This window comes from Arachis hypogaea, chromosome 18, assembly GCF_003086295.3.
Source record: "Arachis hypogaea cultivar Tifrunner chromosome 18, arahy.Tifrunner.gnm2.J5K5, whole genome shotgun sequence".
NCBI classification, from domain to species: domain Eukaryota; kingdom Viridiplantae; phylum Streptophyta; class Magnoliopsida; order Fabales; family Fabaceae; genus Arachis; species Arachis hypogaea.
In genome coordinates this window covers 109,025,081-109,097,169 of record NC_092053.1, presented here as the reverse complement: position 1 = coordinate 109,097,169, position 72,089 = coordinate 109,025,081, and the positions used below count along the sequence as shown (strand labels likewise).

Genomic DNA, 72,089 nt, shown 5'->3' with positions numbered 1-72,089 from the left:
ATCGGAAGCGTATATCTCGCGGAACTTAAAGGAAGTAAGACCTACTTTGCCATGAAAGTAATGGACAAGGCTGCACTTATTAGCAGAAACAAGCTTCTGAGAGCACAGACAGAGAGAGAGATTCTTGGACTTCTAGATCACCCCTTCTTGCCCACATTATATTCTTATTTCGAAACAGATAAATTTTACTGTTTGGTCATGGAGTTCTGTAGTGGAGGTGATCTCCATTCTCTTAGACAGAAGCAACCTAACAAGTGTTTCACTGAAGAGGCTGCAAGGTTAGTGACCTACTATGTCATTTTTACCTTTTCTTTTTCCATAAGAAATTCTTGCATATTCCTAGAGCACATTTAGTTCGTGCTCAAAAGCTATTTAAACCATAGTTACATGGAACCCTATACGTTCCACTAGGGAAACTGGTAAAATATTTATATTAAAAATATACATATAACATTTCAGTAGGCAAATGAACTAGTACCCGTTACGCGCCAATTAGTACGTGGTGCGCTACTTACTTGGTGAATTCATGTAATTATGCTTAGAACCAGTCAATATAATTAGCAATAAATTAAATTTACTTCATTTGTTTGTCATTTATCATATGAAATAGGGGTTCCCATATTTCCATATAAAATCGTTTATCATAGGAATCTCATTGGAATCTGAATTCTGCACTTCCTCTACTTACCGCTTTTCCAAGTTTCTGCATATGGTTCTGTAAAGAATTCCAAATAAACTGCAACTTGATACAATTTGATCAACTATGGTTGCCCTTACATTTTCTTATCTAAATTGAACTTGATCATTTGTAATTAAATTTCTTTAAAGAAACATAGTTAAAGCCATTTTCCATTGACAATAAGTCAATGATTGATATTTATGTACCATTTACCCATAATTTTTTCACTTTTGTAAACCAATTAAGAATTCTACGTTCAAATTTGATTCTTGTTATATAGGTTTTATGCTTCAGAGGTTCTGTTAGCTCTTGAGTATCTGCACATGCTTGGCATTGTATATAGAGATTTAAAGCCAGAAAATCTTTTAGTCAGAGATGAAGGCCATATCATGCTCTCGGATTTCGACTTATCACTTCGCTGTTCGGTCAATCCTACGCTTGTCAAGTCTTCATCTGCACACGCAAACAATGGTAGTAGTAGCGGCGACTCTGGCAGCACAGTAGGTGATGAACAAGCATCACAAAGTAGTGCAACATCAACCTTCTTCCCACGCATTTTGCCTTCAAAGAAGAACAGGAAGGCAAAATCAGATTTCGGCCTATTGGTGGGTGGAAACCGCCTGCCTGAACTGATGGCAGAGCCGACCAATGTGCGCTCGATGTCATTTGTAGGGACCCATGAATATCTAGCACCTGAGATTATCAAAGGAGAAGGTCATGGTAGTGCAGTAGATTGGTGGACTTTTGGGATATTCTTGTATGAGCTGTTGCATGGAACAACCCCTTTTAAAGGCCAAGGATATAAGGCCACACTTTACAATGTTGTTGGCCAGCCATTGAGGTTCCCGGAAAATCCACAGGTTAGTCAGGTAGCGCGAGACCTTATAAAAGGATTGTTGGTGAAGGAACCTCAGAACAGAATTGCATATAAAAGGGGTGCCACAGAGATAAAGCAGCACCCATTTTTTGAGGGAGTGAACTGGGCTCTAGTTAGAAGTGCCGTGCCTCCTCATATACCGGACCCTATTGACTTCTCAAAGTATGCTAGCAAAGACACACCACCACCAGCACCGGCACCGGCATCTGAGAAGAAGGTGGCAGATAATGTTGCTAGTAATAAAAAGAACAACAGTGCTACTGATTCTTCATATGTAGATTTTGAGTATTTTTAGCAGTAACAATCCTACTCGGATATAAATTTACTTCTTTGATAAAAGTTCTGTACAAAATGTCCTCTTACCCCTAAAGTAAAATTAAAGACACCTCTCAAGCAAACAACTGTACACAAGTTCATGTAAATTGATTTTTTTTTTTTAAATCTTTCGCCCTAGTTCAGTTTCTTTTATTTTCTGAATATTTAATATTATAATAAGTGTCCCTAAAAGATTAATATTGTATGAAAAAACCTGAGTATGTGTTTCAAGTTTCAACTGTCTATAGCTTGAATACTTAACAATGTAAAGATTGCAATACATGAGATCATTCTTGAGAGTATGGGTCTCTTAGAATCCCATTATTATATGAATTAGTTACCATTAATAAGGGTTAGTTAGTGCGTTAGTTGGAGCTCAGTAGTTGAGAATTAGTATTAAATAATCCCATTATTTGATCGTTTGTTGAGATAATCTCTTGGTCTTGGGATAGTTTGAGATCCACTTTCCAATTAAGGTTTTCACTTGTACCCCGTTATGGTTGATTTGGGGATAATATTCGAGACATCCTCTCTCTGTCTCTTATGTATTAAAAATAAACTCCCAAATCAGTCGCTAACATTTACTCAAAAAAAGAAAATTGAAGCAATCAGAAAAGTTGGAGGTTTACTGGCTAGCCAAATCAGAAGTGGTTTATTGCTAAAGCACAAGGCTCGTGAGAGATGAGAGGAAGTAATCGTAGTTGTAAGTTCATTAAATTGCATGAAGCTGCTTAAAGCTAACGCAAGATAATACTTGTTACTGAGATTAAAAAAAAATTTATTTATTCGTCTCTATCTAAATTTTTGAAAGAGATTATTCATGATACAATAGTTTCGCTTGAACTTGATGCACCACCACACATTATACTCCCTGAATTATTTGACTTTCCAAACAAACTGAGCTATATTTTAGTGATATTTGTAGGCACCAGTATAAATGAAATTGGAAAAGGCATTAGCCATAAATAAGGTAAACTTATTTGTAGGTAAAAACTTATTGGAGATCACATAGCCCTAATAAATCTTCACCTTTATAGCTTTGCCTGCATAGATAATCTAGTTTTCAGCTCCTCAGCTACTGCATCAATGAACTCTTCAGTATTTAGATAGTGAGACCTAGTAACCCTACAAAGAAAAGGAAGTAATTTAAATATGTCAAACATTTTATTTTATTAGAAAAAAAAAAAGAAAAGAAAAGAAAATGAAGTGTCCCAGTGCCAGAAATTACTTAGGCCCATGGACAAGAAGTGCAAGATCCTTTGTCATCTTTCCCAATTCCACTGTTTCAATGCAAGCTGCTTCCAGTTTCTCTGTAAAGTCCAACAATCTAGCATTTCCATCCAACTTTGCCCTGGAAAAGTTAAATCTCTTAGTCTTCTATTCACGAAGTATAATTTCTTTCTTTTGGAGTACAGGTGGGGATATTAATTTTGATGAATTTAGTACAAGGAAAATTTATTTGGATGGATTTCGACATTTACCTATGCGCAAGACCTCGAGACCAGGCAAAAATTGATGCTATACTGTTTGTGCTGGTTTCACCTCCCTTCTGATGAACCCGGTAATGACGGGTAACAGTGCCATGTGCTGCCTCAGCTTCAATGGTTTTCCCATCTGGGCAAACCTGTCACAAAATGTAGCTTCTTAAAGCAAAATCCATGCTGGAAATACATGCAAAAGAAAAAATGACAGAGAGAGACTGAAAAAGATTAGGAAAGCAATACCAGCACTGATGTCATCAAGCCAAGAGAACCAAATCCTGTTCAATGGAAAAATTTGTTCAGATCACATTAAACACAAGCAAGTCTAGTGAAGAATTTTCTAAATCCTTGTGTGCAACCAGTTTTATTACAAGCAACAAAGCTATCACGAACTAAAATCTGCTTGAAGATCACAAAAGAATATGATATCCACCTTGAGCCAAGAAATCACTCTGCACATCCCCATCATAATTCTTGCAGGCCCATACATACCCTCCATCACTTTTAAGAGCATAGGCAACCATATCATCTATGAGACGATGTTCATACCTACGAAATGAGCCATATAAATTAGCAATATAATAACATAGATTGCTTTGATTATTGACTAGCATGAGAAACAACTTATCTAACCATATCCCAGCCTCTTTGAACTTGTGCCTCCATTGAGTGTCAAAAACTTCCTGAAAAATGTCCTTGAATCTTCACAAAAGCAAAGAGTAAAAATGTGATTGAGAGTTCAGTTAACTACAATTAAAATAGATCTCAATTAGAATAACAGAGAAATAATATAAAGGCATATGAACCACAAATATGTTGCCATACCTTCCATCATATTTTTTTAAAATGGTATTTTTAGTGCTAAGATAGAGTGGCCATTTTTTCTGGTGCGCAATGTTCATCGATGCCTCAGCAAAAGCTCGGATGGACTATTTCCAAATCAAATACACCATACCAATAGTATTAAAGCAACATTCATAAATTCTTTTTAACAAAGATGACAAAAGGAAGCATCACCCAAATGCAAACCTCATCAGTATTATACATTGACAAAGCTACACCTCCAGCACCAGTAAAATTATAGACTTCTAAATCTTTATGTTCTCCATGTCCATTGGGTACTGTAAAATGCACAATTTGACTTCATAAGATGCCTTAATTTTAGACATTTAGCACGTTGATCTGTTAGGAAATTCCACTAATCAAATCTCAAGCCTGATAAACTTTTTGCAACTTCATCACGATTGTACATCTAGAGTAGTTGTGTACAAAAAACAATTAACTGTATAGGGAATTTACCGAACATCAGTTTCAGCTTTCCTGGGCCCTTTACAACAATATCAGTTGCCCGATATTGGTCTCCAAAAGCATGCCTTCCAATGCATATTGGCTTTGTCCAGCCTAAACAATAGCAAGATAAGAATCCCCACTTGATATTACAGACTAAACTCATTTGTCACAAAAGTTTTAGTTTTAAGAACCTGAAACAAGACGCGGAATGTTTTTACAGATGATTGGCTCTCTAAAAACCGTACCTGTAGGAAAGAGATTAAATGAATCCAGGATAGCAACTAATATACTCAGAACAAGAAACAAGTTACCAAACCATTAGAAAGTTCAACTACCATTTAAAATGTTTCGGATTGTTCCATTTGGACTTCTCCACATTTGCTTTAAGTTGAACTCCTTGACACGAGCTTCGTCTAAGAGAAAGAAACTCTTCACAAGTTAATTTTAGTTATCAAATTCTCAGCAAGAAAGATGTGCATAATTCCACTTGGAACAATAACGAATACCAGGAGTTATAGTTGCACATTTGATTGCTACATTATACCTGTAAAAGAAGAGAAAGAATTTCAGGATGATATTCAGGGGCCTCAGAGATTAAGAGAAATTTGTTTAACATTAAAAACAGAAACAATGAAAGCATCTTATTTTTCCTGCGATTTGACATAGGAGGCCATTTAAAATGTAAGTTGAGTTTATTTAAGTTTATATTATTTAGAACACAAGTACACGATCACATATATTCAGAACCCATAATTCTCTTTTCTGAATATATAATCTCATCTTTCTATTATTTTGCATTCTTCTGTTACTCCTAGCCTTGCTTCATTACAAAATTCAGTGTTTTACAATGTTGTGTTTACAGTCTTTATCTGATCACAGAAAGATATGAATTGGATTTTCCTATTAGAAGTACTGCAGTCGTTGAGCTTAACAATAAAGAGAGAAACAAATGAAATAAAGGAAATGCAGGAAAGAGTGGCACTGACAGCAACACCAGAATTTACATAATTTCAAAAGTTCAAATATGCAAAGAAGCCTTCAAGGCAAAACTAGATCATATACTTGAGTGTAGCTTCAGCACTTTCGATGGTAACTCTGTCATTAGTGGCATCCCGATGAGGAAGTCCTAGGTCAAAATACTTAATATCGAGCTCCAAATAAGGGAAAATAAGCTACAGAAATAAAACACAAGAGATAAGTTCCCATAATGTCTAGGAAAAGAATTCACAGCTGCTTCATGAAAATGAAACAAGACAAAACCTACCTTATTTTTTATCAGCTTCCAAATTACCCGAGTCATTTCATCTCCTACATGTGCAGAGTATGAAATATTATTCAAAGAAAGAAAAGGAACGAGTAGAAAATTGTAATCAATGATGTTTGCTAGTAGCCTAACATGATGAGTTTCTTAAGCTCAGGAAATCAGTGCAAACATCAATGATTCACAAGGAAAACCTAAAATTATATACCCTAATGATTTAATGGAAAGTTTGTTTGGGGAAAACAAAACAAAACAAAACCAAACCTACATCCATCATAGAAGCAGACAAACAAACTTCAGTTTGTGCCACCGAAGATTTTCAGATACACATATCATATAGAATATCATTGGAACATATGCAGCCTATAGCAGTAATTTCATGTTCAGTAAACTCAACAATAGGATCAGCTATATTATAACCTATTGTAAACATTCCACTGTATTCTCCATCCATTCAAAACAGAGGCAACTCTTTCATGGATTCCCGAAATCTCATTCAGCTCATGACATTTCAAGCATCAAAAACTATATCTAACATATTTTTACTTGTTAAATTTCACAACTTATTTGCTACTAGCCTGCTACTAGTAGCTGAGTTCATCATGTTAAATCCGCAGGCCGTAACATAAAATTGCAATCTCAACCTATTTGAGGATGATCCATGAATAAAGATTAGTTGAAGTAGACAAGATTCACAAACTCATTCGTGACAATATACTATGGCCCCAGTTGACTTAGATAGGACAAGACTTAGTTGCTTCAGGATGAAATCCATATTAAATTCAATCTAACAAACAAAATAGTAACAATAATTATAATAAATAAAATAAACTATAAAATCAAACATGTGAAAGAATGACGCTCCAGTTTAGCTCAATTCCGCAATGCTTAAAACAAAATCAAAGTTCCCAAAACAAAGATTGTGATTGAACCAGTTGTTCCATCATAATCCATAGTTAAAGCGCGCGAGCAAAGTGATTATAGGAATAATCAAAATAACAAACAGGTGGAAGACAGAGAGGAGAATACCGTCCATTTCAACGATGGGGTTGTCAACCCTTATCTTCTGAAACGCCATTTCTTGAGTTTGGTTGAGAACTCAGAGAGGAACAAGAAGGAAGAAACTCAAAAGACACAGTAAGAGAGAGAGAGAGAGAGAGAGAAGAGTGTGTAATAGAGAGAATCAACGAATTTCCGGTTATTGATTCCCAGTGTGTAATAGTTATCAACGCTTGCACTGCTTGGAATGGAAGGGGTCAGAGTCAGCCAACACAATACGGTTTTTTATTGGCTGTCCCAACTCCCCAATAAAATATTTTTTTTCTCTACCTTTTCCAGGTGTGCTTGAGTGCTTCAGTATGAAACGCCCTTTTCTTCTGCCGAGTGCCACTAAACATTGGAGAAACATTATTTTCAAACCTTTCGTTCAATTAATTTTGTAACTATATCATATAAGTCATAAGACTTGAGTGAAATAAAGAAAAGCATTTGAGAAAAATTTTATATGGTGTGCTTTTTTTTTTTTTCAAAATTAATTGAAAAAAATTAAAAGAATCTATTATCTAAACTAAGCAATTAAGCATTGTGTCTATGGTGGTTTTACTTTTGAATAAAAATATTATTTTAATTCTTAAAATTTGTATGTAAAATTAAAATTGTTTATTTTTTATTTTCATAAACGTTCTAAACATTAATCAAAATTTTTAAAATCATCTATTCATTAATTGACATTAATTTTACACGTTAGCTGAAAAAATTAAAAAAAAAATTAAAGTATAAAATTAAGAATTTAATTTTAATGCACTATCTGTAACAAATCGTTTTATACGTGTATCAAATACACAATGTCATATTAGCAAAAATAACTACTTTTTATATTGACAGTGTGAATGCTCATTCAAGAGAACGGTTGTAATTGCATGACTATATAAAACGTTTTACACTTTCAGTGCATCAAAATTAAACCAAAAACAAATTTGATACTCAATTTGGCCCATAAATTTTGAGATCAGATTTAAATTGACTCTAAAATAACGATTGACTCCATTCGTCCTTCAACACTTACAATGGTAACTCACATTAGTCTTGAGCTGATTTCTGTGCTTTTATGTGGTTGAGACTTACTAGACTTTCTAGAAGCTTGATTGACTCCTCAACATTCTCATGAAAATGACAGTAACAAGTTCAATTTGAAAATTTTGTGGCTCTGGAAGAAACAATCAAGCTTTTGGAACTCTAATAAGTCTTGGGCTAAAAATCCAAATCGTAAGAAGTTAATGTACCAAATCAATGAATTCAAGAGTTAATATGAGTTACGATTGTAAATTTCATAATCCAATTTGAGTTCACTAAAATTTTAAGAGTAAAATTAAATTCGACTTCAAATTTTAAGGACAAATTAAAACTCTCAAAAACAAGTATTATAATGTGTCGGTCTCACAAAACAAAGTATATTAAATTAGGGTTCTTGACGAAACTTTTTTTTGGTGGGGATTCTTGATGAAACTAATATGGCTTTTAGGGCTTCTACCATTTCCAGAGTTTGAAGTCTTCTCGAGCCAGCTTAAGTGCACAGAAAAGAGAGTTAGTGTGTGGGTATGGTCAATGACCTATCTTGTGAACTTTAAGGATAATGAAGAAATCATGCCCAATATTTTGGGGTTGTGTGTATTACGAGGTGCATGTTTGTTAATTATTTGGAATTCCACTTTGGGTTTATGATTTTGCGGCTTATCATAGGTTTAGATTTAGGAATAGCATTTGTTCTTTCGTTGGACAAACCCAAAACTAGAAAAGAATTATCCACAAATTGAAAGGTATAAAAGGAACGTTTATGTTTGAAGTCAAAAATCAAGGATATCAAATGGGAGTTGATGGTTGTTGTTGTGTGCGCAAATATCTAAGAATCGAAATTGTCAAATACAATGAAGATATCTGATCAAGTCAGACCTGATTCGACGGGACTGTGACCAAGTAGTGGGCATTCCTTGGCTAGTGCTCCTCCGAGATGTTGGGTGAGAATCGGATGGGGGGTAGACCTGCAACGATACTCTAATGTCAAAGTTAGAAAAGTGTTTATGACTATGAGGTTGAAAGCTAGGGTTAGGTTGTATACCTTGAGGGAATCGTGGTTCCCCTTTCTTATAGGATTTCGGTGCTCCTTAATTAAATCGGAAAGATACGATACGTATCTGTGACATTAAGTGCCAAAGGTGGCGCGGGCGAAATTTTTGGAACGGGTCGTATCATTGCACAGGTCCCCAATAAGCCGGGTCTGGGGTCTGCCTGTTGTTGGGTTACCTGGTTCGAAGCCTAGGCCCGGAACAATAGCCGCCCAAACATTGCACGCTTAGTTGCAACGACATCATCACGTTTTTGGGGTCCCGAGGTGGTGTTTGTTCATCAGGAGTTCGACTACAGATGACTGGTTTTCAAAAGCTCCTAATCGTGAGAGACGTGCTTGCAATTTTCGAGGGCTCACGTCAGTTCAATGGGAGGGGCATTTATTATCGTGGGACTTAATTTACCATATTGCCCTTCCAGTCCCTTCAACTCACGCTTTTTGGGGTGCCTTCATTTAAACTTTGTTTTTCAGTTTTGCTTTCCTCACTCTTCTAATTCCACTTCTTCTTCTTCGCAAATTTTGTCACCTTCTTCATCTCTCTTTCGCCATTTTCTCCAGTTTCTTTCTTTACTTCGGGCTCTGCTTCGCTTGCTAGGATAATTTTTGCTCCCTATCATTCACTCGCCACCGTTACTATCCAAGTAAGTCCTCGTTTGCTTTGTCGTATGTAAGCTTTTCCTTGTTTTCTATTTGTTTTGCTGCATTGGGTGTGGTGGTTAGTCACTACCGTGGCGGTGGCGTTGGGTGGTTTAGCGGGGGTGCCACTACATTTTTGGCTTGGGGTTTAGGCCATATTTCTTTGTTTATTTCCTTTAGTCTTTCGGCCTTCGTGATTCGGTCGTAGCTTGTAGGCTCACGGTGGTGGTGGTACCCCTATTTGTAGGTATGGTGCAAAGGAGGACCGAGCCTCGGGGACTTAGTTTTTAGGTTGGGGTGTGCCCCGAACATATTTTTGGTACAACACGGAGGTGGTGGGGACCCTCTCGCGTCTCACCGAGGGAGGCCTTTAAGAGCTTCAGAATGCCAGAGCGATCTGTGGAGCGCGGCGGCGGAGGAACAACATGTTCTCTCCCTTCCCGAGCCCCACGAACAGGTCTACTACGTCGATCCGGATGCTCCTCGGGTCCCTGACTGGATGTGAGTTTACAAACTCATGTTTGACGTTGTTGGAGTTTGGTTCCCATTTTCCGACTTCATCACCGGGCTCCATAATCGGTGTAGCGTTGCCCCATCGCAACTCCATCCTAATACCTGGGCCGCTATTAGATGCTTATCCCTGCCGTGGTGGAGGCCTTCTTGTTCTTTTTTTCTCCTGACCGTGCCTTACTGGGAGGACAAATTAAAGAAAGGGTTCATGTCCTTCCGGGTTGTCTAGAGCCGGAAGATTATTGGCCTCTTTGGGACTCGTTTCACGGGTTCAAAGAGGAATATTTTAAGGTACGACCAACCGAGGGTGCGCAAGATAGAGATAGTTCTCGAACAGTTTCACGTCGTGGATGGCAAGCTTTGCCAAGCCCAAGTAGACCTGGTGAGGGCTTGTCAAGAGAAGGAATCGACCAAAGAGGCCAAGGTCAAGGCGGAGAAGTTGGGTCAGGAGGCTGCTAGTAAGGTTAAACGCCTCAAGGATCTAGAGACCTGTTGAGGTCAAAAGGCCGCGAAGGCGAAGAGTTGGGCAGCGAAGGCCAAGAAGAAGATGAAGGCTACTGAGGCTTTGGCGGATACCTTGCAGTAGAGGAACAAAGAGGTCGTCCGAAATGCAAAGGAGGTCATCTCTGCCACAGAGGAATCCCTGAAGTCGTAGGTAGCTCTTCTGGCCCCCGACATCAATGTTTCCCGGATTGGCACTTTCAAGACAATTTGTGACGGCCAGATTGTGGACCTCAACGTTGAAAAGAGAGCGTATGTATTGAACATTTTGTACTTTGTATTTATGCCTAAGGAGCCGACTTGTGTTGAGACCGCATTGTTTGGTACTCCTTTGTAAATGTTGTTTTTGTCTTTAAATATCCACTTGGGTGGCGTTTTGGCTTCCGGGTTGATCAGGCCCATTGCGCCGTTTTTACTACTTAATTATATAAAAAAACGTTTTAAAAGCATAGAACACAGGCATCTATCGTTGTAGGTTTCAGTACTTGTAAAAAACTAAAAACTAAAGAGGAATCTCTTTTAAATTACTTTATTGGGTCTCGTTAAAACTTTCCTTTAGGTCCCTTTCTGGCCAAGAGGTGAGGAAAGAGTATCCATTACGAAATAACTTAATGAAGAAAAATGTAAAGTTCAAAATAGAGTATCAACCTTCCACGATTTGGACTTCTTAAGAGTATAACCTTTTAAGGTTGATGACATTCCAAGTCTTAGGGATGGTCGAATTTTCAAGTCGTTCCAAACGATACGCTGCCTTACTGTATGCTTCCTGGATATGGTAAAGTCCTTCTCACTTTGCTGCCAGCTTGCCCTCTCCGGGATTCCTAGTTCCTATATTGTTTCGTCATAGGACCGAATCTCCCACCTCAAAGGCCCTTTTGATGACGCCCCAGTTATACCTGAGAGACAACCGTTGCTTAAGGGCTGTTTCCCTCAGGTAGGCTAGGACTCGGACCTCATCTAGCAGATCTAGCTCCACTTCTCGGTCAATTGCTCTGAGTGGAATCTAGTACTGGGCTTTCTGATCTCTAATGGGATCACAGCCTCCATGCCGTAAGTTATCTAGAAAGGGTGATTTTATGGTTTATCTTGTGTTAAATTGAGTAGATTTTATCAACTTTTCCTATATTTATTCACTAAAATAGCATGTTTTTATGAATTCTTCCTAAATTGTGCTTAAGAGTCAAAACATGTTTTTTAGGCCCTTAATTTGCTTAATCTAATTCACTTTAATTCTATTTGATGCCTTGATATGTTTGTTGTGTGATTTTATGTTTACAAGGCAAGTATGGATTGAAGAAGTGAGAAAAAAACATGCAAAAGTGAAGAATTCATGAAGAAATAAGGGATGTGTAGAGCTATCATCCCTGACCTCTTCGTACTAAAGTGATCATAACTTGAGTTACAGAGATCCAAATGAAACGGTTCTAGTGGCATTAGAAAGCTAACATCTGGGGCTTCAAAATGATATACAATTATCTATAGTGGACGTGAGTTCACATGCTCGCGTACACAGCCCAAAAGTCGCATACGCGAGAGATGAAGCACGTGACTAGCAACTTCTGGAGCATTTTGGGCCCAATCCAACAGATTTTTTGAAGTATTTCAAGCCAAACTCAAGAAGAAACAAGGGGGGAGCAATTAGGTTCGGTTAGAAACATGTTTTAAGGTAGTTTTGTAGAGAGAAGCTCCCCCTTCTCTCTAGAATTAGGGTAGAATTATGTTAATCTATCTTAGATTTAGAGTTTAATTCTTGTTTTCAATTAGTTTTTATTGCAATTTCTTGTTCTTACATCTTTGTTCTATTAGTTCTTCTTATTAATTTCCCTTTTTATATCACTTTTATGTTTATAAACTCTTGTTGATTTTCACTTTCTTTAATGTAGTTGATGTCTTTTTATGTTTCTTATTGTTTAATTGAGTTGTTATTATTGTTATCTTGCATTTGGTAGCTTTAGATTTTATATTTCTTGCAATTTAATATGTTATTCTTTTATACCTTCCAAGTGTTTGATAACATGCTTGGCTTAGTTTTAGAATAAATTTTTGAGCATTCTTGGCTTGGAAAGAAAAATTAGGCAATCTTGAGTCATTAATACCCAATTTGGATTGGTGATCTAGAGTTGTTAGTTAATCTTGTTTCCATTAAGATTACTTATGGATTGGGGTTAACTAGGCATATTTGACTTTCTTTCGATGCAAAGATAACGTAATGGGCTTAGCTCTTAGTAATTATTGTGTTATGGTTAATGACTAGGATAGAAAACCTTGATTCTCAATCCTTGCCATGAATGCCTCTTTAGTAATTGTTATCTTTAGTTGTTTGATTTATTTTATTGTCATTTAAATTTCTAGCCATTTAATTTCTTGCCTTTTTATCATCAACCCACTTGATCTCATAACCAATAATTAAGCACTCGATTGTAATTCCTAGGGAGAACGACCCGGGAGTAATACTTTCGGTTAATTTTTATTGGTTTGAACTTGTGACAACCAAAATTAAACTTTGATTGAGGGTTAGTTGTCGGTTTAGAACTATACTTCGACTTGATCTTTATTGATAAATTCTAGACCGACATAAATTCTACTCATCAAAGGAGTTTCCCATATTGCTGACTGTGGAGAGGTGCAGTAGGACCAGAGGATTGAGCTGAGTTCTTCCGCCTAATCACCCTTCTTTTGTTCCAACCTCTTCTTGATACCATTTAGGATTACCTTGTTAGTAGCCTCTACCTGGCCATTGGCTTGAGGGTGTTCGATGGAGGAGAAGTGGTTTCGAATCCCCAACCCCTCGAGAAGACTCCAAAATTTTTTGTTGATGAACTGGGTGCTGTTGTCGAAGATGATGACTTCCAGGATCCCGAAATAGCGGACCACTTGCTTCCAGAAGAACTTTTTAGACTGGGCTGTCGTTATTGCGGCCATGGCCGCTGCCTCGATCCACTTGGTGAAGTAATCAATGGCCACTATGAGATATTTAAGCTGGCCCCGCGCGGTTGAGAAGGGTCCCATGAGGTCGATCCCCCAGATGGCGAAAGGTCGGGAGGCTGTGATGGGCGATAACTCCTTTGTGGAGACCTTATGAAAATTGTCGTTCTCCTAATACTTAACCCCCAATCTGACAAGCTTCATCACCTCTTGGGTTATCATGGGCCAATAATACCTGGCCCTTACAACTTTTTGAGTGATGGCCTCCCCCCCATATGATGGCTGCAACATCTCTCGTGAATCTCCCTCATCACATAATTTGTCTGTTCGAGGCATAGGCATTTCAGGAAGGGCTAGGAAGCTTCCCTTTAGTATAAAGTCCCCTGGATTATCGTGTATTTGACAGCCTTTCTTTTTATCCATTTTGTTCCGATGCATCATCGGGAAGCTTTTCCTCCTCTAAGTATTGTCAGATGGGCGTGGTCCAGTTGGCATCCTCTACTACACCCACCGCTAAGGTTACCAATGGTTCTGTGACCGCCTCATGGATGAGAGAGTGATTTCCTCCCGAGGTCTTGGTACTGGCCAGCTTTGTTAGCAAGTCTATCCTAGCATTTCTTTCTTGGGAAACATGCTGAACTATCACCTTTCCAAAGCTGGTACCCAATTCTCTAGCTTTTTCTAAGTACTTCTGGAGGAATAGATCCCGGGCTTGGTAGGTACTTTTGATCTGTGATGTGACCACTTACGAATCGCTTTTGACGAGCAAACTTTCAACCTTGAGTTCCCTGGCTAATGAGAGCCCAGCTAAGATGACTTCGTACTCAGCTTGATTGTTCGACATTGGGAATTTGTATTTGATATATTGCTCGTACAAAAGCCTGTCTCAGTTTTCCATAATCACTCCGCCCCGCCTGAGACATTATTGGATGCTCTATCTACATGGAGTTTCCACTATTGGGTCGAATGGTCGGCATCGGGGCTGGCCATCTCGGCCAAGAAGTCAGCCATGGCCAGGGATTTGATAGCATGCCTCGTTGACCATGTCATCATTTTTCCCTTCAGGTCAGGTTTTTACAGCACCTTCCTGATGAGCTGGTCGATCCGTACCACGATCGGGTGGCTTTGGAAGTATTGCCTAAGCCACCGAGATGAGACAAGTACGGCAAAAGCTAATTTTTCTAATCCCAAGTATCGATTTTTCATGTTTTGGAAAACCTTGCTAATCAAGTATACCGGGAGATGTCGGCTCCTAGCTTCCCTTATGAGCACCGCGCCCATGGTTTCATCTAAGATCACCAGGTATAGATATAATGGCTCTCCAACTTGTGGTTTTGACAACACTGGTGGCTCTGACAAAAGTTTCTTGAAGTGTTGGAAAGCAATTTTGCACTCCTCTATTCATTGGAAAACGATCCCCTTTTTTCATCAAGTTGAAGAAGGGAAGAGTCCTTTGCGTCGAGACCCCGAGAAATCGTGAAAGGGCCGCAAATCTCCCTGATAGTCTTTGAATATCTTTGATGGACCCTAGGCTAGCCATCTGGATAATTGCGTCACATTTCTCCGAGTCGGCTTTGACCTTCGCTGGGTTAGCATAAACCCGATGAACTTACCCACTTCCATTACGAAGGCACACTTTGCCGGAGTTAGGCGCATCTTGTGTCACGTAGGGATCCGAAGATCTGATGGAGGTCATTTAGTAGTGTTCCCGACTCGGCAATTTTGACGAGTATATCATCCACATATACTTCTATCGTCTTGCCGATATGATTATGGAAGATTTTGGTCATCAGCCGTTGGTACATGGCCACCGTGTTCTTTAGACCAAAATGCGTCACTGTATAGCAGTAAATGCCATCCGGGGTAATGACTGTTGTTTTTTCTCATCTGGTGGATGCATCGGTATCTGATTGTACCCGAAATATGCATCCATGAAGCTCAAGTAGTTATACCTAGATGAGGAGTCGACATGGCTGTCAATGTTGCGCAGTAGGAAGGAGTCCTTGGGACAAGCCTTGTTAAGATCTGAGTAGTCGACGCACATCCTCCACTTACCGTCGGGCTTCCGAACCATAACCACATTCGATAGCCAAGTGGGGTATATAGCTCTCGAACAAAACCGGCTTGTAGGAGGATGGCTCTTTGTCTTTTTACTTCAACCGCTCTATTTATCGGCATCTTTTGCTGCTTCTGTGCTACTGGTTTTGCATCCACCTTCATGGCCAGTTGGTGAAACATGAAACCGGGGTCTAGGCCGGGCAGGTCCGCCAGTGTCAACATGAAGAGATCCCTATTCTCTCTTAGGAGGGATGCCAAAAGAGCCTTTAGTTTGTACAGTAGGCTGCAATTGACGAAAGTGTACTTGTCCACTGTCTCCCCGACTTGCACCTTTTCAAGATCCTCTTCTAGCTCTGGCCTGGGTCATTCTTCTATCCTTGCATCTAGATCTACCACGAACACTTTGGTGGCATCGCAAGATTTTTTTTTCAGAGGCTCAGGCTGGTGTGATCATAGGCTACTGCCGCCTCCAAATTGCCGTAGATGGTTCCAACGGTGTCGTCGTCTGCCCAAAACTTCATGGTTAGGTATCTTGTGAATATTATCACGTAGAAGTCATTGAGTGTCTTTCTCCCTAAAGTGACGTTGTAAGTGGTAGAATCTTTCAAGACAATAAAGTCGGCCATGACAGTTCGTCTCTTGACCCCGTTTCCTATGGTGATTGGGAGCTTGACCGCCCTGTCCGACTTGATGAAGAAATCTCCCAGGCCTACCATCCCATTCTGGTGGGGGTGGAAGTCGGAGTCCTAGAGCCCGAATGCGTCGAAAGCATTTCTAAGTAGGATGTTTGAATCAACGCTAGTGTCTACTAGTATCTTTTTTACAATCCTAAATCCTATCCTGGCCGTGATAACCTTGGGGGTTGTCAGCTACATCATGGATCCGGCAATCCTACACTCGGAATGTGAAATCAGGAAAGGTAGGTGGTGCACAGTGTTTCGAGGCGGTTGCTGTGAAGATCTTAAGCTCTTTCTTCTGGGAGGCCCTCGACTTCTCGCTTGACCTTCCCACCACCACATTGACTATGATGGTGGGGTCCGCCTCGGTCTCTTCCCTTGATGGCTGTCTGGCGTCTCGGGGGTTGCAGCCCTCTCTCGTTTTCAGGGATCTCTCCCTCACATATTTTCGAGGTTCGTGTATTATTTTCACGAATTCAGAGAATTTTCCATGATGGATGGCTTGTTCCAAGGCATCCTTTAGGTCAAAACAATCTTGAGTCCTATGCATGTACCTTTGGTGGTAATCGTAGTATAGGGACTTGTTTCCTCTGATCTATTTCTTGAGCTGTTGTGCTTTCAGGATTATGCCACGATCGACTATCTGCTGGTAAACTTTAGTGATAGGAGCAGTTAGAGGGGTGTAGTTGGTGAACTTTTCGATCTTTGAAGGTTAGGGAGGTCTTCTCGATTGCTCTTTGGCTCCTTCCTTCGAGAAAGGGAGGCTCACCGCCTGACAGTGAGGTACAGAGGTTGAGGCATTTCGTTTGTTGACTGCCATGACCTAGCTAACTTCTTCATCATTTATATACTCCCTTACCATGTTTTGGATTTCATGCATGGTCCATACGGGCTTGGTGGTTAGGTGTTTTCGAAAGTCCTTGTTTGTTAGCCCGTTGGTTAGGCAGAGGCTGGCCACCAAGTCTATTAGGTCGTCGATCTCTCAACATTCGTTGTTGAAACGATCCAAGTACTTCTTGGTGGACTCGTTTTCGCGTTAAGTAACACCTAAGAGGTTTATAGGGTGTTTGGCCTTCGCGATCCTAGACGTGAATTGGGCCAGGAATCTTTGGGATATAACGGTAAAGTCTTCGATGGATCCTTGAGGTAAGGAGTTAAACTACTTGACAGCCGGTCCGACGAGCGTTACTTGCACCCATGACTACAGGCTCGTGGCGTCGTCTTCTTTTTTTGGTCATAGATCTCTTGTGCTTCCATTCTCGCGATCCAAGGTGTTCTTGGCATGGAAAGCGCGAGTCATTTGTCCGGGTTGGGTCAGTCCTATCTCGCCGCCTCCTTGTCTGCGGCTCTAAGGGATCTACTGAGGTCTCTCTCGGTGGATGGTCCCTGAATAGCCCTCCGACGACAGCTAGAAATGATCCCTGGCTGCTACCTCCCCCTCTAGGTTCTGCAATCAGTGGCGCAACTCCTGGATAATCCGGGATTTGTCTGACCTAGTTCTCCCGAAAAGGGTTGGGAGCCAGCTTCTGGGTCCAAATTTTGGCGGCTTTGTGGCTGGTGATTGGGTGTTACCGTTGTGTGGACCACACTCGGGACCCAAACCTTGGCCGCAGCGACGTCATCTTGGGGGTTGTGTTCGTCGATGATCTCTTCCGAGTTCCGGTCACCCATGGGTCTGGATGCCCTAGCAGTTTCTCGCTTGCTGGGTCCCCACAGACAACACCCATATTCAGGTCGGACCTGACTCGATGGGACCACGACCAGGCAGTCGGTGTTCCATGGCTAGTGCTCCTCCGGGACGTTAAGTGAAAATCGGATGGGGGGTGAACCTATAATGATACTTTGATGCCAAAGTTAGAAAAATGTCTATGAGGTTGAAAGCTAGGGTTAGGTTTCTTACCTTGGGGAATCGTGGTTCCCCTTCTTATAGGACTCCGATTCTCCTTAAATTGGAAAGATACGATGCGTATCCGTGACATTAAGTGCCGGAGGTAGCGTGGTGTGGGATTTAGAATTCCCGTAGCTTAACCGGCAAGTGCATTGGGTCATCCAAGTAATACCTCAGGTGAGTGAGAGTTGATCCCATGAGGATTGTTGGACTAAGCAACAATGGTTATCCAATTGGCTTAGTCAGGCGAACAGAAAAGGGTTGTTGATGGTTGAAAGCTCATAAAACATTAGACAAGAAAATAAAGAAAGCAATTAAAAGGTTTGGTGTGAAAACAGTGAGAGAAAACAGTTAAAGCTTTGGAGATGTTTACTTTTCTGGATTAAAAGTTCTTACCAACTATTTTAACAATGCATGATTCATTCCATGGCAAACTGTAATGGACTAAACCCTAATCTCTTAGTGATTTAGCCTCTTCTAACCTTCATTAACCGCCACTCTCGTGGTCACTTAATTCCAATTAGAGGGTTAAGTTCAAAACTAGTTTATGGCCACAAAAATCCTAATGACCCAAAGCTAACAGGATTATATGTCACATATCCCAATTAGTTCATGTAATTAGCAATTTAGGAGAAATTTATTTTCAATCTGTTGTTCAGGCGAGATAACTCTCTCGAGAATCACAAGAACTCATGTAGAAAAAAGGTCATACTCTCGTTCCACCTAGATTCATAAGATTAAGAATGAAAACAATCCTTGAAATTGAATCAATACATTAATTAAAATAGAAAAGCATTAGTTCTAATCCATAGAAATAAATAGAGCTCCTAACCTTAATAAAAGAGATTTAGTTGCTCATGACTTATAGAGAAACTAGGGTTCTAAAACGTAAAACGTACGGAAGAGAGAGGGTCCGAGATGATCTTTTCCCTTTTTATACTAACCTAATTTGATTTGGAAACAAAATAAAATAATAAAACCTAAAACTAAAAGATATTGTTTGTAAATAAAAATTAAAAAAAAAAATGAAATATAACTAATAAATGCTCAATCCATTTGAGATGCCAAAAGAGGGGAATTCGGTCAAGCTTGTTGGCGCTAAACGCTGGCTAGGCGTTTAATGCCTAGGGGGTGCTGCTAGCTTTTTTTCTTTTTGCTCCAAACTCTACCAAATTACTCCGAATTTCACCTGAAATCATAAAAACACCAAAACAACTTCAAGTAGCATCCAAGGAGGATTTTTTTTGCACTGAAATCAAGTAAAACTAAATAAAATCTAACTAAAAACAACTGGAGAATGACAAGAAAAAGGATACAAGATGCTCACGCATCATAGCGCAAGCAGAATTTTTGGAACGGACCTTATCATCGCGCGGTCCCTGATAAGCGGAGTTTGGGGTCCGCCCATTGTTGGGCCACCCGGTCCGGATCCCAGGCCCGGAATAATATCTTTCATCACGTCGAATATCCCATATCTCACTCCCTTCATAGCTGTAATGGAAGAAGATACGCGTTATTCTATTATGGTTCTTTGAACAAATATACATATGGCTCTAAAATAGTAGAAACGAGAACTTGATCGATTCTTTTATTTTCTTCATGTTTTTAAAGGAAAATTTCAACGACCAAAATCAATAAATAACAATAAAATTAGGATTTTTTTCTGAAATAAAAAATATTATTTCCAAATACAAATTATTTTAACTTTTAATACCAGGATATGTTTTTTTCTTGTAATTTTAGACAAGTTCGCCGCACCCCCTGGCGAACTCTATTATTTTTATAGAGTTTGCCGCACCCCCAACAGACTTCAAAATTTATACGAAGTTCGCCGCACCCCCGGCGAACTTCACCTTAAATTCGCAAAATAAAAGCATGGGCTGTAGAGAATCGAGCTCAACACCAATATTTCATTCTTCTCATTGGTTCTCGTATTGTTATTGTTTCTCTAGAATGTCTACAAATCCGTTGTTTCTCGTATTGTTTGGACAACCAATAATTATGTACATGGGACTAGAAATCAACAATCTAACAGTGTTGAAGAATTTGATATTGCATTCCATTGGACAACAACACATGAAAAGAGTGAAATTTACTACAGATATCAAATTGATGTAGACGACACTTTGTTTTATAAAAGGTATATTACAATTGTCTTTGTTATTTAGTTATTATTTTTATTAGGCCATAGTTTTGAAATTTTTTCCTGTTGTTTTAAATAAGGTATCAGTTACGTGATGATGAGGACGTACGTCTAATAAGGTCGTGGCACAACTGATGGACAAATGTCCATCTGTTGGAATTATTCGTGTTTCTAGTTGAGTTGGGTGGACGAGGATCATCTACAGATACTGTGGATGATAGTCCGTTAAGTGGACATGTTAAAAGAAATATTAAAAGGACGATGGTTAATATAAAGGGGAATGCTAGGGGGACAATGACTTTGTTGAACAATATGAACAACCACCAATCAAATAAAAACACACTACACCTCCAAATTAACCCTCTAAATTTTAATATTAAAATAACTATCCGATATATCTATTGTTTACATTGTTTAATATTTTCATTGTTTACCTATACTTTTCCTAATATAAATATGCTACCTGAAGGTAGTCAAGAGGGATCAAACGTTGACCTTCTTAATGCTGGCATGATGCAAGATAATGATAAAAGTCATAAGGGTTCTGCTATCAGGAATCCGATGATGGATCCCTATGAAGACATATTTAAACTAATTGTCTACCTTACATCTTAATCAGTTTATAAACTTACTAACGTGTAAACTAACTAAAAATTAACTAATAAGTTACTCTAACTAATATGATAGACCATTTCTTCTTGTAATTTCTTGTACTTTCATGTACTTACATTCTCTAATTAATTCTATCATTCCCTATCAGCAGCACACAACCTTTGGTGGTTCCTAAACCATAGTTTGACTTTTTTGACTCGAAGTCGCTGCCAATTACAATAAGTAGTGCTACTGTGAATTTAAGAACTTTAATTTCGGAAAGGTAAAATATAGATTAGAAGAGAATATGATATTGAAGAATAACATTGTCACTTAATGAAAATAATATGGTCCTTCTCCTTAAATAAATTTTATTATGGTTGGTTGATGAACCACGATTTTATGACTTATTTTGGATTGAATCGAGTGAATTTTATCAACTTTAGTCACACTTATTCATATAATTTGCATGTTTTTAAGTTCCCTTTCGAATTTTGTGCTATGATTGAAAACATGCTTTCTAGGCCTTTAAATTACTAATTTTTTTAATCCTCTCATGTTACCATTCGATGCCGTGATGCGTTTGTTGAGTGATCTCAAGGTTATAGGGCTGGAATGACATGGAGGATGGAGAGGAAGCATGCTAAAGAGGAAGGAACACAAGAAATTGAAGTTTGAAGAAGTTGGTCCCGATGCGTACGCGTGGCTGACGCGTACGCGTGGTGAGTGTCACGTGCCTCAGTAAAGGGAATACGCTGGGGGCAATTTTTGGGCTACTTTTAGTCCAATTTCAAGCTCGAAAATGAAGACAAGAGGCTGGGGATGGAGCTGGGACAGACACAATTCACTTTAATTTTAGTTTTTCGATTAGTTTTTGAATTCTAGTGAGAGAAACTCTTACTTCTCTCTAGGGTTTTGGTTTTCTTAGTTTACTTTCAATTGGATCTTGAGAGAAACTGCTACTACCTTCACACCTAGTTATTTTCCTTATAATTTTCTTCTTTAATTCCTATAGTAATCTTTTCAATTTGGTTATCTTAAACTCATATTTGGATCTTGTTAATCTTGAATTTTATTAATGCATTGAGTTATTTCCATATCCATTGTTATTACTTGTTTTGTTATTGTTGATTATTGTTAGTGGTAACTTGAATTAGATTATTTTCTCACTTTTATCATGTCTTTTATTTTTGCTCACCAAGTGTTTGAGGAAATGTCATCTATGATCATGGAGTAGATTTCCTTGGTTTGGGGTTGAGTAATTAGAGCCTCTTGAATTGTTATACTTAAGTGTTGATTGGTAATTGAAGATTGTTAATTAGCTTGAACCTCACCAACTCTAGTCTCTCTCCATGAAGTGACTAGGACTTGTGAGCTAAAGTTAATTGTGTTCACTTGACTTTCTTTCAATCCATAGAGGATAACTAAGTGAGAGCAATGAGCCTTTACCATCACACTTAGGAAAGACAATGAGGATAGAAATTCCTTTTCTCACCCCTAACCAAGACTTTTTATATTGATTAACTGTCAATTCTTGCTAGTTATTTATTGTTCTAATTTCTAATTATTTATTTTTCTTGCTCTCAACTTCGAAAATTCCAAGAAAATCCTAACTAATGATGTGCATCTTGTTTCAACTCCTTTGGAAGACGACCCAGAATTTTACTCCTGGTTATTTATTTTATTTGTGACACACATTTTAACTTGACCAGCGAAAATCTTGTCGGTTGGGACTATATTTTGCGACGTTAATTTGGAAGAAACTTTTTGGTAATTCTTGACCGACATTTATCCGCTTGTTATTGGTTGCCGCCAACGATAGGTAGTACTATTGTGAATTTGAGAACTTTAATTTCGAGAAGGTAAAATATAGATAAAAAAAATATAATGTTAAAGAATTACATCATCACTTAATAAAAATAACATGACCCTTCTTTTTAAATAAAATTTATTATGGTCTTTATTAAAAATTTAAATATGTTTGGTCCTTCTTTTTAATTAACCTTTTATTAGTGGTCGTTATTGCTAATTCTTCCTAAATTTTAATGTCATGTTGGAGACGATTCACAATTAGAAAAACTAATTTTTAATGTCAATTCACAATTTTAGTTAAACATTTTTTAGTTAGAATTACAAAACTTATATCATTATATTTCTATTTAACAGATACATTTTTTTTTTGTTTATATTTGCAAAATAATCAAACCTCTTATTAACAAGTTTCTAAATCATTTTTTTATTTTAATATGTGATTACATAAATAGAAAATTAATTATTTAGGAACTTATTAATAAAATATATGGCTATTTTGCAAATATAAATTAAAGGGTTTGTCGTTAAAATAGATGTATAATGATGTAGGTTTTATAATTTTAAAAGGTAAACTACTAAAATTATCTCCAATTTTTTAAGAGGCTAACATCTTTGATAACAATAAAAATATTTTTAAAATATTATAAAATATGATAAAAGTAGTAAAAAAAATATTATTTTTTATAAAAGATAAATAATTTTTGTATTTGACTTATAAATTTGAGCCAAAATTTTGTTAGAATATTTAGATAATTATTTAAAAAATATATAAAAAATCAGATAAAAATTTGATCTTTAAATTTATTTTTTATTTTTTTTGGCTATTAGTATTAACAAAAATAAAACCTAAAAAAAATATAATTGGCGTAAAATCATCAAATTTTGTAATAATTAAATATTTTATTTTTTTAATTATATTTATAAAAAATTACATCAAAATTTAATTTTTAAGACATTTTTAAAAATGTATTTATCGTTAAATATTTTTATCGTATTTTAAATTATTTTAAAGATATTTTTATCATTAATAATGATTTTATCTTATCTATAAAAATATTTTTAAATTTTGTTATCGATAAAATTATTTTTAAATAATTTAAAAAACAAACAAAAAAAATACTCAACTGTAAAAAAATATAAAAAATTAATAAAAAAATATGAGATGACTCGCTTGTCAGAAACACAAAAAGAAGTTCTATTTATTGTATCACTATTTTTCGTAAAGGTGGAATATTTTTATCTATAATGAAATTTTGGAACATTTTTATTGGCTAAAAATTAATTCAGCCGCATTTTTTTGGTTTACTCTTTGAAAATCACAGCCGTCGTCGCTCACCAAGCTCGCTTACTCACGTTGCTCACCTCCCTCTCCATTCTCTCCTAGCTGTCGCTCACCTCGCGGACTCGCCTCTCTGGTCTTCGGTCTCTGCTCACCTCTTCATCCGTCACTGCTTGCTGCTCTCCGGTCTCTGCTCACCTCGCCGCCCCTCACCATCTCTCTGGTAAGCTCTCCTCGGTTCCTCGCTCACTCCTTGCTGCTGCAGTGCTTCTTCAGTTTTTTTTTTTTCGTGTTAAATTTTTATTATTTATTTTTTATGTTAAAACATAAACTAAACTCAAATTATTTATAATTGATTGACTGCGAAGCGAGAGTGCAGTCCAGAAGAACAAAAACAGATAGATACAATGATGACGTTGCAGCACTACTCCATTTTCTCTCCAATTAATCCACCAGTCACCAAACACAGAAACCCACTTTTGCAACACCACCACCACCACCACCACCACCACCACCACCAACACTTCCCAAAGTTCAATACCCTCTCCACGTTCAGAATCTCTTCAATTGGCGCTGCTCCATTCTTCCAGGACATTGCTGAGATTGCTCAAAACAAGGTTCCTCCATTTTCCTGATTTATTCTTTTTATTTTTGCCTCATAAATGCTAATCATGATTTTCTCTTGATACTCTATGAGATTCATGATATTTGTCACGTTAGTCATTTATACATCGGTTAAAGAATCCAAAATCAAGAAAGGTTTACCGAATTGTTTGTTAGAATATCCTTATTTAATAACCCTGACTAGTTTATAGCGTAAATGTGTATTGTTTATTATTCTGACCATTATGCGAAGGGTAAAAGAGAAAATACTCAACAAATTTGACATAAGAGACACGAGAACTAGAAATATATTGAACTATATAATCTTTTTCTAAAGTGAGGAGGGAGTAGTTTTTAAGCAACCCCACTTCTTTGTGTGCTAAATTGGTTTTTCTTGTTTTTTTGGGGGCTAAGGTTCTGATTGCAGCTGGTGCTTCAGTGATGATTGGGCAGCTTTCTAAGCCATTTAGTTCTGTGTTGCTGTATGGCAAGGACTTTGATATCAAGGCTATTATTCAGGCTGGAGGATTCCCATCATCGCACTCTTCTGTATGGACTTTGTAAAATCCCGTAAAATCAGTTAAACCTGTTTCCACCTTTGAGATTCTGTTTCTCAAAATGTTGTTTGCATTTTCCTGTGGATAGGCAACAATGGCTTGTGCAACATTCCTTGGCCTTGAGAGGTAGTTATATATATATATATATATATATATATAAAATAATTTGGTTCAAGTCAATTTTAAATTCTCTATGTAACCTCTTTAAGTATAAGGTTTGTTATATTAGAATAATTCATCTCGTGTTATTTCCAAATGCAGAGGATTCTCTGATCCCATTTTTGGTCTCACAGTTGTGTATGCTGGTCTCATTATGTATGATGCTCAGGTATGATACTATTTTATGTTATTTTCTTCACTCTGAATGTTTCTATCATGTAAATGTATTGTTTTTAAGTCCTTTTGAAGTTTTAACCAAGTTTGAAACTTTGAATTAGATCACACTTAATTGCACGTCTATTCGATAAATTCCATGGGGATATTGTCTCTAATGAAGTTTACCCATTATCATAGTGTTCAATAGGAACAAATCAAATTTGAATTTCTACTTATAGATAGTGTTTTAGTAATAACATATGATGGTTTTGTCTCACAACAAGCTTAGTAGGGATGGGAAAATAAAGGAAGAGAAAAAAACAAGGAATTTAACATGTAGACCTAAGTTATTTTGTCAACAATTGAACAGAGAAAAAGAGGGTCAAATATGCACTTATAGTTAGAATACTTTGATCAATTAACATTTTATCTTTCTTGTATCTATCAAATTATACAACAACAACAAAGCCTTATCGCACTAGGTGGAGTCAGCTTATCTATCAAATTATAGATTTGAGAGTTTCCTACTATCACTGCTAATCTATGAATTTGCCTTTCGGGTTGAAACTTGTTTGCTAAATTTGGAATGTGTAGTAAAAATAATGGAACTTTCTAGTAGTACTAGATGTCTGATCTACTAGGCTTCTCAATCTAGTTTGTAGAGGTTATAACCCTGCGGCTAGGGAAAAACTAACTCTTTTGAATAGTTGTATGTGAAAGATGATTATTTGGGTATGCAAGTGAATAATATAATAGTACCCAAATAGATGCAGTTTTGGAGGCTGGGACTTGAATCACGACCACATCAGAAGGAACCAGAATACCTTTCTTTTTAGAGTAACTTACAATAGCATCTGCGATGGTTAGGCAATATCATACAGGACAATTTCGATTTGTAATAGTATACACTGCTCTTTGCATATGACATTGATCTTGCCTCCCTTATAACAATGAGCCTATTAGCTGGACACTGTTAATAAAGTGTCATTAGATTTCCATTTGCTTTCCAACATTCAGTTGATTATATTGCTTCAGCAGTTATTTGTTTAAATAGTCTCAAGTTCAAGTCTTGTGAATGTAGACACTGGTGCTTAGAAAATTCTAACCCAACAGCAAGCTAACTTGGCTTGAGCTAGTTGGAGTTCAATGTGCATGCCTTCATCATAATTCTTCAGTTACCTGTTTTATTTACTTCACCTGATTCAGCCTGGGCAATGAAATGAAATTTTAGTGTCAGTAGGTTCTAAGAAAGAGAGCAAAGGATTTTGCCACTGAGAAAATTGTGGTAAGAAATTATAAAGAAAATTGCTAAAATGCATACTTCAAAATCTCACTGTGTTATGCTCTGAGTAGACAAGTATTTTCCATTCCATTTGCTCATGTCACAACTAGGGCTGGCAATTCATACCCTACCCGCGGGTACCCAACCCGGTCCAACCCGTTCGGGTAGGGTAGGCTACCCTACCCGCTGCGGGTAGGGTAGGGTATGGTCCGGGTATGCCTGCGGGTAGGGTAGGGTACGGGTTTAGGGTGTACCTACCCTACCCTACCCGCACCTCAAATATATAACACATATTTTATGAAAATTAAGTATATAGTGAAAGAAATGAGAGTTGAACCTACAACCTCTCTTATATAATGACTTACAATAAGTGAACAACCACTAAACTAGTTAGTCAATTTAGTAATTTAGAGTATTAGTTTGTTATTTTTTATGTTATTAATATGTATAAAATTTGAAATGATTGAATTTTATATTTATTTTGAAAAAAATTGATATATCTGCGGGTAGGGTAGGGTAGGGTAGGGTTTAGAACTTTAGGGTGCGGGTAGAGTTAGGGTTGAGAGATTCTCAACCCGCGGGTAGGGTAGGGTAGAGTTTTAATAGAATTTTCAACCCGCGGGTAGGATTAGGGTAGGGTCCAAACCCTACCCTACCCTACCCATTGCCAGCCCTAGTCACAACCATCCATTGCAATCAAAAGAGTGATCTTTCATTAATTGCTTCTTAAAACGATTTGATGGACAGAACATTAGTCTGAACTGTACCTTTAAGGCATATTTCTAGGCATGTCCTGTAATACTTGACTGCGTGAGCTTTTTTTTTTTTTTTAATTTTAAATAATAATAATAATAATAATAATAATAATAAGTCTTGGATATTTTTCGACTTCAGTATTAGGAGCTATAGAAAATACAAAAATTTTCTCATTTGGGACAAAAAGTTTGTGTCTGATCGTGTCTCCACAACAAAATATGTTCTGTGAACAGTCTATACATTACTGTCATTGGATCCTGTATAATGAATTTAGGCCAATACTCATACATTTTCAAAGTATACATAGCATACATATCAAAGGCTATTTGATGATGATTTGTTTTGTTTAAAAAAAAAGTGGTGGGACCCACATGATTCCTCACTCATTTCCTCCCTATGTATACTATCTAAGTGTTAAATATGTATGGGAGTATTGACCTAAATTTAACTGCTGTTACATGTGAAATTTTATAATCTGCAAAATCCTTCCTTGGTTGATTTTGTTTCATTTATTGACCCTTATAACTTACAATATGGTATGTGGCTTATATGATTTTGTAGGGTGTAAGAAGAGAAGTTGGAATTCATGCAAGGACACTTAACAGACTACTGCGCTACATTCACATTAACAACTCTATACGTTCCAAAGATAATAATGATGGTTTAATCAACTTCAAACCAGGTTTTGAACAGCCCATTTTATCCCAAGAAGCCACTTCCTTCGACTCAGAACAGAGAAATAATAATAATAATAATAATAATCTAAGCCTATTAGTTAAGCAAGGAAGCAAAACAAGGCAAACTGAAGGTGAGAAACTATCCTCAACAGAAACAGAAGAAATCAGAAAGTTGTTGGTTTCTGATGGCTTATTCCCATTGAAAGAATCCGTTGGCCATACTGAGGTTGAAGTCATAGCTGGTGCATTGCTAGGGATTATAGTTGGTTTGGCTGTTTATAATTTCATGTAAATTATTGATATTTTCTGAAATATATTGCATATATGTTATATTATGTTACATCAAATAGATTAAATTGAAATTGAAAAATCAGAATGACTTTGATAGATGAGTCAGCCTTTTGAAGTTTTTATTTAGAGCATATTTGGTTTGGTCCCAAAATTACGGGTCAAGAACTATTTTAGTTTTCAATATTTTTGTTGAAAGGAAAAATCTTTCAACGTGTTTTTTAAATTGTCTTTAATGTTATAATAAATTTTTAGAATAATGCTTCTATTAACAAATGTTAATTTTTAGATGAATTTATCTATGATGAAAATAATAATAACCTAATTAAAAAAATTCACTCCACCCTAGCACCCAGCTTCACCCCATCTCATCCCCCATCCAACCCCCACCACCGTATTTCATCCCCGTCCAACCTCCACCACCATTTTTTATTGGCGAAACTTTCTTTATCCATTATTTAATTTCTTTAGTTGTAATTGTTTCTTCAATTACTTTATTGAAGTTGATCTATTTAAAATAAGTTGAAAATATTTGAGACACTAGTTCTAAATAAAAAACAAAAGTTTAGAGTTGTGCTTATTTTTCATTGTACTTGATACAATAGTTATGATGTTGGTCTAAAAACACCTTGGTTTGGGCTCTCTTGACTAAACTCAATGAAAAACAAGTGTTATCAATCCTCTGAGAAATTAGAATGATAGAGTCATTTTGTTTTGTTGATGACCACACATTGGTTAGCGTAAAAAAGAATTCTATAACTTTGATAATAACATTGACTAATCCTTATTAGTCTGTGAATTAAATCATTCACTAAAAGCACATTGGAGATAAGGCAAAAATTATTCTTACCCACATTACCAATACTAGAAATTTTTGTTTGGGTTTTGTTGGAAAACTTCACCAAGCCACTGTTTTTCGGTCTGAGATAAATAAAATACTTCTTTTCTCTAGTCATGTGCCTCAAATATTTCCTATCCATGAACCACTTTTGCCTTTTGGATGTTTGAGACTTTAGACGCTGTTGCATTTTGAGTAATCTCAGAGAAAAACTTATGAAAAGTCATCCCAAGATAAAAGAAAAAGATTCCACATGTGATCATTGTGAAAAGAATAAAAAGACCAAGATCTCTTTTAAGAGTATTAATGCTGTGAATACTTCTAGGCTATTGAGCTATTCATCTTGATGTATTCGGTCCTACCTGAACAACAAATCTAAATGGTAGAAGATATGCCTTTGTAATTAATTTTTATTATTCTAGATTTACATGGGTTATTTTCTTAGTTCATAAAGATGAGACTTTTGAAAAATTTGTTCAATTTGCTAAGAAAGCCTATAATGACCAAGTGCTTACAATCTCTGCCATTAGATTTGATCATGGTGGTAAGTTTGTAAACTCGAATTTTGAAAAAACTTTGTAAATAACTTGGCATTATATATGTAAGCATCTCTATTCTCAAAATTTCTCAACAAAATATGATAGTCAAAAGGAAAGAAGTTTACAAGAAATAACAAGAACAATGCTTTTAGGATCTGATTTTCCAAAAACATTCTAAGGGTGAGGCAGTAAATACAACTTGCCATATTCAAATAGAGTCTTTATAAGACCTACCCTCAAACTTAAACCCAACATTTCTTCTTTCTATGTATTCGGATAACGTTTTATCATTAACAAAGGGGACAAGCTCACAAGGTTTGATTCCAAATTCGACAAGATGTTCTTAGGTTATTCACAGGTTTGCAAGGTATACGGAGTATACAATGAGAAAACTTTGTACATAGAAGAGACGATACATCCGAAGTTCAATGAGCTCAAAAAGGACCTTAAAAATAATTTGAGTGAGATTAAAGATGAACTAAACAATGTAAGAAATTTAGAACCATTGCGGCTCCATTATCTAGATTCTACATTGACAAACCTTAGAAGGACTCTTCACCTCAAAATCTTACAAGCTCTTCAACTCAAGTAACTGAGAAAGGAAAAAAAAAGAGAAAATAAAAGAACTTGAGAGACCTAGAACTATAAAGATGTGCTAGATTTCAAAGCTATGTAAAGGAATTTACTCCTTGGAGAGACATATGAAGGAGTTCAAACTAGATCCTCCTTTAAAAACATGTTTCTAAAGCTCTCAAGGAACCATATTGGATTATAGTGATGGAAGAAAAGCTTGAACAGTTTGAGAAAAATCAAGTTTGACACCTAGTTCGTAGACCCAAAGAAAAATTTGCATTGGAATTAAGTAGAAGTTCAAGAACAAGCTTAATGAAGCCGAGAAGATTGTCAAAATAGGCAAGATTAGTAGTCAAAGGCTATGATCCAAAATAAGGGGTCAATTATGCGAAGCCGACCCTCTTAAGTAACTTCATATTTAAAGCCAGGAAGTCTCCAAATCATGTGCTAAAACTGATAAAAGTACTAAATAGTCTCATACAAGTTCTAAGAGCTTGGTATGATTGTCTGAGTTCCTTCTAAACTTAGAACGACTTAGAGAGAGGCATTCATGACACAATTTTATTCACTATTTTTAAAGATAATGAACCTCTAGTTGTCTTGATCTACATCGATGGCATCATCTTTTGAGTAACTCAGAATTAATTATGCAAACACTGTGTTGATTCATGAAAAGTGAATTTGAGCTAAACATGATGGGAGAATTGAAATTCTCTCTTGGCCTTCAGTTTAAACAAACTAAGAAAGGAATATACACTTATCAATAGAAGTACTGTAAGAAACTTCTGAAGAAGTTCAGTATGTAAGATATTACGTCTATCATAACTGCCTTGCATCTTTCTCAGATGATTGATTCTTATGAGAGTGGAGAAAGTGACTCTGAGACCACATACAAAGGAATGATTGGATCACTACTATCCATCACTGCTAGTAGATCGTATATCAAAATTAGTGTTGATATCTATTCAAGATTTCAATTTAATCCTAAGCAGTCTCTTATAAAAAGATTCTAAAGTACTTGTACTACCAATCTTGGTCTGTGGTATGAGAAAGACTCAGTAATTGTTGCAATTGTTTACATTTTTGCCAACTTCGCTAAAGATCTACCTGATAGAAAGAGCACAAGTGAAAGTTTCTGCTTCTTTAGAAAGTGTCTTATTACTCGGGAGTAGCAAAAAAAATATTGTGCCTTTGTTGATAGATGAAGAAGAATACATATATGACTAAGAAGCATTTGGATATGCAATTGTATATAAGTGAAAATTATTTAAAAATAAAGAAATAAACAACACAAACTTTTATAAAGATAAACTTTTCTGAGACAGGCGTTGACTACATGTACTTATTTCTTTTACTTTTGTGGCGTTGTTTTTATCTATTAAGGATCATGTGGTTTTGGTTTTCTCCCTATATTCAATACTTTTCAGAGGATAGACAGGAGGAAGATATTTTGAGCTTGTATAAGCAAATGTCCTGTGAATTTGGATTTATTTTCTTAGATATTTTACTCGCGTTTGTTATTGTTACGTTTTTGTAAAGTGGGATAGGAGTTATAATTATAAAATATATATTTATATATTACTAGTATAAACTCTTTTTGTAAATAAAAAATATTATGATGATGTAAATATATATTTGTATAATGTATAAAAAAATGCTTTGTATTTTAAGTTTTGGTTTTAAAGGCTCCTACATATTATAGTTATATATAGATGAGTCATTATAATAGTTTTGCTATTAAAATGACGTAACTAAAAGTATGACATTTTAATAATGAAGATGAAAAAAGTCTAAGGGGCTAGCAATTTTTGTGACATTTTAATAATGAAGATGGAAAAAGTCAAGGGGACTAACAACTTTTGTGCTTTCTAGCGAGTACTTAACCATCAAAAGAAAAGGAAGTGATTTCTCACCATTGAATGTAATCTCGCACCATTAAAAACACAATTTATGGCTAATTGATAGTTACAAAATATCAAAGTTGCTGGCCCCTAAAATTGTTCATGAAGATGTTACTCATAATATTTTCCCTATTCTTTATAAAAGAACAAACTCTTCCGAAAAATCATACCGCAGAGGCACAGACGTCTTGAAAAATATTTTAAAGATCTTTGTGAAAATGTATAAGATTATGTTATATAATTAATTTGTATAAAGTGTGCAATTTAACAAAACTATCACATTTATCATTGTTACGAACTCACACGGTCCAGTCCAACAACACGGCGGGTCGGGAACACCACCCCGACCCAAAGCCCGCATCACCCTCCAAACGACGAGAAAACTCGACGGGTCGATCCTCCGCGCCCGACCCAAAGCACGTGCGACCAGCCACCACGGCTCATCACCACGTCCAGGAAATCGGTCGGGTTGGTATCTTCGGGGCAGCACCCGAAGCCCTGACCCGAAATCTGGAACGACCTGCTCCTCCCACGTGGACAGGGACAGCTCACAAGCGTCCTGACCTGTGGGCTAGGCCATTTATGGGCTCATCCAGCACAGTTTATAAGGAGAGAGGTCAGCTCTCCCCCAAAGTACACATCATCTTACCTAATTTGGCTGTCATCTCATACAGACACTGACTTGATCGTCGGAGTGTCCTTGCAGGTAGCCACCCCCTTTGCCCGCTCTATCTCCGGTGTCGTTAGCCTTTAGCTCACGTCAAGAAACCCGTATCTAGTCGTCCCAGGATCTCACCCTTTTACCATCATTCGACCCGTCGAGTACCCGACATCCTCAGGTAACGAACAATCATCAACACCAACTTAAACAATTGTGAACAAATTCTCCTCATCCTAACTTAAACAAAATTGTGGATAAATTTATATATTTATTTAGAGAAAATAAGATGATACTTGATACGTCAGAAAACAAAATTTCAAAAGTTTAAGTGAAAATAATTATGTATAATTGTAATATAATTTATATAATTTATATTTAGTATAATTAATATTAAATTGAAATATTACCTTTTTCTTAATAATATAATCATATAATTTCTTACTATTAATTGATTTGAAACATTAATACATATATTTTGATTTTAATAATATATAAATATTATCTTTCTCATAACAATATATTTAATATCTATGTTCATTAAATAATATTAGTTATTATTAATATTATACAATATATTAATATACGTAAAGTATTATGTAGAACACGTATTTAAATATATTATTTTTCTTATACACGTTTATTATTATTGGCAAAAAAATATTATTATTTTAAATAATTTAATTTTAAATTATTGATGGATTAAAAGTATATCAAATGCATATGACATATTATCAAATTAGTAGCCTTTTTTACTAAAATATTTGGGTATATTACTGATAAAATAGACTTATAAATAGTAAAAAAAATAAAATTAAAACTTAATAAATTATATATTATATATCTAAATTAAATAGACTTAACTAATAAAATGAGATTAACTTTTAAATTCTTTTGAAACTAAACTAATTCAATCCTAATATTAGCATTAAGTTATTTAAATAATATCTATGGTATTCAATTTCAGACTTTGAACGCATATACATTAGAATTATTTTCGTAACGACAACTAACAGAAATAGTTTGACCAAATTAAATTTGTAGAATCATACAAATTCATATCATCTTCTTTCTAAATAAGTTTTGTAAGATCCAGAAAATTTACTAGCCAATTATATAATAAAAAATTGAGTTAAGAAGATTTGAGAACGTCGAGTCAGAATTAAAAATTAAAAATTTGAAATTTAAAAATTACAAATAAAAATTGAACTCAGAAAATTATTTGGAACGTAAAAACATAATTAATTATGAAAAAATGCGTACCGACGTTATAATTAATTGTATGTGTTTAGATCTGTCCGATACTACGTATGAGAGAAATAAAAATGTAAAAATAACCAAAAAATATTTAAAACACAAACCAAAACACTTATATTTAAAATTTTAGTCCTAGGTAAGGCCAATGAGCAAAAGGACAAAAATGTCCCTCATTTACCTTTACCAAAACGTGATTCCATTCTTCATTTCGCTCATTTTCCACCCAAGAAAGAAAGGGCACGGGAGTGAGAGAGAGAAGAGAAATTCCAAATCAAAATACTATTCATCTTGAACTTCAAATCCACTTTTCTCATAAACCGGAGTTTCGATCGACGACCCGTTTGCAGCTACGCGTTCCTCTCATCTCCCTTTACGTTTCTATCCCACTTTTGTGATGAGTAATTGCGAGAACTCCGCTCTATTTTTTCTTTTTCCATTGTTTTTGTGTTTTTGGGTGGTGAGGTTTTGAATTTATGATTTTGATGCTTTAGGGAAACTCGAGTTTAAATTCTAGCGGGGTTTTAACCCATGTTCATATGGAATATGGTAAGAAAATTCTGTTCTTTTTTTTTTTTAATTTGTGTAAAAATCCTAGTATGAATAATATGAAACTTGAATGAAATTAGATTGAATATAGTTGGTTGAAGGTTGGATTAGTGAGAAATTGAGTGAAGCTTGGATTGGTAAGAATTGATTGAGGATTGGGTTGGCAGAGAGAAAGGCTCAAGAAGTTGGAACCGCCATCAACTAAGGTATGGATTTCAGTTTCTGATAATCACTATATAATGTTATATGAAAACCTAGGCTGGTTGACCTTAAGATATTGTTGAATTGATGTTGTTGATGATGATAGTTTAATATAAATGCATGATTTTGTATAATATTAGATGTTGAAAGAAGATGGCAGGAGGCCTTGAATGATTGAGTTCCTTTTGTTTAGTATATATTGGTGTTATGTTGAATTTATTGAAAATTGGAGTTATTTATGATAATATGTGAAATTGAATTTAGGAAGATTGATTGTTATTTGTTTGGATATTTATATGAAGATAGGCTTTAAGAATGAGATGAAATTGGGTGTGTTTGATGAGTTGTAAAGTGAAATGTGAGTATGGATGAGGATTTGGGTATTGATTTGACAAGAAAAGGTTTTTGAGAAGTGTCAATTTTAAATGTTGCAGAAAAATAAGTGTCAATTTTAAATGTTGCAGAAAAATGTGTAATTAGGAAATTTTGGTCAACTTCAATGGGCTACAACTTGGAGTTCGAAATTTGAAAATTAATGAAACTTGCGTTGATATAAAATTGGGGATGTCTATTTTATTGTTTCAAAGAACGGAGTCAAAACGAATTTCGTACTAAAAGTTATGATGTTTTGAATTTTGGTGGTTAAAATTGAATTCTGCAGATTTTGTAGGAAAGGTAGCAAAACTAGGTTTTGTGTGTACACTCGATGCCTGCGTATGCATCATTCATGCATCATTCACGCACCCTCAAGAAACTGAGACAGGTTCTATGTGTACGCACGAATCCTGCATACGTACCATTGTGCTGATTTATTTAAAAATGCTGTTTTTGAGCTGTTAAGCCTTTCTGGCAAGATTGTACCCCCTGTAACCTCCGTATGAAGTCTAATAACCATTTTAAAGGCTTTGAATATGCCGAGGGTGGATATAATTAATTGTATTGAATCATTCCCTAATAAAATCTTGTTAAATGAGATATAAACGTTATGAGGATGATGGTTCGTCCCGTCCATGGTAAGGACGGTTTTCTCTCAGGAGCTAAAACACTGAATGTGTGATGAATGATGGCTAAGATGACGTTGAATGATTGAATCTGAATGATTAATTGCTTATGCACTTCTTTTTATCTGAGATACGAGTTTTTCTGGGTAGATGCAGTAGCTTGCCACCACTTGCTCCAGGTTGAGATTCGATACTCTGTTAACCCTACGTCGCAAGATGTGGCTAGGCACTTTAACTCCCCAGAAATCCCCCCCCCCAATGAGCTAAATTTGATAAATGATTGAGAAAAAGCTATGGTAGACTCTTGGGGATACGCGCACGAGGGACTGTCTAGGGTTAGCTGCCGGATATGTTGGGTTTGGCTTTATAACCGACAGATGAGACTTATCAGTCATAGGGCAAGCATACATCATCTACGTATGTTTGTTTTGCTTGATGTGCATTACTTGGGTTTCCCTTTGTGATTACTATGTTTACTTGCTATACTTTCTATCTGATGTATCTGTATCCTACTTATATTTTTCTTGTCTGTATTATTTGTTTGTGCAACTGAGATGCCCCTTGTCTGGCGGAGGAGTGACGAGGACAGTTCTACAGGAGTTTTAGAGGGTTGGAGGAAAGTGAGAATTGATGGGTTAAGTTAGAAATTTGGGTTAGATCCTAGTGCCCAAGATATTTTACCTTGTCATTGTTTTAAATTATAACTCTAACTTTTAAATCTGAGCGTCGGTGTCCTAGGATCGTCTCTGCCTTTCTTGGGACGTTATATATTATGTATGTTAGCACCATTACCATGCTGAGAACCTCCGGTTCTCATCCCATACATATGTTGTCTTTTTCAGATGCAGGTCGAGAGACACCTCGCTAGGCGTCTGGAGTTCTCTGTCGCAAGCAGAGATGGGATATTGTCATTTGGGTGTTGGTATGTATATGTATATATATGTATAGACTTCTCCTTTTATATGTTTCGCTTTTGTCCCTCTTAGAGGCTTTTTGGAGAATTAGGAGTTTACTTTATGTATTTTGGATTATCATTCACATTTTGGAGAATTTTGTTGTATAGACTTCTCCTTTTATATATATATATATATATTCTCCAGCTAGCCTTGGATTCGCAAGTTGAGCCCGGAACTCGATATTTTGTATCTTTGACACTCCGATCTTATTATATGTATATGTCCTTGCTTTTCTTCGTACGCAAGTAACCGTTACCTTGAACGTTGCACTTTTTAAGGTCTTAATACCACACCACCTCTGTCTTATGGCTTAAGCGTAAAGTTCTATGTGGTAGGATATTACAAGTTAGTTCACTAATTTATTTAATTAATGAGAATTGTGCATACAATAATTCATTTGTCAGCAAACAAACTCTTAAATAGAACTGAAATCTGCGATAAATTAGTCTTTGACTTGCCATAACTAAAAATAGGGTAAACTACTAAAAATATATCCGAATAATTTTATTGCTGACAAAAATGCATCTAAACTTTATTATCGACAAAAAAAAAATCCTCAAATAATTTAAAAATGTGATAAAAATGTCCAAATTTTTTTTATGTGACAAACAACTTATGTATTTGACAAACTATTTATGCATTGGTTCCAAAATTTTGTAGAAATATTTAGATTTGTTTAAAAAATTTACACAAAAAAGGAGATAAAAATTTGATCTCTATATTTTTATTTTATTTTTTAAGAGTATTATTGGTTGTTGACAAAAAAACATATATATATATATATATATATATATATATATATAGCAAAAAACACCAAATTTTAAGGATAAAAATATCTCATTTTTCTAATTATACTTGCAAAAAATTGCATCAAAATTCAATCTTTAAAGTATTTTTTTTGTTGCCCACGGTATCTCTCAATCTGACAGGTCAAAAACTAATCCGTCACGGATCTGAGCTCCATTTAAGGGTCTGCCACTGGCCAATGGGTTACTGCATGCACAAGGCGAGATTCGAACCCCCAACACTTGCTTAAGCGGACGAATGAGCTGACCACTCGACCAAAATATTGTTTTGGTTTATTCATTTAGTTTTTCTGATAAAAATAATTTATTTTACTGAATATTAATTTTGATAAGTTTGTATAAATTCAATGAGTTAATCAAAGTTTTTCAAAAAGAGAATATCAAGGGCTCAAATTTTTACTAGAAAAAAATAGTGTTAATTAATATAAGCTCAAATGAAAAAAAATTATTAATTATTTAACATTTCTCATATAAATTATTATTGTTTAGAAAGAGTAAAAGGATTGGCAAAATCAGCTTTTAGCTTTTCAATTATATAAAAAAAATCAAGTCGTAAAATGTGCATATGTCAGTGTTAAACCAAAAACAAAATGTAAAATTAGCTTTTTCATAATCATGAATAAATGGGAAAATACATTTAAATTGTTACGTGTGCGAAATATAGAAAAAATTCATATAAACTTGAATTTTAATCTTTATATAATTTGATAATATATATTTTTATTTAAATAAAAAATCCATAATTTTGTGGCTGATTTTTTTAAAATAGAAATGATGATGGTGTAATGCAATGAAATGTACATATATCAAGTATTTGTACAGTTTATAAGTGTCAGTCAAAACGCAGGCTATATTTTGTCTTTATCACATTTTTCAATTTTTTTGTGCAATCAAAGCGTAAGTTAGGTTTATGAAGTTTCAACTTTTTTTTTATAATTACACTACTCACACATCCACACACCCACACTTTAAAATTTTCTAAACCTCATTCCAGTCTCAATTGGAATTTGAACTTGTCTTTATCACATTTTTCAATTTTTTTGTGCAATCAAAGCGTAAGTTAGGTTTATGAAGTTTTAACTTTTTTTTTTGTAATTACACTACTCACACACCCACACACCCACACTTTAAAATTTTCTAAACCTCATTCCAGTCTCAATTGGAATTTGAACTTGGTGCAGCTTGATTAAGAGGCAAGATGATTGTCACTTGATCTAGGCCTTTAGCTTTTTAAATTTTTAGATTTTGTTTTTTAGCCCAAAACGCAGGTTGCGTTTGGAAATGGGTGTTTTTTTTTAAACCCAAAACGTAGGTTGCGTTAAGAAATGGGCTTTTTTTTAATTTTTTTTGGAAATCCCAAAACACAGGTTATGTTTTAAGTGGGTTAGAAAATTTTTTCAGAAGCTGCAAAACGCAGCCTGCGTTTTGTATAAAAAATAATATTTTAATCGAAAGCTTAATTTGTATTCAGATTCAATCATTCAACCCTTCTCATTCACTCCATGCCACACCAATATACAAGAATTTGGATCCTCTAAATTTTGAATTTTCACTTTAGAGGATAAAGTATGATTTCTCTATTATATTTTCTCTTGGTCTCAGCTATGAAATAAATGGTAAGAGATCACATTTTATTCTCTAAATTGAAATTCAAAATTTAGAGGATCCAAATCCAATATACAATTTCATTAAGCTCAACCCCACAATTCAGGTTCAATACAACTTTATACTCAATCATCAATGTGTCATTATCATTCATCGAAATCGTCATTTCATCAAACACCAACCACATTACTCAACACAACTTCATAACAAGTTCAATATTTTCATCAATTACTAACCATCACACACTAACATAATCCAACCTATCTTAAAGTCGTCTAGCATATGTTTTCACAAAATATTATATATTATCTACGAGAAACCAAAATTATACCTTGGCCAATTCCTCCCTAAGCCAAAAATACCTCAATTTCACCGTTCTTCAAGAGTCCACAGCCCCAAAACCTCTCCGAACATATTTCAACCACGAATATCCAAAAATCAAGCTCCCAACATCATCAATGTACTTCAAACCAACATTATTCAATCTAATTTCACAACATATCAATATAATCAACATCGAAGCTTACTAATTCACTAATCAACAAGAAGCTTGAGGTTCTTACCTTATTCATGCATCATCTGAGCAAGACCCACTAATTTTTTCAAGTTAATTTGACCCTAGAACATCAAAATAACCAAAAATCTCAACACCCAATCATCAAATTTTGAAATTGGGAAAAAGAGAGACTGAGAATGAGATTTAGGTTTTCTTACCGAATTGGTTGGCGGGCTCTATAGAACTCAACACGGTAAATACGTGGTCGCAAACAGTGCAGCGATCGGAGTTCTGGATTGAGAGATATGTGATTTGGAGTGAGAGGTTAGGGTTAAAGTTCTTCCTTCTTCTTCCTTGGCATGTTCAGCCTGTTTCAAGTTATGAGGAAGAAGAAGACTTGGCCCTGTGTTTTATATGTTGGGCCATGGGTCCGGTTTGAGTCCGGTTCAATCAGTTTAACTTGTTAGTCCGATTTTAGACCAAAATCATTAAAATTAATGTCAAAATTTATATTTTAATTATTTCTACTTCATTAAACTATAAAATTCAATTTCCTAATTTCTTTGATTAATAATTAATTTATTAACTAATATATTTTATTATATAAAAATCAGATTTTCGCACTTAATAATGGAACTGACGTGACATACTCTCAAGAGTATTTTTTTATTTAATTATTTTAGCTCATTCAGTACAATTTATTACAATGACTTAATTATATCAGATAATTGATTTAAATATAGATATTTAAATATCAATGTAATTTATTATAATTTATATAACTTAATCAATTATAGTACATTAATTGTAATTCGTTATATTAGTTAATTGGTTTATTCATTTGTAAAGTCTAAAATAAAATAAATAATTTGTTGTTTATTCTAATTGAATTTATTAAATTAAATTATATATTATATATGAATTAACGATAATTTATAAATCACTTTATATTATATATGTATTAACGAAATATTATATATATGTTAATTAAATATTATATACGTATGGTGCAATGAATTCAAAGGTGGTTTATATAGTATTGATAATATTATATATGTACGGTGCATTTTTTTGTTTTGGCATTATATAGTATTGATAATATGCTAATTCCAAGAAACCTACGCGTATCTCATATTCCCATTCCAACCCGCCGACCCGAAGCACCTTTTTTTATCTTCTCTCTCCCAGCAAACAGAGACGTTAGTGATGGAGAATGGCGTCTTCGGATTGGTGACTTCAGAACGGCGACATAAGAGCTTTGAAGATAAGAAGATTGGTTGCTCTTACGGCGACAGATGACAACGGGGTTGTGCCAGCAAGGAGGTCGAGAACGATCGGGGATGTTAATGTGACCAGAGGAGGTACATAGCGGACCAGCAAGAGGAGACTTTCACTGATACTGTCGTCGTTCAAATCGCCATCGCACCGGGACGCTTCTGATCGTGTAACTGATGAAGGTGAGCTGCTGCAAGGAAGGCATGGATTTAGATCTTATTTTCATAGTATGTACATTTTGATTTGCCAATATTTATGATATAGAATGAGTGTTTTATTTTCAATTCAAATCTTTTTTCGTGTTTTGAATCATCAAGACAAATTTTTTCTTCTTTTGGGTTATGGAAAATCTGTGATTTTTATGCACTCCACTTTTAAAATTATTTACCTAAAAATATACATCTTCTTAGATGCTATAAAAGCCTAAGAGGTGTGGTCCTACAATCTTATCATGTGTGTCTTGCTAGAATTTCATTCGCTCTTATTTTTGTCACTAGAGAAAAAATGGTTAGGCGATATGATTTGTTGGAGATGATTGCACTGCCAAAAAAATGTTGGAGGATTCATGTCAGAGTGATCAGACTTTGGTCACTACCAAGATTCAAATACCCCAAATCCATTAGCTCCATTGAAATGGTGTTGATAGATGAACAGGTACGTCTAATTCTTTCACATACAATTGTTTCTCTGCTTTCATACACTTAATCTATATTTTCTGATAATCTTGATAAGATTTTCTGGTTTCAATGTTAAGGTGATTGATGCTCATGAAATATATAATGTCTGATGCATGGATTATTGCTTCAATACTTTCATACATTTAATCTATATTTAAAGTTTATAGTTTTGAATTTTGATATAAACCCTGTGCAGGGGCGATGCTAGGTACAAGGAAAGGGGGGCAATGGCCCCCCTAATTTTAATTTTTTACATGTAAATTATATGTAAATTTTAGTTTAGCCCCCCTTAAAATTTTATTTTAGTCTTATTTTATTGTGTAAATATTTTTTGCCCCCCTCTAATATTTCTTCTAGCTCCGCCCCTGATCCTGTGATAATTTTATAATTCTTTTGTAGTGAGATGATGCATACATATACAATGTATCGTGTTGATTTTGATTGCTCTGATTAAAAAAAAAACTCTTGCTAATGGCCATCATCCAAACAATTTATATAATCAGAATTAAACTAAATATAGTTTCCTTAAATGGCTAGAAATATGCAGGGTTATATACGTTGTTTATGAATTAAAAGTTTAATGGTTTAGTGGTTTAGTAATAACTAGAATGAGACCTGTGCGATGCGCGGGCCGGTAAATTAATGATAGTATATAATAAATATTTAAAATTGTTTTGTTTTGTAGAATTAAATTAAATATGTGTAAACTAAAGTAAATTTGAAAGGTGTTTTATTTAAAATAATTTATAATGTAAAAGATTTGGATGTTGGATCTCCACAACGTGACTTTCAACACGATATTCCTAAAATTATTAGTATTTTGTTAATAACTATATATGTAAATAAATAATGAATTGTTTGTATATTTTTTTACTTTTTAAGTATCAATTCCATTCTTCGTATTTTTGTGGATTTTCCTTTAACATCTACTTGTTCTTCTTTACTTAGTACATGCAGTTTTTCAATGACATTTACAATTATTAATGACAACATTTACCTATACACAGACAAATGTTAGATACATACATATGATACAGCTCATATCCCTCTTACAAAATTATAATGACAAAGGCGAGGAAAAATTATGACGAATATATGTACAAATAGAAATAGTACAGCTAAGGACTTATCAAAAAAATTTCATCAGCTTCCTCGTCCGTTCTGAAAAGAGAAGTCTGTAGAAAAGTGAGAACATCATTCTCGAAAGGGTTCTCAGTAAGGGGTTATTAGAAAAGGAACAATGCATAGCATATAGAAAGAAGTATAATTTTAACGATATCAAAATACAATTATATATAAAGTATTATAAAACAATATAAAAAGTATAAGAAGCAAAAATAATTAAAGTATTTTTTCGTAAATTCAATTTAAAAATACAATAAATATGTTTGTTTTGTACTTTTTCATCTAATATAATCAATTTTAAAATACAATAAATATATTTATTTTGTATATTTTCATCTAATATAATTATTTCTAAGCAAAGAGGCTCCTTTTAATTTGTGGGTGTTAATGTTTCTCATAGACGAACCACGCGAACTTTGATAAACCAATTGTCTTCTTGTTTGGTGATATTGTCCAAAGAATGAATCTCTATTGAGTAAGTTTGAGATATTGTGTAGTTCAAAAATAAATTTTTTGTGCTAAATTTAATGTTATTTGAAGAAATAGTGATAAGAGACTTATAGAAGTAGTTCAAATAGTATGGAATTCGAATATTTGTAACATAAAATTTATTATGATTAATAATATTATTATGACATTTGTAATATGGGTGTTTATTATATTTAATGGGTTATTTCTAGAAATTAATAAATTAATTATTGGGATTATAAATTTATTGTATTATTTATAACGGTAAGATATAATAAATATATGGATATAGATTTAATGTTTTTGTAGGTTATTGGTTAGACTATTAATATCTAATTATTGTAGGTTCCATATATTTTTACCGGTATTTTTTAATATTTTTTGTATATTTTTTTTTTGTTGATTTGGAAATAATAGTTGATTTGGCAAAAATTAAGTGGTTGATTCTAAAGTATTGGCAAGTAAGCAATGTTGCTGACATGACATTAGTAGGAGGAGAAAAATGTCTTAAAAGTAATGTGAGTAAACTTATCCATCTACTTTTATATATTAAAAATAGATTATTGAAAGTAGAGTTAACTTGGATATGGTTATTCTTAAACTTCACATGTATTTATTATATAGTGGTCATACACTTAAATTAGTTAGACATTTAGGTATGATAGATTAGTTTAATTTTTTCTCAATTTCATTTATGTGACCTCTTTTTTCCAGCTTGTGTTATTTTTGGTCTTGTACACAATATAGACCAATGAAATATGCTGAAATGAGGTTTGATTTTATTTATAGTTGAGGTCCTTATTTGAATAACAACGCTCATTAAATTTAAAATTTCCTTTTCATTGAGTTGTCCACGATTACTTTCAAAATGTACCTTAGTCTTGGTAGTCATCTCCCTAATGTTCACCCTTACGTGATTTAAAATAGTTGTACCCTGCTATGTTAGTCTTTTTTTGTTTCGAGATGTATAGTTTTTAATTTTGATTCAATTTGTTGTTTTTTTGTGTTATTATTATTTTTTTTTGCTTTTGAATATTGAGTTTATTTTTACTTTACATAGTCACTAGCAATATCACTTTAGGTAGAATTTAATAAAATAAACATTCTAATTAATTGAACGTAATATCAATTTTTTAATTTATTCAGTTATTTTTGTTAAAAAAATATTTTATGTAAATTTTATTTGTTTATTTAATTGGACTTTATTCTTACTATGTGTAGAGAGTGAATAATAAAATATTTTGCTTTGTGAAAAACTAGAAAACAGCTATGCATATTTTTGTAGGTAAGGATCTGATATCTGTGCTCGAATCATTGATATCGGAGAAAACTGTGTATGTTTTTCATACTTTGGAGTTAGTAACAACTGCGGGTTGTACCGCACAACATCACATCATTTTCGATTATTTTTTCAAGCAAGGATTACTGTCGTACCCTCTTTTTGTGATGCAAAACCGTTAAATAGTATTAAGCTGGTCCCTTTTAGGTTATAGGTTGGTAAGTATATGGTTCATAACAAGTATATAAGTTGATTTTTCTTTTGTTTTTACGACAAAATATCACTAAGACGGGTGATTTATGCACAATATTCTATTTGATATTTATTTTAGACGTTGCTGGAGTTATGACCGGTGTAGAAGGCGAGAAGAAATATGTGAAGGATGACAAACCCTTACTTAGAACTTAATATGTTTATATAAACAATTTTTTATATTCTAAATAATTTGCATTTTCTTTGCAGCTTAAAGTTTAATGTTGCTGTTCTTGGAGAGATGGTGGATCGGATCAAGGTTTTGTGGCAGCGGGTGAGTAGCAGCTACCAGTAGTTATTTTTCAATTTGCAAGAGTAAAGATTTTTCGAGATATATGAGGATTTGATCACTATTAAGTGGTTATATCTTATTATAGCTATCTTTACTAATTACTGGGACGTAATTCAATTAGTATTTTTTTAGTTTTTAAATTTTATGGTGTGATACTACAGCTTAAGACGACTATAGCTTAGTGATAATTTGTTGATATGCTCAATTCCTTCATCAATTAAAGAATTTGACTTTTCTCATCATTGATTCCAACCAAATTAGAGGTTTTATACCGTTTCAACTTTTTAACATGTTAAAAGTATTGTCTCTTGCAAATAATTCACTCACAGGCACAATTCCTTCTGCTTTGGGTCAATTAAAGAACTTGATATATCTCGTCTTAAATTCAAATCAAATTGAGAGTCTCATACCGCTACAAATAGGAAATTTGAGTTAACTTGCATTATTGTCTCTTTCATACAATTCACTCAACAGGTCAATTCCATTTACCTTGGCATGATTAAAGAATTTGACATATCTCAAGCTTACGTCAAATCAAATTGAAGGACATATACTAGGAGAGTTACAAAATTTAGAACAATTACAGGTTCTAAATCTTTCAGCTAACTCTCTTTGTGGTCAAATCCCTCTTGAAATAGGAGCATTAGTGTCTTTACAAGAGTTATACATAGAATTCAATCAAATAAATGGTTCCATTCCTGCAGAATGTCAGAATTTGATCAACCTGCGCATCTTGAATCTTTCTCATAATATGATATCTGGTGTTATACACCTAAACTATTTCAGTTCACGAGCTTGACTTCACTCCATCTTTCTAACAATCAATTGGGTGGAAACATACCATTAGAGATAGGAATTTTTTATTCTCTTTGCGATGTAAATTTATCTAATAACAAATTAGACAGATTGATCCCATCTCCCATGCTAAACTGTATCAGTTTTAGGAAAGTTGACTTGAGTAATAATTCCCTCAAAAATCGGTTATATTAAGAAACTTGACATGAGCCACAATATTCTTAGTCGTAGTGTACCCTTTTTGTCCATTAAAGATGGTCCTTATATTCCTAGGACAAAATCTTTTTTTTATCAAGTTTGGATCTTAACTAAAATAATCTCACAGGGAGTTTACCTATAGAACTTGTAACCATATCTCATATAAATTTGTCATTCAACTTTTTTGAGTGTCCAAAGGCTACAAGATTTTTTATGCAAAATCAATTATTGGTAATACTCCAATGTCTGTCAACACTTCCGTTCAATATTAAAATACCCAAAAAACCAAGGCACCTAGGTATAATTGCTCTTCCTATCAGTTGTTTCTTCCTCCTTGTCATTTTTGTAAGTATATTTTGTTTTATTCGATGCACCAAGAAGGTTAAGGTTGAACCCATTTCAGAAAAGAATGGAGACTTGTTTTCCACATGGAACTATGATGGTAAAATTGCATTTGAAGACATCATCGAAGCAACACAGGACTTTTATATCAGATATTGCATATGAACTGGTACTTATGGCTGTGTGTACAGAGCACAGCTTCTAAATGGCAAAATTGTTGCATTGAAGAAACTTCACCGAAGGGAGTCACAAAATCCATCTTTTGACAAGAGCTTCCGAAACGAGATAAAGATGTTGTCACAAACCCGTCATAGAAACATTGTCAAGCTCTATAGATTTTGTATCCACCATTGGTGCAAGTTTTTGGTATACAAATACATGGAAAGAGGAAGCTTATTTTATGCGTTGAACATGGATGATGAAGAAGCTAAAGAGATACGTTGGATCAAGAGGGTGGATATCATTAGAGGAACAGCTAATGCATTGTCTTACATGCATCATGATTGTTTTCTACCAATAGTTCACAAAGATGTAACAAGCAACAACATTTTGTTGAACTCAGAGTTGCATGCTGTTGTCTCAGACTTTGGATCCTAATTCTTCAAATTAGATATTACAAGTTGGAACATCCCACCTTGCACCAGGTGAAGTTTTCTTAAAAAATCTTTTGATGCTTTTAGTAAATAAATTTATCAATTCTTGAATATATGAAATTAATTTCATTGAGATTATTCTATATTCATTGTGCAGAGTTGGCTTATACAATGATTGTGACAAAAAAGTGTGACGTCTATAGTTTTGGAGTGGTGGCATTGGAAACTTTAATGAGAAGGCACCCAAGAGAGTTAATCTCATCTTTGCTAGATGACTCTTCTAACAAAAACATAGTGATAAAAGATCTCTTGGATCTACACATCCGTTTACCGTTAAGTCAAAAAGAAACTCAAGATATAGTTCATATAGTAACACTGGTATTAACATGCTTGTGTTCTAATCCAAAGTCAAGACCATCAATGCAGGAAGTGGGGCACGAGCTTTCTACTTCTAAACAGTCACTGTCGTTGCCTTTCGCAAATATTACAATTCATCAATTGATAGCATAATCTCCGAAGAGATAGCAATAGTGAAAATAATTGTTGATTAGAAGATGAATAAGGTAAGAAATTGTTGTTATTAAAGTGATTTTTTTTTCCTATTTAGAACTTTAATGCTTCGCTAAATACAATGAGCATATAATCATTAACTCATTACCATATGCGTGAGGTTAAGGATAGGGTTAAGGCTTACCATGTATTTCCTTTGATTTATCCAATTTTCTCATAATATTCTTGAGTTTTCTTTTTAGTTCAATTTTTATTTAGCTTACATCCTTTGTTAACATCTTGGTCATTCTTTCCATCCTTTTTTATTTATTTTTAATTTTTGATAGATTTTAATGTCTTTTATAATTAGAATAATCAATAATACAAAATATTTTTAAATCATTCATACTCATAACAAACATATGATTTGATGGTGTCACTGCTGACTATTACATGTGGCTATCTTTGATGATGATGATGATGGCAATATACTATTCTGTAGGGGGACATAATCTGCTCATTCTAGCTCATGATCTTGGACAATATGTGCAACTTTGAACAACAATAGATGATGCAATTGGTGAAGCATATGACAAGACAGCCAAATGGCTTGGACTGAATTTGAAGAGAAGCGGTGGTCCTGCTATAGATGAGCTTGCTAAGGAGGAGAATGCCAAATCTTTAAGCTTTTTAGTAAGTATTCTTAGAATATTATATCCTACCCTTCTTGATTTTTCCATCTAACATGACTATGGTGGTTGTTATACTTCTAGTGTAGATTCTAAGTTCACTCCTATTTCTAATTTAGGTTCCAATGAAGCAGCACAAAGATTGCAACTTCTCCTATGCTGGTCTAAAAACCCAAGGTTGGCAATCGAATCCAAAAAGATGTACGTAAGTATTTTTGCTATTTTTATTATATTTTTTTTTTGATAAAAATAATGGGTGGAGCTAGGTCATAACTCATAAACCTAATAGAAGCTGAATAATCTATCCTTTATAGCTTTACTTTTGTTTGGCTTTGCTCATGTAAGGAGGATCTCCTGTTCTCCCATATACTTGTGTATTTTCTCTTTGCCTTGCTGATATTCTTCTTTTATCAATAAATAAATAAATAAAAGATTGATTTCCACATTCTGTTAGTGTTAGTTCCATGTAATCAGATAATAAAACAGTGATATTGCATGTTGCAAAAAGTATTCTTGTGTAGTAGTGATAAATTATGCAAACATCTTTCAATTTATTATTACGTACATATGAGGATATGGGCTATGGGCTTTTTTTGCAGTGATGCCAAGATCCCTATTTCTTCTGCAAGTAAGGAAGATTGATTGGCTCGGGATGATATTGCTGCTGCTTTTCAGGTTAGTTATGTTTTTGTAGGTTTTGTACATTATGTCATGCAAGACTTGTCTTCCGTATCAGGTCTAGATAATGACTTAGTTAAAATTACTGCATCTGCTCTATCTTGATCATCTTTAATTTGTGTCTAATTGATGTCTTATTTTTACATGTGGTCAGCGAATTACAGTGTTACATCTTGAGGAAAGGTGTGAACGTACAATCCAGTGGGCATTGAAGATGAAACCTTTTATAAGACACCTGGTAGTTTGAAGTCTGAGTAGTTTCTTTCTTTCAAATGACATCAATCTTTTCTTTTCTATTTATTTTACATCAAAAAATCTAAATGACTTTCTATTTTATTTCATCTATTGCATGTTATCTCTGGTGGCATTGCATCAAATCATTATGTTCAATCTCGGCTTGATATGGTTATGAATAAGAATGGCTTGCAGCTTGTATGCCCTCCTCCCCGACTTTGTACTGACAACGGTAATAATATAGTTTTTGAGTTGCTATTAGTTGTAAGTAGTCAAAGTTCTCAAGAAAGCAAATTAGGTTGTTATCTTTTGTTGATGCATGAAATATAGCCTTAATTTATTTATTTTAAGCTTTTTCTTGAACAGGTGACCACACAGAGCTTTATGCTTAAGCCGTAAAACAGAGGTGATATGGTATTACGACCTCTAAAAATAAAATATACACATAATAATATTGGAAAGAATACAGTATACGAAGAGCCTTGAAAAATAGATAAAACAAAATCGCAAAATAAAAAGCGCAACACTCAGAAAACGTGGTTACTTGCGTACGAAGAAATCTAAAGTTCACTAACATAGTTATACAAAAGATAAGAGTAAAGGATCAATGGTACAAAATAACAAGCTCCTAACTCAGCCTGCGAAGCCAAGGCTGGCCGGAGAATATATATATATAGCCCCAAGTCCCAAAATGAGAATACATAAACCCTAGTTCTCCATAAACAAAGCATTCTTATACACAAGAGGAGAAACTATACATACATACATATATATATATATATATATATATATATATATATATATATATATATATATATATATAACAAAAAGAAAAGCCCAAAGTAAACCACATCGCCGCAGAAACTCTAGACGCCTATCGAGGTGCCTCTCGACCTGCTGAAAAACAACACAGTATGGAATGAGAATCGGAGCTTCCCAGCATGGTAAAGGTGCCACACACATAAGATATAAGGTCATGGGAATGCCAGAGGCAATCCTGGAACGCTAACACTCAGAGTATAAAGCTTAAGGCACTAAAACAAAACCATAAAAAAGGTGGTCATCTAGGGAATTCTAAACCTAGCTTAAACTTAGTCTTAACACTAAACCTATCCATCATTCCTCCATTCCTTCATTTCCAGTGAGTTTGCAAAGACAGAAAAACAGACAATTGCAAGCGTAGGTAGGAGACAAGTAATGCAAGTAGCTAATATAACAAATAACATAATATATTCAGTTAGGCATTCCCAAATAATGCATAGCAAAAAAAACAAACAAAATACATGTGATGTATGCCTGTCCTATGGCTGATGATATCATCTGTTGGTTATATAGCCAACCCGACACGTCCTGGTAGATAACCATGGACTGAAACACCCATTTAGAGCAAGTGGGTTTGAGCTACAACCCCCTTGCTACTACCCGTTTAACCCAGAGCCAGTGGAATAACCACTACTGTAGCTACTACCCAGACGGGTGTTTAGAAGCTCAACCTGGAGCAAGTGGAATGATCCACTACTATTGCTACTACCCAGGCATCAATATTATTGACCTGGAGCAAGCAGGATGAGGCACAATCCTTGCTACTGCCCAGGTATCCAAAACATATATTCATTCAGTCTTAATCAATCTTCATTATTATCAAAGCTCAAGTATTGACCTGGAGCAAGCGGGACGAACCACCATCCTTGCTACTACCTAGGTATTTCAAACATACATTCGTTCAATCTTAATAATTTATCATTATTCTTACATTCAATATTTCTAGCGTTCTTCAATAACAAATCACCACTTTACAATCTCCCTCAACATCAAACTAATTCCTCCAATAAGTTTACTCACACTCTACAGCCTAAAAACCAACTACCAGGCTTTAAATGAGGGTTATAAAGTTTTTGAAGGTTAGAAGATTGGTTTAGAAACACAAAATTTACTTTGCTGAAACAGGGGTCACGCGTGGGAGTGCATTTCTGAAAGGTCACGCGTACGCGTGGGTGTACAATTTTCTATGCTCGCGTACGCAAGTACCCTGCTCGCGTACACGAGGTACCAAACCCGAATAGGTTGGTTGCGTCGCGTGCAATGGTTACGTACGCAAGTTATGCAGAATAGCAATGCTGCAGAATTTTCAGCTTTGCACTCTAAACTTCCGACGTGCATAACGTTTTCGTGTTAAAATATTTTTCATCCGTTCTTCAAACGATGTAAACTTCAATGACCCAATTTTCACATGAAATAAATTTAAAATAATTTGGTGATCTAGAAGCTAAGTTTTGGCTCGCAAAAGTTCGGCCAAAAATTAGTTTTTACATAAAAACCTTCAAACCCTCAATTTTCATTAAAACCAAACTCAAAACCAAACTTCTATACCAACAATCAACTCTACAATATATCAAAGCACACCAACACCGCACTAAATTGTTAATATCACACCACCTTTAACCATACTTCTTTATTACACAATTTCAACCTAATTTCATCATTTTACATCAACAACATTAACATATATCGACTTACTATATATATACCTAAATTCACATATCCATATACAAAATTCAATACCCATACACTAATTCAATGAATTGACTAGGGTTAATGATCCTTACCGTACTCGCAGACTAAACGAACCAAGCCCAGCAAGCCCCGCAAGCTAAATCAAACCTAGAGTACCAAAATCAACGAAATCTCAACATGGATACTCTTGAATTTCGAAATTCAAGGGGTCGAGAAACTGGAGTGAGAGTGTGGCTTACCTATGAAATTGTTTCGATAGATTCGTAGAACTCGATGCGGTGGTCGCGTGGCCGTAAACGGTGCGACAATCGGAGCTCGAAGCGAGAAGTTATAGAGGTTTGATTTATGGTGTTAGGGTTTGTCTTTCTTTTCCCTCACCATGCATTGCTTCAGCGTTCTTGGCTGAAGGGAAGAAGAGAATTGGCTCTTCTTATATGTGGTTGGGCTGATAGGTTGGGCCTTGGGCCCATTGCGGGCTCGGTTCAATCGATTCGGCCCAATCTTGGACCAAATTCTTTGAAATTAGTGTCAAAATTCTCGTTTTAATTTTCTCTATCATGTTAAACTTCAAAATTTCATTTTATAATTTTCTTTATTAATAGTTAATTTATTCGCTAATTATTTACTAATCTCTCGGATTTTACAGTAATGGTAGCTTGGACTGGCATTAAGCACTTTCGCATGGGAAGATATGACCCTCCTCCACCTGCAGAAGAATCAGAAAACTTCGTGGTGTATTTCTTATCTAAACAATTTGCTTTCCTATCATGACTCAATGGATTTGGATGCTATGATTCATTTAGGGGGAAAGATTATAGTTAATGGTATTTTGCAGAATCAACATGATCAATTATTGTAACCCAGCTCATATAAAATGTTGAATTTATTTCTTAGTGATCTGTTTATCTGCTCTCATGGATTGCAAATTTGAGTTGCTTTCGCTGCCTTTATCTTATTATATTCTATGTTTAATTCATTCTTTGTCCTACTAAGCAAATGTAAGGATCTAGACTGTATTTAAATGAACCTCGTAGATGTTAATGAGGTAATAGTAACAAGTTAACATTGAAAGTGTCAGAAATTTTATCTGTTACTACATTTTATGATTGTTTTATCAGTCACTGATTCTTTCAACTGTGATTCATTTCAGTATGATTTGCGGTCGAGGTGGTCGCTAGGGGAAGAATATGCTGATGGAAGAAGTGAACCACGCTCAATAAAAGGGCTCGTCTTCATCCATCTCTTACGTCTATAATTCAAGCATCATCATGGCAGTGACATTGCATGTACGTTCATGTTGCTTCAGCCTCTTCATGAAGCTTTGCTGCACTGTTTTTGATGGGCTAAAATGTACTAAAACACATAATGTGTCGAGTCTGATGCATAGTACATGTATAGTAATTCGTTGGATTAATCACTTTAGCTTTTTTATTGGACTATGTTGTTATGTTTTGTTTTTCTTTTCCTGTGATCTTAAACCATTCTTGATGTTGTTGTTGATAATGCCTACATATGTTCTTGACATCTTAATTTTAGCTTTCTATGTGATTCATGTTTATTGTTGATTATTCCTATGGTTTATGTCAAAAGAGTTGTGTGTACTGAAGTTTGTCATCTACCAAGTTCATGTAAGTGATAATAGTTTTGACTACATTCTTAAAAAGTAAGGGAAATTTCAGCCATGCTCTTTCTTTATGTCAGCAAACTCAGATCATTATCTTTATGGATAGAATTTTCTGGCCTCTAATTATAAATATCCATTGTTTTGGGATTTCAATGCAGCATGTCAAATATAGCACGTAAAGGCATCCGTTACTTGCAGAGACTAAATGCTTCAAATGTATCTACTTCCATGCTAGAGAAAGGTTAAAACCGTGTGATAGAAGCTTGCCTTATACTTATTCGCGAAAGAGCAAAGCTTAAGGCATGCCATCTTTACTTTTATCTGTGATTTTCAGTGTTGTCTTTTTGTTACATGATGCTATGTTTTACATAGGTGATTTTCATTATAAGCTTTACAAGAAGGTAATTTAAATAGAAAGTTGCTTTGCTTCTTCTCCAGGGAGAACTCATGCGTGCTCTAGGAGGGGCTATAGCATGTCCATCTCTTCTTGGAGTTCCTTTGGGACATAATTCGTCATTCCTTCAAAGGCCTGCATTTGCACCTCCTCGCATTAGGGAAGCCATTTGGTGTGGTAGCACAAACTCTTCAACCGAAGGAGGTAAGTGTTGGTTTTTTCACAGATGATAGAAGTCTTCTAGAAGGGTTTTCTTTCGCCCAGCCTAAATTTTGCATCATAAATGCATCTTCAAATTGTAAATCTTTTTTTGCATGAAATCTTGGTAGTAGAAATACTCAAGAATGCAAACCTCTCCTTTAACTTTGTAATTGTTGATATTATTTCTTAGGTTGTTAAATTGGACATTTTATGTTGTTAGGATTCAGAATTCCCAATCAACATAGGCATATATGATTTCCCTCTTCTTTTGGTTCTTTACGCCATGAATGTAACCTTCATTTCTACAATTCCTTACCTAAAATGGTCATTGTAAGTAATTTTCTTAATGGGATATGACTCACTTTCATTCTGCTCAGTGCCTTCACACTTCTTGCTGAAATTTTGTTTGATAATGATGAGCTTGTGATGGCTTGGTTCTGGCTTTGCAGGAAAGGAATTAGAGGATCCACAAGTGCTTACTGACGTTGGTGATGTCCCTATCCGAGAAATCCGAGACTGTGGAGTAAATGATGATAGATTGATGAATGTCATCAATGAATCTGTCAAGCTAGTGATGGAAGAGGTAACGTACTGATCTGTGAAGTTCTGCTCTAAACACAATCACAGTATTATATTTTTTTTTCTTATTTAATAAACTTAAACTTAGTATAACATGCACTTGAGCCTTTTCTTTTGTTTTTTGTTTAATCCAATGAGAGATTTTCCTCACTTGTTTTACATCAGGATTTCACATTGAAATTTGTTGATTAACCAAATTGTAAAATGTGAATGCAATTTAGGCTAATTGATGCTTGCTATTTTTTTCCCTGCAATTACTTCACTGGGGCTATTCATGTATGAATCCAGAAGTAACTGCCATGCTGTTAGCTTATAAGTCTTAAACTATGGCATTCATATTGGAAAATTATTGTCATCAAGGGAAAAAATGAATCATCTAACATAGGTGAACACAAGTAGGGAAGGATCCATTTACATGATTTATGAGATCAACTCCTTGGTGGCCCCTAACTTCACTTAGATTGGAACAATAAATAATTATGCTTTGTAGAATCAGATCTACTATCACAAGTTATCATGTTGTATGAACTAGATGAAGCTTGATTCTCATGTTTTCTACCTTCTTCTAGGCTCCATTACGACCCTTAGTTTTAGATGGCAATCACTCAATATCATATCCTGTTGTTCGAGCCGTCTCTGAAAAACTTGGAGGACCAGTTGATATTCTTTATCTTGATGCACATCTTGATATCTATCATTGCTTTGAAGGAAACAAGTATTCAGTATTCACATGCTGCTTCTTTTGTTCGAATCATGGAGGGTGGTTATGCTAGGCGACTCTTGCAGGAAATTATTTGTTTTTATCTTTTAACTCTATATTTTTATAGCATTTGTATCCAAACATTATAAGTTGATTATGCATTTCCAAAATATAATTTATTGTTATTCTCTATGATCATATCGTATTTTTGTCTTCTCATTTAAGCACTTATATCGACTGTCTTCATCAGACTAATTTTGTTAATTTGTTTTTGTCGCTAACTTAATTTCTTCATGATATTTTAATGGCTGATTTTTCTTTACCATGGTGGTGAATTTTCAATTTTCTTCCATGGTTTTCATCATGTATCATGTATTCTTAGCAATACATTCCTCAATTTATTTCAGGTTGGTATAAGATCAATAATAATAGAAGGGCGCGAAAGGGGCAAAAAATTCAGGATTGAGCAATATGAAATGCGAATATTTTTTCAAGAGATCGTGAATGTTTAGAAAACCTTCTCTCTCTCTCTCTCTCTCTCTCTCTCTCTCTCTCCACCTTTATTTCTCTTATTTCTTTTCCCCTTAAAACTTTACACACATAGACACACAACTATACACTATATTTTATGCAGTGTTTCTAGACCTTACCATAAAATGATTACTACTGTTGATTGAATGAACTTCTTTGGATTTCTGTATCAAATGGATGTTTTCGAATTCCAAGCTACAAAATGACATTATTCATCAAAAACTGTACAAGATATTTTGCAATTTGTGGTTCCTTGGTTTTGAAAACTATTATCATTTTGTAGAAACTTGGTGAATGTGTGAAAGGTGTACATCTCAATAGATGTGGATTGTCTTGATCCTGCTTTTGCTCCTGGAATGTCTTACATCAAACTGAGAGGTCTCTCTTTCTGCGATGTTCTCAACATCCTACATAACCTTCAAGGTGACATTGTTACCACAGACGTGGTCGAGTTCAATCTGCAACGTGATACAGTTGACAGTATGAATGTCATAGTAGCTGCTAAGTTGGTAAGAGAACTGACTGCCAAGATTGCAAAATAATTAAATCTTCAATGCAATCCTCATTCCTTTAAATAGCTTCTAAGAGTGACATAGAATTTTTTGTTAGTTTCATTGAAATCATTCATAAAAGGGTTTACATGTTTTTGTGCTTTAATTATGAAAAAATGTGTGCAGCACACAATACATATAGTTAGTTCTGTGCAGAACATGTAATAAATAGATTGTCACTTCTTTATTGTTAGCATATTTCAAACATATTTATATTTCTATTTTTAAATGTTTGAAAATTTATAGAATATCAATATTGTGAGACCTTATTTTTCTATAGTCAATCTTAAATGAAGAAGCTTCTTAAGTTAAAGTGAAGAAGTTAATTACTTAAACTTTTTCAAATGTGCAAATTAACTATGTTAACAATGTTTCCATCAATTCACAAGAATTAGTTCAAAGTGCTAAAATAGGCATATTGGTATGTTGCATTTTTCTTCTTACATTTTTGCCTCTACAATGAGATGGCCCTTGAGGTATTTTTACCCCCATTTTTCTTGGGCATATTTTTATTTATAAGAAAGAAACTAGTAAACAAGCGCTGAAGTCTCATGGCACATTGCTATATTTTCTTGCCTAACTAATTCACATGTTATTCTACCAATAACTTAAAAAAAATTTGTTACTCTAATCTCAACCTAAATTACAACTTCCTCATTGTTTGCTTCTCTTTTCTCCCATGTTGTTTTCTTATATTTTCTAGCACATATAATATATACAATCAAGTTAATGGATGTGAAAAAAGTACACAAGAAGAAAAACATGTCCAAATGACCCTCGTTTAGATTTGGTGAAATCCAACCAGGTTGTCCATGTTCTGAAGTAATCTTCATTACTATTGTTAAGACAATGTTGGCAACATTACTACCAACTGTTGAAGAAGACATCAACAACCGTATCCCTATACTTTGAAATCCATCAGGTGTTTGTGATAAGAAAACTCTATTTGTGCAACGTATACAAAAGCCTATGCGACTCCATGAGCAGATATTGCGGTGTTTGCCAAAATATACTCAAAGAACTTGTCTCTTCACTATTGTTTTGACTAGCAAGTTCAAGTCTCTTTCTCTCAACAAATCCAACAACTATCTACTATTGCAATGTCCAAGCCAATGCCAATTCTTTTTAAACTTGCTAAGATGTTTTGGATCTCTTTTCATCAATTTCACATATAATGGTACTATGAGAATGTCAAACAGCAAAATAAACATTTTTGTACTTATCGAATGCGGTCATGTTGGCCGGAGGGATTTAAAATTCAGGAACCTTCTGTCCATCATAGCGCCTTTCTCGACAAACAAAGAAAGTACTTATAGTTGTATGAAGATAGCACAGGGGAAGACTATATATAGCCACACTGACAACAATCTTAAAATACATTTCACTTGTTCAACTTGTGACACAATGCAAAGATACCAAGAGTTTGGATTTTGATCCTTGCTTAGCAAGGAATTGTTTTCTTCAGTAGAAACGATGATGGAATAATTAAAAAATCTGTTTGTCACCAATTCAAAATAAAATAGATAAATTAGAAACAACACAAACTTCTATTAAAATTCTTTGCTAAAGTATATATTTATCAATCAAAATATTGGTTTAATATAAGTAGTTTTAGATCAAGAATAAATTTTATTTTTTACCTTTTTAATAATTTACATGGACAATAACTAGTATTCAAGTAAGGTGAGGTCTCTGGTGACTCAACAATAGGTGGCTAAGCATGGCTAAAAGGTTGACCGGACATTCAATAGATGACACATGGCGAGGGATTTACTGATCATACATTTAAGGAGAATGTTGAGTGTAGTAAGTGCCATTAATTACTGATGGCAAAAGGGAAAATGCAATGCAAAGAACTGTTTTTGTCTCCCGGCCTTTGTAGTAACTAGAATGAGACTCGCGCGATGCGCGGAATGGTAAATTAATGATAGTATATAATAAATATTAAAAATTGTTATATTTTGTAGAATTAAATTAAATATGTGTAAATTAAAGTTAAATTTGAAAGGTGTTTTATTTAAAATAATTTATAGTACAAAAGATTTGGATGTTGGAATTGTACAAAGTGACATTTTTATTTGATGGTTTGATTTTGCATTTGTTTTAGTTGATGGACTTAGACTTCTTATGTGGTGCTTTTCTTTATTGGTTATTTTTAGAGTTGTTGCTTTCTTTTTTCTATCGTAGGTTCTTGTGAAAGCATGTTCTTTATGAATTATTGAGTTGTATGCACTTTCTATTGTGTTGTTTGTTTCATTTTTGCATGATGTTCTTCTTCTGAAGATGTGTCTTGAATTTGTATGGTTTTCTTTCTCCTCTTGATAGGTATGTGATCTTCGTCTGATGATATTAGTGTTGGCAAAGTTGGTTCTTATAATTAATGAATAATTTAAATTAGAAATAAAAATGATGTCTTGAATAAGTGATTTTTTTTTTAGTATTACCTGTTTTATTTATTGTAATAGGTGTTGAGGTTCAGTGTTTTGGTTGGAACAAATGTCTTAGTAACAGTGTATTGTTGACAACTTTTTTTGAGATTAAAATCATTTACTTTGACTTCAAATATAAATGTGAGGTTGCACAAATTTTTCAATTGGGGTGGTTCTTCAATGTCATTATTTTTCTAAAGTGTCATTAGATTTAAAGCAATTGTGCCCAACAAAAATTGTTGTAGCACTTTGATCTGAAATAAATATTGGGTTAATAATTAATAATTGATAGATGAGATTATGAAAAGTATATATAGAGTTACCTTATTGTTGGATATTGTAGTGTTTGATTATATGTGCTACAAATATAGTTGTCTCATTTTCATCTAATATATTCATTTCTAAGCAAAGAGACTCCTCTTCATTTGTGTGTGTTAATGTTTTTCATAGACGAACTACGCAAACTTTGATAAACTAATTATCTATTTGTTTGGTGATATTATCCAAAGAATGATGCTCCATTGAGTAAGTTTGAGATGTTGTGCAGTTCGAAAATAAATTTTTGTTCTAAATTTGATATTATTTAAAGGAATAGTGATAAGAAACTTATATAAGTAGGTCAAATAGTTTGAAATTTGAATATTTGTAACGTAAAATTTCTTATGATTAATAATATTATTATGACATTTGTAATATAGGTGTTTATTACATTTAATGAGTTATTTATAAAAATTAATTATTGGGGTTATAAATTTATTGTATTGTTTATAACGGTAAGAGATATAATAAATATAAGGATATGGATTCAATATCTTTACAGTTTACAAATTTGGTTGGACAAAATTAATATTTTTTAGTTTCTTTTGTTATTTTATTTTACTTTTTTCTGATTTGGAAATAATAGTTGATTTGGCAAAAATTGAGTGATTGATTCTAAACTTTTGCCAAGTGATAAACTCCATTTTTAGGATTTATCTTGTGCTTAATTTAGGGAATTTTATCCACTAAACTCACACTTATTCATATAATTCGTATGTTTTACATTTTCCTTCCTAATTTTGTGCTATGATTGAAAACATGCTTCTTTGGCCTTAAATTTGCTAATTTTAATCCTTTCTTATTAGCATTTGATGCCGTGATATGTTTGTTAAGTGTTTTAAGAGTTTATAGGGCAGGAATGGCTTAGAGGATGGAAAGGAAGCATGCAAAAGTGGAAGGAATACAAGAAATTGAAGGAATTGCTAAGCTCTCAAGCCTGACCTCTTCGTACTAAATCGATCATAACTTGAGCTACAGAGGTCCGAATGAGGCGGTTCCAGTTGCGTTGGAAAGCTAACATCCGAGGCTTCAAAATGATATGCAATTTACCATAGTTTCCATGCATTTAGGTGATGCGTACGCGTGGATGACGCATATGCGTGACCTTGCGAAAGTTCAGCGACGCGAACGCGTGGGCGACGCGTACGCGTGACAGAGCCACGTGCTGCACATATCAGAAAATGCTGAAGGCAATTTCTGGGCTGTTTTTGGCCCAGTTTCAAGCCCGAAAATACGGATCAAAGGCTGCAGAGTGGAGCTGGATGGGAGAAAATCATTCATTCACACTTTCATTCACTTTAGTTAGGTTTTAGATGTAGTTTTCTAGAGAGAGGGGCCTCTCATCTCTCTAGGTTTTAGGTCTTAGGTTTATTTCTTCTCTAATTCAGATTTTCATTTTTTTTTAATTTAGTTTATCTTCTACATTCTATTATTCTAGTACTTTAGTTATCTTTTTCCTTTGTGATTTCCTTATTTTGCCAATTTAGTTTATGAATTCTTCATGTTAGATTCAATTTTCCTTTTAATGCAATTTGAGGTATTTTATGTTTATTGCTTCTCCTTTCATTTGTTGTTATTGATTCCTTGTAATTAGTTGTTTAGATTTAATATTCTCTTATTACTTTTCTATGCTTTTATTTTATGCCTTCCAAGTGTTTGATAAAATGCTTGGGAGGATTTTAATTTAGATTTTCATGTTCTTAACTTGGATTGATTATTTAGAGACTCTTGAGTTATCAAAAGTCTTTTGTTGATTGGTAATTGAGACTTGCTAGTTGGCTTAGGCTTCACTAAATCTAGTCTTTGATTAGGACTTGTGAACCTATATTGATTTTACTCACTTGACTTACCTTCATTGTTAGAGGTTAACTAAGTGAAAGCAAAAGGCAATTACCATCACAATTGATGAGGATGATGAGGATAGGACTTCTAATTATCAATCCTTGCTAAGAGCTTTCTTAGTTATTAATTTATTTTCTTGTTATTTAACTTTCTTGTTCCTTATTTCAAAACCCAAAAATATACTTTTCCCTAACCAATTATAAGTACACTTCGCTGCAATTCTTTGAGAGACGACCCGAGATTTAAATACTTCGGTTTATTTTTATTGGGTTTGCTTAAGTGACAAACAAATTAAATTTGATTGAGGTTTAATTGTCGGTTTAGAGCTATACTTGTAACGCGATTATTTTTGTGAAATTCTTTACCGACGATTTTTTCCCGTCACCAAGTAAGCGATATTGCTGACATGGCATTAATAGGAGGAGAAACTTGTCTTAAAAGTAATGTGGGTAAACTTATCCATCTACTTTTATATATTAAGAGATAGATGAGACCCGCGCCATGCACGAGGCGATAAATTAATAATAGTATGTAATAAATATTAAAAATTGTTATATTTTGTAGAATTAAATTAAATATATGTGAACTACAGTTAAATTTAAAAGATATTTTATTTAAAATAATTTGTAGTACAAAAGATTTGGATGTTGGAGTTGTACAAAATGATATTTTTATTTAGTGGTTTGATTTTGACATTTGTTTTAAACTTTTAGTTGATGAACTTCTGAATGTATCTTGAATTTGCATGGTTTTCTTTCTCCTTAATCTCTTGATGGATATGAGATTTTCGTCTGATGATATTAGTGTTGGCAAAATTAGTTTCTATAATTAATGAATAATTTAAATTAGAAATAAAAATGATGTCTTAAAGAAGTAATTTTCATTGTTCTGAAAACCGGACCGGATCGGTCGGTTCGACCAGATTAACCGGAAACTGGTCATATGGCCGGTCCGGTTGATGCCAAAAACCGAACTGCAAAAAACTGGAGAAAAATCGGATGAACCGGTGGTTAATCGGTAGACCGTATGAACCGGACAGATTTTTTACCCTCCCGGTTCGCTACTTTATATATTAAAAAAAAAGAAACCAAAGAGGCAGAGAAGCTCTCTTCTCAGTTCTCTCTCCAAACACGAAACCCTATCGCAGCTACCTTCAAGCTCCAGAACGCGTGCCAGCCCCCGCCACTGTTGCCGCCGACAGTGACAGCCTCTCGAAGGTCTGCTCGGCCCTCTCGAAGGTCAAGCTAGTTGTCGTCGTCGGCCCTGAGTTGCAGATTTTTTTGTTTTTGTCGTCGTCTCCAAACATGAAACCCTATCGCAGCCACCTTCAACTCAGTTGTGGACTTCTCACTCAACGTTGTCGCTCACGCACGTTTGCTTTTCGTCGGCATTTTTCTGCTTCGTCTCTATTCTCTCTTTCTCGTAGCTCAGTCACTGTTACCATTGCCCGTTGGTAAGCGTCAATCCCTCTACTGCTTCTTCAGTTTTCATTTTTGGGAGTTAATTGCTATTTTTCTGGATTTAATTATGTTGATTGTTGGTTGTTTTTTTCTGGGTTATTTAGTTGTTTTCTAAGTTAATTTTCTTCGTTGTTCATTGTTGTTAACAGGGCTGGATTGTTGTTTTGTTCTGACTTCTGGGTTAATTCTTGTTAATTATTGGTAATTTTCTGAGTTATTTTTGTGCTATTTTTTTCTAATTCTGAGTTAATTTACTAGTTGTTGGCTTGTTGCTGAGTGAAATTAGTTAAACTTAAAAACTTGGTTTGTTATATTGATTCTGATTTCTGAGTTTTGTTTTGTTATATTAATTCTGATTTCTGAGTTGTTGGTTGCTAATTTTTTCTAATTCTTCTAATTATGAGTTGTTGATGGTACTTTGTTGGGAATGAATGTGTCAGTATACAATTGAGATACTTGTGCTCTTCAACTGGTTCTAGCTCTGATTTGATGCTGAAAGAAGAGTTTTCAGTTGAAATCCCGGATAAGAAAACTGATAAGCTTCATTCTATTATTCTTTTGTTGATTTATGCTCTTTTGGTTGTGCTGGAAATACAAAAAGGATGTTGCTGGTTAATTTTTTATTTTGTTAATTATATGAATTGATGGCTTGATGCAGAGTTCTTCTGTTTTTCAATTTTTTTATTTTGTTAATTATATGAATTAATCATTCTGTAATTCTGATTTTGATATAAGTTCAATTTTGAAACCTTGGATTTTGAATTTTGCTATATTGAATTTTGTCATATAAGTTTAATTCTGTTATATTGAATTTTACTGAATATAATTTTGGATTTTAAATGTTGTATGAATTGATATAATCTTTTGGATTCTGAATTGCTGTCATTCTTAATTGTTGTATGTAATTTGGATTTTTAGATTTTGGATTCGGATCCGCTTATTAAGCCATGGCAAATCCCTCACCCGATTCAATCAATCATAGCATTTGCGGACATGTTTCTGCATTAAACTGCGTATTTTTTCTTTTGTTAATCTTCTTATATGTTGTATTGTGTTGTGTTCTCTGTGACTGGCATAAAGCCACTATTGTTATATGATGGAAATGTCTAGAATGAGATAATTGTTAAGAATGTAGTTTAGGAGATTTTTTTTATTTTTATTGGTACCATTTACATCTAAATAATAGAGAAACTTTGTGTTAATTATTATGAATAAATTATCTCTATTAGTGTTTTTATTGAGCATCTTAATGTATCCAGTGTAAATATTTTTAAGAAAACTACTAACCTCTAATCTTGAGGTATAACACCTTTTAGTTTTATGTTGAGGTATAACTCAAAAATTATTTTCATATTAAAATTTTTTTATTTAGAAATCATTAAATTTTTAATAATTTTATTTAATATTTAATTGAATTGGTTGAATCCCGATCGAACCACTAAACTAGTGAACCAGTCATTTACCGGTTTATTGACCGGTCCGGTTCTCGCAACCTTGGTAATTTTTGTTGGAGTATTACTTGTTTTATTTGTTGTAATGGGTGTTGAGCTTTTAATATTTTTGGTTGGAACAAATGTCTTAGCAACAGTGTATTGTTAAAAACTTTCTTTGAGATTAAAATCATTTACTTTTGACTTCAAATATAAGTGTGAGATTGCACAAATTTTTGAATTGGGGTGGTGCTTCAATGTCATTACTTTTTTGGAGTGCCATTAGATTTAAAGCAGTTGTGCCCAATAATTTTTTTGCTTCGCCATCAAATAGTACAAAAGTTGGTGTAACACTTTGATCGAAACTTTTAATTGAATTCTGAACCTAAAATAAGTATTGGTTATTAAAAAATTGATTACATTTATTTTTTTAAGTTATTAAAAAATAAATAATGAATTGTATATTATTGAAAGAAGTATAATTTTCACGATATTAAAATACAATTATATATAAAGTATTATAAAATAATATAAAAAGTATAAAAAATAAAAATAATTAAAATATTTTTTCGTAAATTTAATTTAAAAATACAATAAATATGTTTGTTTTGTACATTTTTATCTAATATAATCATTTCTAAGCAAAGTGGTTCCTCACTTTCTCTTCATTTATGAGTGTTAATATTTTTCATAGATAAACCATGCAAACTTTGATAAAGAATGATATTCCATTTAGTAAATTTGAGATGTTGTGTAGTTTGGAAATAAATTTCTTGTGCTAAATTTGATATTATTTGAAGTAATAGTAATAAGAGACTTATATAAATAGTTCAAATAGTATGAAATTTTAATATTTGTAACCTAAAATTTATTATGATTAATAATATTATTATAACATTTGTAATATAGATGCTTATTACATTTAATGAGTTATTTATAGAAATTAATAAATTAATTATTGGGGTTATAAATTTATTATATTATTTATAACGGTAAGACATAATAAATATAGGGATATGAATTCAATATTTTTTTAGTTTTTTTTTTTATATATTTTTTGTTGATTTGAAAATAATAGTTAATTTGGCAAAAATTTAGTGGTTGATTCTAAAATTTTACCAAATAAGCGATGTTACTGACATGGTATTAGTAGAAAGAGCAAGATGTGTTAAAAATAATGTGGGTAAAGTTATCCATCTACTTTTATATATTAAGAATAGATATGAACAATAGACTTTAAAATTGACCCAATAAAATAAAAAATACTCTATTCTCAAATTACCTCCTAAACCTTAATATTAGAATAAGTATCTGCATACCAAATAAATTAAATATCCAATATTCATTATTCACATTATTTAATATTTTCATTATCTATTTATATTTTTCCATATTAAAACTATACACACAATACAATTATTTTCAGTTGTATGTTGTCTCATCACTTAATAACACACTTATCATAAACAGAGTAATTTAAATTGGGGTCTAATAATATAATTGTCTTTTTTTTTTTTTTTTTTAAGTATTCATCGTCTGTGTGAGATCAATTTAAACTATTTGTATTAAAATTTAAGTTATTTTTGAGGGGATAACGTTAAATAGTACAACAAAATATACTTTAACACAAAAACATAATAGATCATCATTTAAGTGGTATCCACAAATATAAACTTGGAAAACATCAATATTTTTTACCCTCCCTAAATGAGAGAATGAATCTTTACAATGGATTTTTTTAGGTTTTTATATACGAGATTCTTTCCTACTTAAAAGTAACAACTATTAATATCAATAGATTCATAACAACAAATTTTTACAATAAATTAACATTTGACTTGCGAATAGTGCGGGTCTTACACTAATTTTGTAATATGCAGGGATGGATTTAGAAATAGTATTATAAGAGACTAATAATATAATAATATTAAAAAGTTATGCAAAAAATTATATAATATAAAATACATTACAAAAATATACTGATAGAGAATATATTTTAAAGTACAAAAAAATATATATGTACTTTTTATTAACGAAGTGGTCGATTCTTCGTTTCATAAAATTCATCGATAATAGAATTTGTGCCAAATTTTTCTGCAATTTTTTTTCAATATAATTAAAAGACAATTAGTAAGAAATTTATCTTTTATTTTGTTTATGAATTATTCTTCACAATATTCATAGCTGAAAAAGAAATCTCAGTTGTAATAGTTGAAACAGAGAAAATTAATACCAAATGAATCAAGAAGGACACTCACAAAAAAAAATATACTTTATAGAAATTGAAAATTTTTATTTAATTAAAAAATATTAATAATAATATCTTTTCATATTTTTTTAATATTATTATTTACTTTTTAAATATTAGAAATCATTAATATTTAAATTAGACTAAATTTTTATTTATATTAAATTAAATACTGAATAAATTTAAAAAAAATTAAATCATACTTAATAACTTATTACTATTAACTTTTTTTTAAAAATGATGTCCCGGGTAAGTATGAGAGGGCACTATGGAATCTATAACCATTGTACACTCATACAGAAATAATACAAGTTTTCTTTAGTTTTTCTTTAAAGGTCAAATTAGATATTTATATTATTTTTTATTAAAAATATTAAAAAATAAATACTTTTAGTATTAATTAAAAAATTTAATTAATATTTTATTTTTATATTATTAAAAATTTAAAATTTAATACAAAACATATTTTTGTTAGTTAAATTAATTATATAATATTACTCTTTTAATCTATATAATAACTACAATTTGTTTTTTCTTTTTTTTTTTTAAATTCGCGTACAAGATATAGATATAGACTAGTAAGTAGTAACTAAAGAAAGAATATATATAGTAAACGTGGCAGAAGGTGAAAGCATAAGTGGCACCTGTGTATATACGTGTAAGTTATTATACGCGGTATAATTCCACGTGGTTTATCTTGGTATATTTGGTTGCAGCTCCACCAACATGCAACTTTGTCACCGTTTTACTCGCTTCATCAAACACACTGCATTATATATAGTAGTATCACACAATTACATATAGCAAGTGGGGGCGAAAAAAAGGTTGAAAAAGAAAGGGTGATTGGTGGTTATTACTAGTGGAAAATTGAAGAGAGGAATTGAAGGGAGAGAACAGGGAAGGTAGGATGTCAGGGGCACAAGGGGCACAGCCGAAAGAAGCAAGGACAGCAACAGTTTATAAGTCAGTAGAAGGAGGAGAGAATAGAACGAGGACCGACTTGCGTTCAAAGGAGGATCAAGGCAACATTCAGATCGATAAGATGCAGGAGAAGGTCTCTGACCCTGCTGGCAAAGGTGGTCCTGTCTTTGGTGCTGGCAAAGATGACAACAAGCAAGACCTTGGAGTCACTGGCACTGGCTAATCATGTTAAGAATATTGGTATACTTGACAGTTAATTGGTTTAGTCAACTGGATATATTCAGTTAAACACTTTAAATTATGTAAGGGTTGAAAACAAATACTTTAAATTATGTAAGGGTTGAAAATAAATAATGGTGTAATGTAATGTCTTAGAAATAAGAGACTGAGATATAATATGAAAGGTGTATTATTGAATTGTAGTCAAAAGTACAATATACAAGAGGTATTTATAGGTGCTAAATGAATCAGAGTAATAAAGGCATAGAATCCTATAATTAATATACAGATATACTACATAAATATAGACGATACTAATTGATCCTAATTGATGCTAATGATTCTCTAACATCCCCCCTCAAACTCAAGTGGGAGCTAAGGATACCAACTTGAGTTTGGATAACAAAGTCCGGAAACGAGTCGGGTGATGAGCCTTCATGAAGATATCAGCAGTCTGATCTAGTGTTCCAACAGCAATGAGACGAATAGCATCAATAAGGATACGTTGCCGAACAAAGTGACAATCAAGCTCAATGTGTTTGGTGCGTTCATGAAAGACATCATTATGGGCGATCTGAATAGCACTGCGATTATCACAAAAAACATCAGTAGGGGACGACTGAGGAGCACCCAAATCTTCGAGAAGCCAACGAACCGAGATAACTTCAGCAGTGGTATCAGCGAGGGCACGGTACTCAGCTTCTGTGCTTGAGCGAGCAGTGAACGTTTGCTTCTTAGCACGCCAAGAAATGAGAGCGTCGCCAAGAAACAAACAGTAACCAGTAGTAGAACGACGATCAGTGGGATCACCAGCCCAATCAGCATCGGAGTAAGCCTGAAGAGATAAAGAGGAATGGGCAGAAAAATAAAGACCATGAAAGAGAGTGCGTTTGATGTAGCGAAGAATGCGTAGAACTGCCGCATAGTGAGTAGTACGAGGAGCTGACAAGAACTGGCTAAGTACATGAACCGGATAGGCGATGTCTGGTCGGGTGACAGTCAAGTAGACCAGACCGCCAACTAACTGTCGATAGAGAGTCGGATTATCCAAAACAGTGCCATCCATAGGGGTAAATCGAACATTAGGCTCAAGAGGAGTAGACTCAGTGCGACTATCTGTAATCCCAGCACGAGCAAGAAGATCTGAAGCATACTTAGCCTGAGAGAGATAGATGCCATCATCGGTGGAGATGACCTCGAGACCAAGAAAATAGCTGAGAGAACCAAGATCTTTCATCTCAAAGGTATGGTGAAGTGAGGCCTTGAGAGCAGAGATACCATCAACATCATCCCCAGTGATTATCATGTCATAAACATACAAAAGTAGAAGAACAACTCCACGTTCGCTTTTACGAATGAAGAGCGCATTCTCATGAGGGCTCGAAGTAAAACCAAGACTGCATATGGTAGTGCTAAACTTGTCAAACCATTCACGAGGAGCTTGCTTAAGTCCATAAAGTGCCTTGCGAAGGAGACAAACCTTATTAGTAGGACAAGGATATCCCGGAGGTGGTTTCATATAGACTGTCTTTTTCAAATCCCCATTAAGAAATGCATTCTTCACATCCATCTGACTGAGAGACCATTTTTTAACCGCGGCAATGGCAAGAAGAGCTCGAACAGACGTAAGGCGAGCGACAGGGGCAAAAGTCTCTTCATAATCAATACCATACTCTTGCGTACAACCTTGAGCAACCAAGCGGGCCTTATAACGGTCAATAGAGCCATCAGAGCGAGTCTTGATCTTGTATACCCATCTACTGCCCACAACTTCCTGATCAGAAGGAGGATCAACCAGATCCCAAGTGTGTGCTTTTTCAAGTGCCTGTAATTCTTCTTGCATTGCTTGTTGCCAATTTGGGTTTGAGGAGGCCTCTCTGAATGTCTTAGGTTCATGTTGATGAAGAATAGTAGAAAAGCAATGATAATCAAGAAGATGAGGAGGTGGATTCCTTACCCTAGAAGAACGAGCGGGAGGAGGAGGCATGACGGTAGGAGCAGGATCATCGTCCGATCTGGAAACATCGGAAGATGGAGAAGGCGGAGGAACAGGAGGCTGTGGAGGGTCACTCGAGATAGAACCTGTAGAATCATCACTAGGGAAAAGATCAACATTGGGGTTAGTAAACAAAGGTGACTGAGTAGTAGGAATCGACTCAAAGGATGAAAACCGAGAAAACATGTGGTGCTCCCAAAAGACAACATGACGAGATATACGAACACGTTTAGAAAGAGGATCCCAACAACGATAACCCTTGTGTTCAGTGCCATAACCAAGAAAACAACACATACGAGCCCGAGGTTCAAGTTTACTATGTTCATGAGGCTGAAGAAGAACAAAACATACACAACCGAAAACTCGAAGAGAACTGTAATCTGGGGGGTATGATAAAGACGCTCAAAGGGAGTAACATTACCAAGAACAGAAGAAGGGAGTCTATTGATAACATGAACAGCAGTAAGAACAGCTTCACCCCAAGTACGCTCAGGACACGAAGAGGAAAGGAGCATTGCACGGACGGAGTCAAGAATGTGACGGTGTTTGCGTTCAGCTCTACCATTTTGTTGAGACGTACCAGGACATGAAAACTCAGACAGAGTACCCTGTTCTGCAAGAAAGGCTAAGAGTTTGGAATCACGGTATTCCATAGCATTATCACGTCGAAAAACCTTAATGGCCTTGGAAAACTGAGTTTTAATCATAGTAGCAAAGTTGATATAGATCTGAGGTAACTCATGGCGATTAGTCATCAAATAAACCCAAGTAAAACGGGAATAATCATCAATGAAAACAACAAAGTATCGAGCTCCGCCCATAGAGGCAGTGGGAGCGGGGCCCCAAACATCAGAGTGAATGAGATCAAAAGGAGAGCAAGCAAGAGATGAATTATTGTGAAAAGATAAAGCAGGTTGTTTGACAGTTTGGCAAGAAATGCAGTCAAAAGATTCATTCGGAACCTGACCTAAAACACCCTGAGATACAAGAGGACGCAGTTTTCCTAAGGAGGTGTGGGCAAGACGTTGATGCCATAAGTGAAGGGTAGAGGGAGAAGAAGCAGCACAGAGATTTGGTACAGGAGGAATATGAAGACTTTCGAGTTCAAACAACCTTCCGACCTTACGTCCAGTCCCGATGATCTGTCCCGTCCGAGGATCCTGTACACGACAACCAGAAACAGAAAAGGTGACGTCAAAACCCAAATCAACAAGTTGACCAACAGAAATAAGATTGAAGTTTAATTTGGGAATGTAGTAAGTATCAGGGAGATTAAGAGATGACTGAGATATAGAACCCTTGTGTGTTGCATGCAAGAGGGAGCCATTTGCAGTATTGACAGAAGGGCCATTTGTAGTTGCAGACATGGACGAGAAAATATTACGCAACGGAGACATGTGATTAAAGCAACCCGAGTCAAAGTACCATTTAGAAGTACCTGGATGGCTCGATAAAGCAGCAGGGGTATTACCAGAAACAGAGAGAAGACGCTGTAGAAGAGATGCAATATCAGATAGAGAGACAGTGGTAGGTTCAGTAGTAGCAGCAACAGCAGAAGCAGGCGCAGGACGTGGTGGACGAGTAGGACAGGTAGTAAGCAAATGTCCCGAGAGCTTGCAATAACGGCAGAACAACTGTGAACAATGGTAGCTAATATGCCCTTTTCTGGTGGCATGTGCGACATTCAACAGAGGGACAGCTGGAGAACGGGTGCCCGAAATGGTTACAGTTGCGACAGAAGGCCCCCTTTCTGTCTGTGGCAGCAAAAACATCTGACTTTTCCATAAAAGTAGTCATAGAGAACAAGGAGAGGAGAGAAAAACTGCAATTTCGGAGCAGAAAATGAGGAAACGGATGGCAAAATCGGAAAGAGCTCACCAAAAAACCTTAGGGAGGGTCCACTTGGCGGCCACGTCAGCGCCACGTCAGCAGTGCGTCAGTGCCACGTCAGCGAGTGACGACACGTGGCAGCACGTGATACGCGGAAGGAAGCACGCTGGCGACAGGTGGCGCGCGGGTTGAAGGGCGGGTCGGGTCGGGTCGCCGCGGGTCAGGGTTGCCCAACCAGCTTGCGTGTGACACGTGGACGCTCCAGGAACGTCCGATCTGCACGAAGATCCAACGGTTGCTGAAGCCTATGGATGAGAAAAGAGTGGTGGTGGACAGCAACGTTCTGGAGGCGCGTGCGGCGGTCTCTGGAGGAGATCTTGGCGGCATTGGAAAGCTGACGGAGAGAAGAACATGATGATGCCGGAGGTGACGAACCAAAGCGTCGGAAACAGCTCGAAAATTGCGAGCAAAGTGGCACGGGTGGAAGCTGGAGGGAAGGTCAACCTGGTCGTGGCAGCGTCTTTCGGCGGCGCGTGGAGGCGCGTCCGGAGGCGGATGGCGACGGTTCTGGTTGCGTTGGAATCACGGCGACAAGACGAACAAGATGGTTATGGGGGTGACGAACCAAAGCGTCAAAAAGAGAACGAAAAAGGAGGCCAAAGAACACTGCCGACAAGGAAAAACAAAGGGGCTATGAACTAATATTCATCGGAAAAAAAAAAGACCTAAGCTCTTGATACCATGTTAGAAACAAGAGACTGAGATATAATATGAAAGGTGTATTATTGAATTGTAGTCAAAAGTACAATATACAAGAGGTATTTATAGGTGCTAAATGAATCAGAGTAATAAAGGCATAGAATCCTATAATTAATATACAGATATACTACATAAATATAGACGATACTAATTGATCCTAATTGATGCTAATGATTCTCTAACATAATGAAATGGACGGATGAACACAAATTTTACTGCTATGGTGTTAATTCACTGTTATGGTGTCAGTATAAA

General features: G+C 34.6%; 4 protein-coding genes and 4 pseudogenes across 4 annotated transcripts in view; 6 read left to right on the top strand and 2 right to left on the bottom strand.

The window, feature by feature from the left end:
• The window catches only part of LOC112773321 (serine/threonine-protein kinase RHS3-like), a 3,787-nt gene extending 1,736 nt beyond the window's left edge, over window positions 1–2,051 (top strand). Inside the window, exons 3-4 of the mRNA XM_029295212.2 lie at window positions 1–278; window positions 960–2,051. The exon at window positions 1–278 is cut by the window's left edge and continues 516 nt beyond it. Of these exons, the coding sequence (XP_029151045.1) occupies window positions 1–278; window positions 960–1,851 (1,170 nt within the window). The 3' untranslated portion in view covers window positions 1,852–2,051. The remainder of the gene's footprint in view (window positions 279–959) is intronic.
• Window positions 2,052–2,632: 581 nt separating this feature from the next.
• Window positions 2,633–7,378, bottom strand: LOC112771957 (isocitrate dehydrogenase [NADP]). Its single transcript, XM_025816822.3, has 15 exons — window positions 6,933–7,378; window positions 5,907–5,950; window positions 5,705–5,814; window positions 5,149–5,186; window positions 4,978–5,055; window positions 4,834–4,887; window positions 4,652–4,753; window positions 4,382–4,473; window positions 4,178–4,281; window positions 3,986–4,054; window positions 3,786–3,901; window positions 3,596–3,630; window positions 3,353–3,495; window positions 3,100–3,222; window positions 2,633–2,996 (listed from the first exon to the last, which is right to left on the bottom strand). The coding sequence occupies exons 1-15, from the start codon at window positions 6,979–6,981 to the stop codon at window positions 2,903–2,905; spliced, it is 1,251 nt and encodes a 416-aa protein (XP_025672607.1). The 5' UTR covers window positions 6,982–7,378; the 3' UTR covers window positions 2,633–2,902.
• A 16,617-nt stretch (window positions 7,379–23,995) lies between these two features.
• On the top strand, window positions 23,996–28,626 carry LOC112772841 (uncharacterized). The gene is made up of 6 exons (XM_025817847.3): window positions 23,996–24,270; window positions 24,416–24,664; window positions 25,065–25,199; window positions 25,296–25,333; window positions 25,469–25,535; window positions 28,122–28,626. The coding sequence occupies exons 2-6, from the start codon at window positions 24,455–24,457 to the stop codon at window positions 28,527–28,529; spliced, it is 858 nt and encodes a 285-aa protein (XP_025673632.1). The 5' UTR covers window positions 23,996–24,270; window positions 24,416–24,454; the 3' UTR covers window positions 28,530–28,626.
• Window positions 28,627–44,716: 16,090 nt separating this feature from the next.
• Window positions 44,717–47,708, top strand: LOC112770253 (MDIS1-interacting receptor like kinase 2-like; annotated as a pseudogene).
• A 459-nt stretch (window positions 47,709–48,167) lies between these two features.
• LOC112770252 (probable tRNA N6-adenosine threonylcarbamoyltransferase, mitochondrial) lies at window positions 48,168–53,141 on the top strand (annotated as a pseudogene).
• A 444-nt stretch (window positions 53,142–53,585) lies between these two features.
• Window positions 53,586–56,373, top strand: LOC112772297 (arginase 1, mitochondrial-like; annotated as a pseudogene).
• Window positions 56,374–57,020: 647 nt separating this feature from the next.
• On the bottom strand, window positions 57,021–58,199 carry LOC112770251 (protein NRT1/ PTR FAMILY 7.3-like; annotated as a pseudogene).
• An 8,694-nt stretch (window positions 58,200–66,893) lies between these two features.
• On the top strand, window positions 66,894–67,452 carry LOC112772852 (uncharacterized). Its single transcript, XM_025817858.2, has one exon. It carries the CDS (start codon window positions 67,017–67,019, stop codon window positions 67,251–67,253), a length of 237 nt encoding a protein of 78 aa, XP_025673643.1. The 5' UTR covers window positions 66,894–67,016; the 3' UTR covers window positions 67,254–67,452.
• The last annotated feature ends 4,637 nt before the right edge of the window (window positions 67,453–72,089 follow it).

Coding starts and splice junctions, on each gene's coding strand:
- LOC112771957 (XM_025816822.3), bottom strand. CDS start 6,981: ATGGCGTTTCAGAAGATAAGGGTTGACAACCCCATCGTTGAAATGGAC. Junction 5,951..6,932: donor CCCCATCGTTGAAATGGACG/GTATTCTCCTCT, acceptor CTGCACATGTAG/GAGATGAAATGACTCGGGTA. Junction 5,815..5,906: donor GGAAGCTGATAAAAAATAAG/GTAGGTTTTGTC, acceptor TTATTTCTGTAG/CTTATTTTCCCTTATTTGGA.
- LOC112772841 (XM_025817847.3), top strand. CDS start 24,455: ATGATGACGTTGCAGCACTACTCCATTTTCTCTCCAATTAATCCACCA. Junction 24,665..25,064: donor CTGAGATTGCTCAAAACAAG/GTTCCTCCATTT, acceptor TTGGGGGCTAAG/GTTCTGATTGCAGCTGGTGC. Junction 25,536..28,121: donor TCATTATGTATGATGCTCAG/GTATGATACTAT, acceptor ATGATTTTGTAG/GGTGTAAGAAGAGAAGTTGG.
- LOC112772852 (XM_025817858.2), top strand. CDS start 67,017: ATGTCAGGGGCACAAGGGGCACAGCCGAAAGAAGCAAGGACAGCAACA.